Source organism: Sprattus sprattus, assembly GCF_963457725.1.
Source record: "Sprattus sprattus genome assembly, chromosome: 4".
In the NCBI taxonomy this organism is placed as follows: Eukaryota; Metazoa; Chordata; class Actinopteri; order Clupeiformes; family Clupeidae; genus Sprattus; species Sprattus sprattus.
Window position 1 is genome coordinate 37929513 of NC_137923.1, and position 55563 is coordinate 37985075.

The 55563-nt window shown below is 40.7% G+C and overlaps 2 protein-coding genes and 1 pseudogene across 3 annotated transcripts; 1 reads left to right on the plus strand and 2 right to left on the minus strand.

Annotated features, from left to right (window-relative positions):
* Positions 1 to 11290: 11290 nt before the first annotated feature.
* On the minus strand, positions 11291 to 13316 carry LOC308363493 (apolipoprotein A-IV-like; the record flags this gene model as incomplete). The annotated part of the gene is made up of 3 exons (XM_080836300.1): positions 11291 to 11867; positions 12993 to 13143; positions 13277 to 13316. 3 exons carry the CDS (start codon positions 13314 to 13316, stop codon positions 11291 to 11293), a joined length of 768 nt encoding a protein of 255 aa, XP_080692426.1.
* A 2330-nt stretch (positions 13317 to 15646) lies between these two features.
* Positions 15647 to 21095, plus strand: LOC308363494 (annotated as a pseudogene). Its single transcript has 6 exons — positions 15647 to 15686; positions 15789 to 15934; positions 16211 to 16712; positions 17716 to 17786; positions 19404 to 19521; positions 20762 to 21095. The product of its transcript is annotated as an uncharacterized misc_RNA (transcript).
* A 28234-nt stretch (positions 21096 to 49329) lies between these two features.
* Positions 49330 to 54349, minus strand: tomm40l (translocase of outer mitochondrial membrane 40 homolog, like). Its single transcript, XM_080837725.1, has 10 exons — positions 54307 to 54349; positions 53431 to 53648; positions 53015 to 53082; positions 52575 to 52667; positions 51993 to 52094; positions 51735 to 51840; positions 51311 to 51433; positions 51038 to 51114; positions 50631 to 50733; positions 49330 to 50293 (listed from the first exon to the last, which is right to left on the minus strand). The coding sequence occupies exons 2-10, from the start codon at positions 53645 to 53647 to the stop codon at positions 50154 to 50156; spliced, it is 1029 nt and encodes a 342-aa protein (XP_080693851.1). The 5' UTR covers position 53648; positions 54307 to 54349; the 3' UTR covers positions 49330 to 50153.
* Positions 54350 to 55563: the final 1214 nt, after the last annotated feature.

Here is a 55563-nt window from a genome sequence, read left to right on the forward strand (position 1 = left end):
AGCTCATCAGGTTTAAAGGCCGTTTTCCTAAACCTTTTGGAGGGTTCATGCACATATGTCAGTGTTTTGGAGGTGGTGGTGGGGAGTGTAGGAGTTTTAGAGGTAAAGCTCACAATTTCAATACACAACTCAGGAAAAAATAATCTAGCAGTTTTGGCTTGCACCCAGACACACAGCCCTCTCAAAGGTCCCTTTGTTGTGTTTGCTGGCCAACTCCCTTTGATTGAAATATTGATGTTTCTGTTGATCATTTGCTTTTTTTTAAGGGTGACTGGTGATACAATGAACTGATATAATGAAGCGGCATATGTTACTGCAGAGGAGAATATTAACAGTCAGTGTTATTAAATTATATAGTGATATATATTATCATATTTTATACTTCAAAGCTCTCATGCATGTTTGTAGTAATCAGGAAAGAAATAATATCCAATAGTAAACGTGTCACCAAAACATAGTGGGTACCTTAATAATGCACCCCTGTTACAATTAGTGTGTAGCCTTCACGGAATAGCAAGATGTGGCCTTTAAGTATGTTTAAGTATGTAGATGTGGTCCTTTATATGTTTCCCACGGGTCTGAATCAATTGAAAGGCAGAGCATCTGCTGCTGGGTCATGATACAAATATTCTTGTATTTATTATTATTTAAATCCGAGGATGTTGGTAGAATTGATGTGAACGCAATCACCAACGGTTTTGCACAAATTCAGACCTAAAGAACATGGGCACACTCCAATGTGGCCAATTTACGACTGCTATTTAGCGTTCTGAAATTCTGTTCAAAGTTCAGACCGTATCCCAGATGAGAAAACTTTCATGAATGCCAGAATTGGAAGAACTTTGCAACATGTCCTTAATAGGCCGTAAGGTGAACACGGTTTTCGTTTCAGCCCGTTCCACTCACTGGCATCTACACAATCTTTAGCTTATAAAAAAGAACGAGTCGTGGTTAGTTACCAAAAAAAAGTTCGTCGCTGATTTTCCAGTCGATTGTCTATATGGCTTTGTTTTATGCAGAACTAGAGACTTCAGAGCGTAATAAGATTTTTGTCGGGAGCCGTGCCACGGTTCGACACGTGATCATGCTACACCAATGAGAAGGCTGCATTTGTCAACAGAATGGAAAAATGGCGGCTCCCGTGTGGTTAGAAACATCGTTAAAGATAGAGGAAAACATCCGAACATCCTCAAAAGTGGGCTAAATTAATTCTAATTAGTGCTGTATACATAGCCGCGTCCAAGAATAATAATGAGGCAAATATACGATAATGTTATTTTTATATTAAGTCATTTACATCAAGTTTGACATACATGGGAATACACATTACTGACGATCTTACATGGACTGTGAACACCCACCGAAGAAATCAAGGCAAAGACTGTACTTCCTACATCAGCTGAGGAAGTTCAGCACCATCAGCTGTGTGTCCTGACAGCATCACTTGATATGGGAACTGTACAGCCTGTGACTGCAGCACCGAATCATCAGAGCATCTCTCCATATTCTGCAGGAGACCTACAAGAAAAGACCTACCTACCAGCGCCCAAGGTATTGTAAAGGATTCCTAACATCCTGACCATGGACTTTTCAAAACACTGAGGTCAGGCAAACGTCTCTGCTGCTACAAGACCAGAACAGAGAGACTGAGGAGGAGCTTCTTTCCTCAAGCATTCCTTATCCTGAACACACACAATGACTATAAAACATCAATTGCACCTTTTTTCACACACTGCTCTGTAAACTCCCTCTTGCTATTTATGAAAAATATTTCTTCTTTCTTTCTTCACACTTGCACAGAAAAAACAGTAGTATTTTTATGTATGTGACAAATAAACCTCCATGTATCAATAAAAGGCAGTAATTGTAAATACCAATGACCATCTGTTTGTTCATTCATTCATTCATTCTTCCACAAATGAAAACAACACTAATGAACCATAAAAACACTCTTTATGAAACATGAAATATGATATATAAAACTGTACCAAACTGAATAAGAAATAACAGATTAGGGACACTCGGTTCTCACTATTAGTGTCAGTGTCAGGACAGTTATCTTCCAGTTCCTCAGATTCTTTTGTGTTGGCACAACTACAGCAACGACATAGGTCAACTACATGCAACACAATCCTGCAGAAAAACATCTGTCTGTCTCACAGGCACCTTTGCAGCCACAGTGTATCACATGCAAAACACTGTCAGGGGCCGGATTTCTAGTCATCCAGGTGACGTGCAAGTTCCCATCCTCTATTTGCCAACCATATCCAGCAGGTGATGGAGCACTTATATTATGTTTGAGACAGGACCTCATTATTGCAGCCTGGTAGTTTGCCCTTTTGCAGTGCTGATGGAGGGCATCAGTGGTAGGGGGAATGGATAATTCTGGCAAGGCTGATGATGTCATACAGAAAGCCTTGAACCTAGCTTTATTTACATTATCAGCAGCCGACTGATCATATAAGTGGCATACATACTGGCAAAGAAATGCAAATGTTGACTGCTCCAAGTTAAAGTTAGTACCTAAACTTTTAAAAGCCTTTAGGTACTCATCTTTCTCACATGCAACAGAAAATGTCTTTCTTTTTCCTTTGCCATAAAAGGCACTTGTGGAGTCACACCCAGAGAATGTTTGAATTCCGATCAAGGCTGAACACACACTGGTTCCAAGAGCTGATGACACCTTGGTAATGTCAATGATACATGTCCTGTTGCCAGTCCCTGTGAAAACATATAAAGTGCATGGCAAATCTGTCTGCACACTAACAGCAATGACTGCCACATCTGTAGATGCCAGACAGTGAAGCGGGTTGAAACGAAAACAGGGTTCACCTTACAGCCTATATGAGGATGTGCATGTGTGTGAGTGTGCACACACTGGGCACCTTCACGAGGCTTCTCTCCAGTCTTCTCTTCCACACACACACACACACACACAAACAGAGTTGAAGACCTTGTAAATGTTTTCCCCCATAGTATGTTGTTGCATATGAAAATGCCAGTGAAAATGCCTTTACATATTGTAAACATATAAAAGGTCAGGCACATTTATGTGGACCTTCCCTGCCATGTACTATCAGGTGACGTTTTAAAGACCCAGCTTGTTTAGAAGTTTTTCCGCATTGGCATGAGTATCAACATTATGCATTTGAGAAGGGCAAACTTCACACTTCAGAATTCAAGCATTTACGTGGCTTTTCTTCACTGTGCAACCGCTGATGGCATTTCAGACTTGATGTCCTAGTGCAGTGTTTCTCAACCACTGGGCCGTTGCACTTATCATCCTTATTACTACTGTATTTTGTGCTGTGTCTTAATGATATAATGTATTTAACCCTTATTTAATGTTAATCACAATTACAAACGAGGGTCTGACAGGGCTTACAATTAGGTGTGAGTTGTAACACCCACCAACGTAATAACTTCCCACCAACGTAATAACCCTGCCAACGTAATAAAAAAGTGTGCATTTTAGAAGTAATAGCCCGGCCAACGTAATAACTTCCTGCCAACGTAATAATTCTTGCCTCCTGCCAACCTTATTTTCACCGATATTGTTATTATCAAGTCTTACTGTAGGGACAGGTAGCAGGCGTTGAAAGACTGTAAAACGCTGCAGTCCCACCCGGAAAAGACATTTGCACAAAGGCGCTACTCACACACACAAACACACACACACACACACACACACACACACACACACACACACACACACACAAATGTGACAATGTGACACATATGAAAGTGACAATGATAGTTTATGTTTCTCATAGTGGTCTATTAGTCTATCAGTGATCTATCAGTACATAGCAGGGACATGTTTTATAAGTGTGTTCACAGTTATTATAGTCTACACTTTTGACACAAGAAGAAACACAATGAAAGATTTAGTCTGCATTTAATTGCAACTGTTATTCACACAAACAAATCCAGCAAAAGGACTTTCTTGATAAACACACAAATTTACGTTGGCAGGAGGCAAGAATTATTACGTTGGCAGGAAATTATTACGTTGGCCGGGCTATTACCTCTGAAATGCACACTTTTTTATTACGTTGGCAGGGTTATTACGTTGGTGGGAAGTTATTACGTTGGTGGGTGTTACAGTGAGTGCTCCAGATCAATGAGGAAAAGTCAACCCCCTCTCTGGATTTCTAAAGTTGGGATGATTATTGTATTTCTGTAAGTGTGTGTGTGTGTGTGGGAGAGAGAGAATCTGGGAGTGGAGCTGTAATGTTATAGGGGAATGAGGGTTTATTGTTGTGAATGAAATCTCACCTGTGAGTGTGTGTGTGCGTGTGTATGTGTCGATGTGGAGTGAAATGTGTGTGTAGCCTACTGTATGTGGGGTGTGTGTGTGTTTTTGCCCATTTTCTTAAATCCATAGTGTCAAAGTTAGTTAAATTCGCAGGCAAACATAGTTTTTGCAGGGGCAGTGAACCAGCTCAAGGATCACCTTTGGAGCTGGTGGAAGTGACATCCAGAGTCATAATTCTTGTCTTTGTTCATCTGTCAGACGATGTCCTCATTTCTTTGTGATTCTGAAAAATTGAAATATGTGTATGTGAGATTGGTATATTTATCATCTTCTGCCAGTGCTGTCCTTACAGACTCTCAACAAACCCTGCATCCAGTCACGATATATCTTACACCTCTCAGCAATCCCAAGCTCAGCCCAGTAGAATAACTTAATCAAAGACATTATAGTTAAATGATGACCCATGGTTTTATGATGTGAAAAAAAAAAATCTGAACGTGAAATGAATTAATTTTACCACAGTCAGATTGTCATGGACAGGAGAACTTTGGACTTGATCTGATTCATTTTGTCCATGAGTGCTTGTTATAATGTGATAATGAAATGACGTGATAATAACCATATTTTGAATAATTATTAAAAAGTGTTTATTTAATATAATTTACATTGTCAATATAACAACACTAAAAATAAATACTCGGTCACGTGATGCTTTGCGAGTGAGCGGTCGCCTTTAATCGACCTCCCGTCTAACAGTTAAATATCTATCTTTTTGACCTATCAAACCATTACTTTCGAAGACATTTTGATATTACATTATGTCCGGAACAGATACTGCAACTTCTCAGCGACAAACAACGAGGAGCCGTCGTGCTGACACTAAATCAACCACTGCTAACTCAGGGATGGGTGAAGACGAACAGGAGGAAAACATGGCTAACGTCATTGCCGACATCGTGACATCTAAGATTAGCGCCCTCATGGACACTAAATTCGCCGAACTTCAGGCCAGTTTGAACACTCAAATAAGCCGCATAGACGACAACAGTAAGAGACTGAGTGAGGCTGAGAACCGTGTCTCAGAAAATGAAGATAGGACGAATTCCCTGGAGTCCAAAATTATCCTCCTAGAGAAAAAAGTTCATGACCTGACTACCCGGGCTGATGACATTGAAAACCGGAGTCGTAGAGACAACATTCGCATTATTGGACTGAAAGAGGGCACAGAGGGTAACCAGGCGGTTGAATTTTTTGAAAGATGGCTTTCTACTACGCTGGGGATACAGACCAAACGCGGGGTTATCAAGATCGACAGGGCACACAGGTCTCTTGGGGAACGCCGGCCAAAATATAACAGACCGGTTATCATCAAACTCCACAACTCCAGGGACAAACAAAGAATTTTCGCAGCGGCAAGAGAGAAGGGCGATATCATCCACGACAACAACAAGGTCCTGATTCGCCAGGACTTTTCTCAGTCGGTGAGGGAAGCACGACGCGAATTCAACTACATCTGCGAGGGGCTGCTCGAGAAGAAGATACGATTTCGGATGCAATACCCTGCCACGCTCTCCATCACAGTCCGCGGGAAAGAACACTCTTTCAAATCACCCACGGAGGCTGAAGAGTTCATAGGCAGGTGTGATTTCCCGACGACCACGAGAGATGGAATTGAAGAAACGGCTTGACGGCTGTGGTGAGATATAATTGTTATGGGAGTGCCTTCTTATAAGGTCATTGAACTTTCAAAAACATTGTGGCAGTCCTGAATGGCTGAGTATCTACATTCGTTCTAAGTAGACCCTTAATGGTTTGATTATGTGCACTACAATGACTGTTTGGACGGGAGGGGTGTGGAGGATTTTGCTTTGTTTTTTATCCTTCATAGGCAGAACAGTTGGGAAATGCTTCCTAATGTTGGTCTGGTCTTTCTAATGATTGGAGGCTTACCGTTTTGCTTCACTTGTCCCATTTTATCTAAGATTGTCTTTTGTGTTGGGTGGGGCTTGTTCAATGTAGGGGCATGGCTCAGCATTTGGGGCTGGAGCCATATTGACAGCTTTAAGTATTGTGTTTTTTTCTTATTTTCCCCCTTCTGTTTTACCCTCTTCATGTTTATGTCTTCAGTGTCTCACAGCGATTATCTAATATTTAAATATTCTTTTATCATGTTGTTGCATTTACAATTGATATTTAGTTATGAGTGACGTTAAAATAATCACACTCAATGTCAAAGGCATCAACAACGTTGTTAAGCGTCAGAAGATACTCTCCTTTTTAAAAAAAGAAAAATGTCAAATAGCCTTCGTCCAGGAAACCCACCTCTCAGAGTTAGAACATTTGAAATTACGAAGGAGCTGGGTGGGTCAGGTATTCTACTCCTCGTATAATTCCAAAAGTAGGGGGGTTGCTGTTCTCATACACCGCTCATTACCTTTTACCTTGGAAAAAAGCATATCTGACAAAGAGGGAAGGTATGTGCTCCTGTCTGGCTATCTATATGGTGAACTTATTGTTCTAGGATGTGTCTATGCTCCAAATAATTATGAAGCATCCTTCCTCCCAAAACTTCTTGCTGATTTGGCATCATTCTCCTCCCAAAATATGCTCATTGGTGGTGATTTAAATTGTGTGCTCAACTCAGAGTTGGACGTATCTTCTCCTCGCCTTACATCTTCTTCAAAGAGTAACAGTCTGCGTGAATTTCTAAAAGATTTGGATTTATATGATGCTTGGAGAGTACTTCACCCCCTCGATAGGGATTACACATTTTTTTCATTCCCTCATCAGGTTCATTCCAGAATTGATTATTTCTTTTCCTCAAGACAATTCTTGGCCAGAATAAAAGATTGCAAGATTGGTACCCAGTCTTTATCAGACCATTCACCTGTAGTCATAGTAATTTCCCCTCCATACAAAGACCCCTCCTGTTATCATTGGCGTCTGTCTCCGGTCATGCTTAACAGCCAACGCTTTATCGATTTCGTTACTGAGCAATTGCAGTTCTTTTTTGCCGAAAATAAAACCCCCGAGGTTAGCTCTTCAACCTTATGGGAAGCCTCAAAGGCCACCATACGTGGGGCCATTATATCCTATACCTCTGCACAGAAAAAGGAGGCCTTAAAGAGACAATTAGAACTAGAAGAGGCTTTGAGAGATATTGAAATTCAATTTAAGCGCACACCAAACAAATATCTAGCTAAAAAATTAGAAGCAGCTCGCTCGGCACTTAATCAAATATTAACCCAAAAAGCCGAAGCCCAAATATTTTTTGCTAAACATAGGCTTTTTGAGTCAGGCAACAAGCCAGGCCGTTTACTTGCCCGTCTGGCTCGTGGAAGGGTGGAACCTAATATTATCGCCTCTCTTCTAGATAAAAATGGAACTAGGCATTTTAAGTCAACTGAATTGAACAAACTCATGAAGTCATTTTATGAGGAGCTTTATAGCTCAGATTGCACTGCCTCATTGGAAAATAGACAACAATTTCTCGATAAGATACAATTCCCATCCCTATCAGAAGATCAAAAAAATATGTTATGTAGGCCTATTACTGAGGAGGAGGTTTCAGACACTATCAAAACACTCCAAAGTGGGAAGGCACCGGGCCCGGACGGCCTTGGACCAGGCTATTATCAAACGTTTAGGAAAACACTAGTGGGCCCCCTTACAGACATGTATGTTGACAGTCTTGAGAAGGGTTGTCTTCCCCCGACTCTAAACTTAGCACACATTTCTGTTCTTCTGAAGAAGGGCAAACCAAATGATACATGTGGCTCTTACAGACCCATTAGCCTTATATCAGTTGACAGTAAACTGCTTTCAAAGCTCTTGGCAAAACGGCTCGAGGACTTGCTCCCAATTCTTATAAATCCGGATCAAACAGGTTTCATACATGGCCGCTACTCTTTAGGCAATGTTAGGAGACTTTTAAATATTATTCATTCCTCATTCCAAAATAAACAGAAAACACTAGCTATATCATTAGATGCCGACAAGGCGTTCGATCGTGTCGAATGGCCTTACTTGTTTGACATTATGGAAAGATTTGGCCTTGGTGGAAATTTCTTAAAATGGACCCAAACTATATATCAGGCACCCAGAGCCATCGTCATAACCAATGGTCGCCGCTCTGAACCTTTTCCAGTGGCTAGGGGTGTCCGACAAGGGTGCCCTCTTAGCCCTCTTCTTTTTGCCTTGGCTCTAGAGCCACTTGCTGAGGTCATACGGTTACATACTGAAATAAAAGGAGTATATTTGGGAGACATAGAACACAAAATTGCTCTTTATGCAGACGACATTCTTCTGTTTGTTTCATCTCCGGCGTTATCCATCCCTGCAATTATGAATACTTTTAATGAGTTCAGTTTCGTGTCAGGTTATAAAATTAACTTTAATAAGTCTGAAGCTATGCCACTAGGTCACATGGCCAAATCTGATGTACCAAACAATTTTCCTTTTAAATGGTCAAATTTTGGTTTCACATATCTTGGGATTAGAATCTCACCGACTCTGTTGGATCTCTGGAAGCTTAATTTTGCACCTATACTTTGTGCAGTCAAAAAAGACCTGGAACGGTGGCATAACCTTCCTATATCTCTGTTTGGACGTATTAGTCTCATCAAAATGAATGTACTCCCCCGGTTACTTTATCCTTTGCAGATGCTCCCTTTGTACTTAACAAAAAAGACTAATAGGGATTTGGAGAGGGCAGTGTCCAAGTTTATTTGGCAGGGTAAAAAACCTAGGTTACGTCTTAAGGTACTTCAACTTTCTACAGATATGGGTGGGCGTGCATTACCCAATTTAATTTTCTATAACTGGGCATGTCATGCTCGCCACCTTTGGTCCTGGTTACATGCCTTTATAGATGGGGAGTCTTGTGTTGACTCCTGGGCTTGTTATCCATTTTCTCCTTGGAGTCTAGTTATGTGTAATCCAAACAATATTAACCCAGAGGTTAAACACAACCCTATAATTTATAATAGCATTAAAGTTTGGCGTGATATTTCAAAACACTTGGGGATACATGGGAAATCTTTACTGGCACCCATCACTCAGAATCCTGATTTTCCTCCAGGTATCAACTCCTCTGTGTTCATATCATGGCGAGATAAACAAATAATTTTCCTTGGCCATTTATTTAAAGACAATATTCTTATGTCCTTTCAGGAACTACAGGATGCTTTTGATATTCCCAGATCCAATTTCTTTGGCTACTTGCAAATAAGACATTTCCTTTTTTCCTTGCCTAACTTTCCTCCTACCATTTCTCTCTTTCATAATCCAGAAAACTTCCTTCTTAACCGTAAAAATCTTAAACAGTTCATTTCGGGTTTTTATTCCCTACTGCTTTCTTGTGGCACATTTGAGCTACCCAACATCTCTCAAAAATGGGAGGGTGATTTAGGGACTGAATTTATTGAAGATGACTGGCAGGAGGCCATTGCTTCCATCAGGTCAGCGGCTACCAGTAATAGACTAAGGGAAACTCAGTTTAAAATACTGCACAGGTTACACATTACTCCGGTCATATTACACAAAATAGACCGCTCAATTTCCCCCCTCTGCACCAAGTGCAACTCTGAAAGAGGGACCTATTTTCACTATTTCTGGGATTGTAAATATACGTCAAGATTCTGGACCCAAGTGGCCAAAATAATTAGTGAAGTTATTGGAGTTGAGGTTAAAAAAGACCCTAGCGTATTTCTGGTTGGGTTACCCTCTAAGGTACTACAGCTCCCAGCACCAAGATACACATTACTTGAGAAACTCCTCATTTCTGCACGCAAATGCATATTGCTGAACTGGATTAAAGAACACCCACCTACAGTCACACAATGGTACAAAGAAATCTTCAGTATTTTGCCACATGAAAGATTGATGGCTTTGGCCAAGGGGAAAGAAGGTATGTTTAACAAAATTTGGTCCCCCTTCATAAACTATCTTCCAGAAGATCTGAGTTCTCTTCTCTTAAGAGGGGAGTTGAGTGAGTTCTGGTCACAGACGAGGCCTAGATCTCCCCCATAACCCGATCACAAGTTGCCTGTATGTGTTTATGATAACAATGTGCTCCTGTGTTGTTGCTGTGGACACACCCCCTTTTCTTTTCTTTTCTTTTTCTTTCTCGAATTATTTATCTTTATGTCTATTTATTTGTGATCTGTTTCTTGTTGTTTATGTTGTATTTCATTTCATTACTCTGTTTTATTTAATGTGCTTTGTATTTTCTGTTTGCGCCATGAAAGCTGTCAAATGGGGGGGGGGTGGGGGGGATGGGGATGTTTTGTGTGATAAAAAACAATAAACAGTATGTTAAAAAAAAAAAAAAAAAATAAATACTCTCTCTGACAGTACCATTTATCATAGATGGATAGTGAACTAATGTTTATGACACAGATACTCATACAATATATTTCAATAAACTATCATCAACCTCAACAGGAAACCTCCTCAGTTTCATCGAAACCATAGCATTTCAAAGCCTTCCACAGTGAGATAAGTTGATAAGTTTGAAACAGTTTTCAACCGTAAGTGAGAGAGCAATGGAGGCAGGAGGGTAAAGTTGGTCATGTTCCATTTTTCTGAGCCATCAAGTTTCTTAGAATAAACAAAACCTCCACTGTTGGTCAGATGATCAGAATGATCAGATAATGGTTACTGTTCTTACTGTTGGTTCTTGGCAAAGGAATCCCACAGTATGGTGAGCTGGGACTTCAGGTTCCACGATGTGATAGAGGAGGGTCAGGGGATCCAGATAAAAGCAAAGTGTACAAACTCACTTTAACTGTGAAAATACTTAGGAGCGCACATACCGTTTAAATATATTTTGAATATTATTCAAAATAATCTTCACTGTCACTGTCCTCTCTAGTATGACAATCTCAAAGAAGAGTGATCATCAAGAGTTACATCTGGTTGGAGGTCTGATAGGGATCGTCTTTAATGTTCAGCTAGACTTGAGTCAGTGAGTCTCTTAGGTTAGAATAAGTTAAACATCCGCTGGCAATTGTCAGATCTGGGACACTGTTCTTACTGGCGGTTCTTGGTGAAGGAATCCCACAATGTGGTGAGCTGGGTCTTCAGGTCCTGAGCTAAAGGATCCAGTTTTCCCTTCAGCTCCTCTGTGTAGGGAGCCAGATTCTGCTGGACCTCCTGGATTTTCTGAGCCAGCTGCAGTTGGAAGCTGTGGGCCAGGGGAGTGATGTTCTTCTGGAAATCCTGCAGATGCTGGTCCACTCTCTGTTTCAGCTGGTCTGTGTGGGGGCCCAGCTGGGACTGCAGTTCAGTCAGGCTTTTCTCCAGGCTTCCCTTCAGCTCCTCAGTCTTCTGCAGCAGCGTGGCCTTCAGGGCCTCTGAGTCCAGAGCCTCAGCGTAGGTGGTCACTTCCCTCATCAGATCCTCCACCCGCTGTTGGAGGTCCAGCCTCAGCTCCTCGGCGTACGGCTCCAACAGGCTTTTCGTGGCACTCAGGTCCTTCTCCACATGGGCTTTCAGTTGCTCGGCCTCCTGGGATAGCTTGGTTAGCAGTTCCTGAGTCAAAGGGATCACCACACTAATAGCTACAGTGTACTGGTCAATGGCACCAGTACTTTCAGCAATCCTGGCACTGCAGAGACAAGAGAGGAGTTAAATATGAAATGCTGCAAAAATAGAGAAAATTCTATATAAAGTAAGATAGATGTTTGGTGATGGTTAACACTCAAAACATGTGAAGCATAGCACGTATATTTAATAGAGTAGACACTGTATTTAAAGGCACCCAGTGCAACTTTCGAGGCAAAAATAAACATTCAATTTCTAGTCTTTTTTACACATAGGAAGTTTCAATAACTCCATACCATTACATATCGACATTCAAGGAGCAAAGATGAGACGTCGTTGTGTGGTGAGAACTGATAGAAAATCGTAAACAACAACAATCTTTATTTATTGGTGCCACCAATAAATAAAGCAGGATTCCCGTCGGCAATTCTCTGAGTTTTCCGAACGCGTGACTTCACTATTTGCAAGCGCATGGTTCTATTTCATGATGGCGGATCTAAGTTGTTCCGAGACGAAGACGAAGAGAAAGCGTGGTCAACCTCGTGTTTTCGCGACACCACAGAAAAAACTGAAGTTTCATAAGAAGCATATGGGTGTCGTGTCCTCTTGGGCGACACATTTGACGAATGGAGGAAGCTAAGCGAGAAGCTCGGGTTGCAGAGGGACAGCGAACTTGCACGTGTGCTGTTGGACAGGTAATAATAATAATAATTAATTTTGTAAGTACTAACAACTTTATTCAATTACAGGCATGAAAGTACTAACAACTATTTTCAATGCATGGGCCACATTTGCGGAATATCATTGTGTAACATTCAGCAAATACCTTAGAACAGACAGCCCTGCCTTCCGTGTTAGAATCTCCGGAAGCGTTTGGGACTCATCGGAAAACTCAGAGAATTGCTGACGGGAATCCTGCTTTATTTATTGGTGGCACCAATAAGTAAAGACTGTTGTTGTTTACGATTTTCTATCAGTTCTCACCACACAATGACGTCTCATCTTTGCTCTTTGAATGTCGATATGTAATGGTACGGAGTTATTGAAACTTACTACGTGTAAAAAAGACTAGAAATTGAATGTTTATTTTTTTGCCTCGAAAGCTGCACTGGGTGCCTTTAAAGTATGTACAATTGTTTATAAAATCAGATACAAAATGTTAAATTGCAACCTCGATCATATTACTCACTTGAATTCCTGGCCAAGTTCAGACTGTTTGATCTTCTGTAAAGCATCCTCAGCAGTGAATGTTGCCTTGGCAACATAGTCCCAGAATGCATCTTTCACCATGTCCATATTGGGCAGTGGCTGGTCCTGCCACATAATGTTGGCATGGCAGCCTAGTGGAAAATGCAGGTGTCATAAGTGAAGTGGGTTCAAAGTAATGATTTGGATAGAGGAGGTTAACAGGTTTAAATGTTAAGAGACGATGTTGAAGAATCTCCCAAAATGTACTAGTTATTTTTTTCTTACCAGTGAAAACAGCAAGTGTGAGAACCAGAAAGACCTTCATGACTCTTGTTTCACCTCTGGCTAAAACAACAACAATTATCAATTGCAAACTGAACTAATATGTACACACCACAATCGGTTAGAATACCAACATCAAATAAGAAATGAAAGGTGAATGGGATAGATCATAGTCATATTATACCTTGTTAGTCTGCTTGTCTGTTTGTCTCAGCTGGAGTTTATGAGTGTGTGTCTTGACTTACATTCAGGCCTGAATATATACCAACATTGATGCTGTGATGACGGAGACAAAGTCCATTGTGTTCTTCCCTGCTGTCGTTACCCATGATGACACGCCTGAATTATCCACGTCAGAATGCCCTCTGAATCACCCAGACAGAACCTCCGCTCACAACCTTTCATGCCACTGACTGTATAATCATTACAGTCATGTATTAGTGAATCAGAAAACACACTTACCTGGTGATCATTTATAAAAGATTTAGCAGCCTTGCCAAAATATAATGAAATGTGTGTAACTTGGTCAAGATGGTCCTCAAATAACTTTTTTTTAGAAATATTAAAAAGGAAAAAGAGAAAGCACACAATCATTTGAGGTTTTATAATGCAGTTTCATTCCTATTAAATAGCTGGATTATTACATGAACATTTGGCCCCATGTCAGCTTATCTAAAGGTCATAATAGGACAACTAAGCCTATGGAAAATACAGCATCTAAATAGATCTAATAGTAATTTGTGGTGTAAGAGTGATAAACTAGAGAAACACAAGCTCTTGAAGTTGCTTGGCTTGAGACAAATTCTTATCTGTATGTGTGATGTTGATGTTGATGTGTATGGTATGTGGCACCACTCTATATAGAGATAACTGAAGCTGCAGACAAGGTTTTCGTTCTAGTTTACTTGAATCCACAGTGATGTGACATAGGCTTTGACCTGATTCAACCTTGGACTTGAGGGACCTGAGACACATGTTGATATTATACTCAGAATGGGCATTGGGTGTATGTCCATGTCTTCCCCATCTATGAAGACACGTTTATCAGTTAAACCCCTACTAGTACCAGTGCTAGGATCCACTACACTGATAGTGGGGGCTACTTCTCATCCTTTGGTTAGGATCCTTCTTTAACCCTATCAGGAGGAGATGGACTACTTTCCTTATTTTCCATGCCCTCAGCTTGAGCACCTCCTGACACATGTACCTCATGAAATGTATTTCAATTTCAAGGCTTTAAATCACAACCGCACATCACCCCCAGATTAAGACAAAGCAGAAACAGTTTATCACAGCCACAGTGGCCTATGCGTTTAGTGACGTGGCGTGTCACATTTACATATCCACGTGGACCAAAGTCATCACAGAAGTATTTGTATGACTGCTAGTTGCTGACTGTTATAGGTGACTCTGCGTATGCTGAGCACATCAATGTACAGGAATGTCTGTTGTCAGCCTTCCCCTTTAGTCTACTGACCCTCTGACAGTGAATGAAACTTTTGTGTCTGTGATAAGCAGACTGTGTATATGACGCAAGGGTTAAGTGTTGCTGATTCTTACAGACTCAGACAGATTCATATACAGTTTCTTTTAGCATGATTAACCAATTGCAAAACTGAATCCACAGTTTCCCAAAACTTAGACTGTAAAACCAAAAGATCTGTAAGAACATCACTGTAAAGTCCATCCATTGAAAAAGGTTTCTTCGCATTTGTGGGTCATTTTATCCTGCGTTCACCATGAGATTATAGTTGAGGGCAAAAATGCCAATATGGACAGATAACCTCAGACATATTTTACAATTTGAAACACTCAAACACTAACCCTTACACTGTTTGTTCTGTAATCATGCAGTGGAGATATTGTCCCACATTACATACATTGAAGTGTATGTGAAGTTCCTTTAGAGACCTTAACCATCTTTTCAAGGACAGCTAAATTCATATATGGTTGTTGTATTCTCTGTTACCTGAATATTTCTCTATGACACCCATGTGTTCTGAGCGTCACTTTACCTGTGACGTGGAATGTGTGACGTGACTGATTGTGACAGAAGGGCACTGTGCTCTGCCTCTGATAATTCAGGAGTTTCACCACATGCAACGACAGAAGGGCACCCAACCGTGGACTTTGCATCCTTCATCATAGCACTCCAGGCATATAGGCCTGTCAGTTACTGGGCACTCACTCCAGCTCACTCTAAGAAAGACACAAGGAAAAAATTTCACTGATACAGGTAGGAGAATAGATGCACTTGATAATATGCTAATCCATAATATTTGTTTCATCTCAGTGCCATTATGCATGATGTATTTATTTTACTAATGGAGATCACATTTATTTTTAGTCAGTTATAGAAGCTAAAGAGGAGTCATGAAGGCATTCCTGGTTCTTGTAGTTGCTGTTTTTTCTGGTAAGGTAGATTTTTCCTAATATTCTTAATCATAAACAGCAACCTAAATCTGTATTAGTAATCTTATCATGAGACATTAAATCCATCACTTATGTTCTACAGGTTGCCATGCCAATCTTATGTGGCAGGACCAGCCCATCTCCAATATGGACACGATGAAGAATGCATTCTGGGATTATGTTTCCAAGGCGACACTCACCACCGAGGAAGTCGAAAATAAGGCAGTCTGAACTGGGCCAGGACATAAAGTGAGTGGCACTAACCACATTTCCATGTCTGTTATCTCTTACTCTATATATACTTAAAATATCTACTTTTTTTTATATCAACTGCAACTGTAGCTGTGTATTTTATTTGTCTTTTAAATACAAGTGAGGCTCCATGATTACATTCAGTCTAACCCGTAATCCAAGGTGAGCTTCAGAAAATGTTTTTAAGATATACATTAAATGTGTCTTTCTCTGCAGTGCCAGGATTGCTGAAAGTGCTGGTGCCATTGACTAGTACACTGTAGCTGTTCATAGTCAGGTGACCCCTTTGACTCAGGAACTGCTGACCAAGCTATCCCAGGAGGCCAAGCAACTGAAGGCCCATGTGGAGAAGGACCTGAGTGCCATGAAAAGCCAGTTGGAGCCGTACGCCGAGGAGCTGAGGCTGGATCTCCAACAGCGGGTGGAGGATCTGAAGAGGGAAGTGACCACCTACGCTGAGGCTCTGGACTCAGAGGCCCTGAAGGCCACGCTGCTGCAGAAGACTGAGGAGCTGAAGGGAAGCCTGGAGCCAGTCCCAGCTGGGCCTCCACACAGACCAGCTGAAACAGAGAGTGGACCAGCATCTGCAGGACTTCCAGAAGAACATCACTCCCCTGGCCCACAGCTTCCAACTGCAGCTGGCTCAGAAAAGCCAGGAGGTCCAGCAGAATCTGGCTCCCTACGCAGAGGAGCTGAAGGAAAAACTGGATCCTTTAGCTCAGGACCTGAAGACCCAGCTCACCACATTGTGGGATTCCTTCACCAAGAACCGCCAGTAAGAACAGTGTCCCAGATCTGACAATTGCCAGCGGATGTTTAAATTATTCTAACCTAAGAGACTCACCGACTCAAGTCCAGCTGAACATTAAAGACGATCCCTATCAGACCTCTGCCAACCAGATGTTACTCTTGATGATCACTCTTATTTGAGATTGTCATACTAGAGATGACATTGACAGTGAAGATGTCAATAGTTTCAAACTATATTTAAACTATACATGTATGTGTGCCTCAGGAATGGTCACAGTTTAAGTCAGATTTTACACCTTGATTGACAGTCCTCTACCACGCCCAATCGCTATGACATTTTCAATGGAAACTAGAATTTTAGTTGGCATGGATTCACTGTGACCTTCCCTCATCACCAGCATCAAATTAGCTTCCATTTAAAATATGGATGTGAATATTCTGTATTTGATGTCGAAATGTCTGAGACAGAAGGAATAATATTAAGATGAAGTTTGATGGCGCATAATGGCTCCACTCTACTTGCATTAGCTTCAGGCACTGAAAATATTAAGCCTTCCCTCTTGACTCTTTTTGTTGTATTTATTTATTAAATTGTCACATAGGCTTCAAATGTTTCATTTTAAAAATTACAAAATAAATTATTTAATTTGTATTGTTTTAATTTAATGAGGTTGTGTATTTTTAATCAAATCAAATCAAACATTGAAAGCATTTCATACCAGGAGGAAATTCCCCCCATTACAAACAAAGATTTTCCAGAGAGATGAAGACCATATCATGTAAGTGCAAACATATAACAAAGCACGCACATACGCATGTACAGCAGACCCGCTTCAGCCCACTGAGAACAGATAAATATTACACAGAATGATTGCAGAGATTAAAGAGGTATGTCTTAAGTGTACACTTAAAAGTTTCCACTGTTTTAGCCATTCTTAGGTTTTCTGGCAGAGTATTCCAAAGGCTGGGAGCATAGAAATTATAAGTGTCCTCTCCATGTCCCTATTCTTGGCCTTTTGAACTATTAGGAGTTCAGTGCCAGAAGACCTCAGGGATCTATTGGGTGTGTACCTTGAGAGCATGTCTGACAGATATGCAGGTGCATGACTATGGAGTGATTTATAGGCTAGTAAAATAATCTTGAAATCTATTCTGAAACTAACAGGTAACTAACCAGTGCAGTGATTTTAAGACTGGTGTGATGTGCGCCCTCTGTCTTGTTTTAGTGAGGTCTCATGCAGCTGCATTCTGTATTATTTATAATTGACTAATGGCTTTTTTTGGGACACCAGACAAAAGGGAGTTACAGTAGTCTAGCCTGCTCGTGATAAAACCGTGCGTCAGTCTGAGAGAGAAACAGATGCACCTTAGCAATGTTTCGTAAGTGATAAAAATATGATTTACTGTCCCATTTCTTAAAAGCCCTTGAAAGGCACTTTTGACAATTACCGGACTATTTGTTGTGACAAATTAATCATAAGGGTGTTTGGTCTCAAGGGTTAGGTGGATAAAATAGCCGGCAAACTGGCGCGTGAGGCCTCTAAACTAAACATCCTCTTGCACTCTTCTTCTCTCTCCCTTGCTCAGCAACTTTGGACCTAAATGCTATTGATTTTGGCCACAAATATGTTTTCAAATTGGATCTGTTTGTGGAATAGTTACTGCTAATCAGGGGTGCAACTGCCCAGTGTCAGGGGGGTATGCAGCAACAATTTTAATTAGTCCTCTAAAATGTTATATAACATTAAGGAAATGCAGAAATGATTTAGAAACGCACAACAGCAGCTACATATAGAAAAGACATTTTATTTTTTTATTTTTTTTTACCATCACTTTTGCGCCACCATGGTGCGGCGCCCCTATGCACCGCATACAGCGCATACCCACTTTTTTGGCCACTGCTGCTAATCTATTTTATATTTAATGTAACATGTTTTTAACTGACATTTAATAACGTGTTGTTTATGGAAGTGTTTTTGAAACTTCACACTGCATCTTTTTTGTAACTCACGACATATCTTTTGTGATCCATCATACATGTATAAAACCATAAAAGATGATTATATAAACCATCAATTCTACAATGATGCCTGAATGTAAATATTTATGTTGGATAGATTGATAAACGATGAGCTGCAAATGTAAACTTGTTATAGCATATTGCATGCCCTACTAAGATGCCCAAAGTTTACTTTTCGATTGCGACATAGTATTGTGTTAATTATTAGAACGTATCATCCTCTTCTTTTCATTCAACCGTCTTGTTGTGACATGTTTTGGATCAATACATTGTGAGTTTATTTACAGACCTATTGATCGAAAGAGGCCAGTTGTTGACTTTAGCCAGAAAAATGCATAAATAGAGAGTTTTTTTTACTTAGTACTTCAGAAGCACTCTGCAACATCACACAGGGGAAGAACCATAGACCTGCGTTTTCTTACACTATATTTGATCATTTTTGTATTATACGTTTATTCACATCTTTGTCTTTCATCCACCATCATAACCAGCAATGAGGGCATCGTTGATATTTCTATTTGTGATACTGATGGGTGGTGAGTAGTCTTTACTTACTAGTTTTGATTCTACCAGTCACTAACAGCCCTATATCCTTACTAAATTAGTTCTTACAAGTCACAGTTCTACAAAATTGGCTTTTTGGACAGGGCATATAATTCCCTATGATCCTAATCCTTTGTAATTATTTTCTTAAAGACCAAAGTCGATGCCAAAGTGGGGATTATGGATATGAAGACCAAGAAGGTCCTGAACATGAACCAGGTCCAGACATCCTGGGACTGGTCCAACAGACTGCACTGGGCAAGGAAATCAGGTGAGGTTTACGACAGAAAAAGATTGTGTCTGTGGCTAAGAACACTGTGGCAAGGTCTAGTCCTACCTTATACTTAAATAAATAAGTAAGTAATATGATTTGTATATTTCATGCAAATTATTATACATTACAACACCCAGTGGGCTACAATTTAAAAAGTAAAGATGTAGGGAGATTTGGACACTTGTCTCTGCCAAGGCACATTAAATGATCATCCTGTGAAATAAGATTTAAACAAACTGTATACCTTGCCCAAGATGCCCAGATGAGACGGTGTAGACATGAAAATTGTGTGATTTACCAAATACTGCTGAAAAGTCTAGCAATAGAAGAACTGTTGACTGAGAGGAAGCTCTTCAGTCACTGCCAATAGAGCAGTGTCTGTAGAATAATCCAGTGATTTATTCTGAGTGGAAATCAGAAACATGCTTAATACAACCTGTTGAAGAATCTTTGATGAAAAAGAGTAATTCCGCTGTAGTGTTTAACATCAGACAGGTTAAGTGAAACTTTCTTAAGTAATGGAATAACTGAAGCCTGTTTGAATGCCAGGCAAGTTTACTAAACTGAGCAAAGCATTTACTGTATGCTTGATAGTGGGTCAAATTGAAGGCGAGACAGGTTGGAGGGGTGTGGTGGGAATAGGGTGCAGTGGGCAAGTTAAAGGACAATTATGGATAAGATACATCAATACCTCTCCGTAATGTTATGGGGGGAGAATGAGCAAACCATTGGTCCAATCTATAGGAGAGGTAAATTGCTAACCAAACATTATAGGCCTTTTTCAACTGCAGGACCTCAAGGGCCTTTTCTTTGAGTGCCCCGAACATTTGTGGGCATTTTGACCCCTAAAGGACCTTGTTCAGTTGTTTTGGGGGAGAAATGAGTATCCACTCCGGGGTACTCCGGCCCTGATGATGTTGATGATGATTAAGTCATATTGGTTAAACATGGCATGAGTGTATAACATTTAAAAATGGGGAGGGGGGAAAAACGAAATATGTACCTATATATATGTACCTATATGTAAGATATTAGACACTGTATTCAAAGATGTGGGGGGGGGGGGGGGGGGGGGGGGAGGAGAGATACATTTGTCTGTAGATGTTTTTGAACTTGAATTTGAACCAGTTCTGTAGAATGACTCCTTAAATAAATCTAGCAACTTTATTAATTAATAATAAAAGGGGTCAAAGTTTATTTTTTCACGTTAAATACCCTTTTTCCATCTCCTATTTAGTGACAAGATCTCAGAGAGTGTGGATTCGATCAATCAATATGCCAAAGACTTGGGAAGCAAGGCCCAGTCTATATTTGATGACCTGGGTCGTACAGCTGAACTTGAAGCCATCCATTTTCAGTCCGAGATGTATAAGCATGCCGAACGACAGGCGAACAACACTCTTCAAGAGATCCAGAACAACGCCATTGCTGCTGTCCAGAACATCCATGGCCGGCTAACGCAGAGTGCTGGGGACATGCGGAATATGACTGAGTCACTCATCGGGTCGGTCGGACAGTCCCTGCAGACTCAGCTTGCCGCATTTTGGGAGTCACTGACTAAAGGAAATTAAACGCACCCTCTGTTCCAGTGAGCTGCCCAATGACAGTGTGATGGAGGCCCATGAGTGTGCATGTAAATCTTACGTAGATTATGTCAGCCATAACATCTTAAAACTATGTATGATGTAAATGATATTCTTGCTCTCTCATTTTCATCACAACAAATTCATCTAGCAGCAGTTTTCATTGCTGTTTGTGTACACTGAGTGCAATAAACTCTACTCTCAAACTGTACTCTAATACTGTTGCTTTACTATCTGTTCATTTAGGCCTCCGCTGAAATACAGAGGCAAAACCAGTAGACCCTGGAGGTAGGCCTGCATCTAGAACAGAGCATATCTGTGTAAAAAATAACTATCTATAAACATGAGACAGCCAAAGGTAAACTGGCAGTTGAGGCCTCTAAACACAGCGCAGTCTTGCACTCTTTTCTCTCTCTTGCTCAGCAACTTTGAGCCTAAATACTTTGTCTTTAATTCTTTGATGGTATTTCTATAAGTGAGACTTATGGATGGTAAGTAACAGTTATACGTTTGTTCATTTACTTCAGTTTTCTGCCAACAGTTACTAGTTTATATTCTGTCAGTAACTGACTGCAAAAACAAAATATTATGATTGGTACAAATATAAATCCTTGCTTAATTAGTTCATACAAATTGGAATTGTATAGAATTTGCTTTACTCAAGATTTCATATACTATGTATAGGCCTACTCATAAATGAGTGGTACTGCCCACTCCCATAGTCTGGCTAGTGAAGAAATTCGTATGAGTTTAGAGCACTGTAGCCTCAAACTTGAGATTTAAGCCATAGAATAAATGCCAAGACATGCCCTTGGATATCCCCTTTCTATGGAAACGGTCTTTCCAAAGTCATACATGTTATGGTAACGAAAGCTTTAGCAAATTAAATATGACTTAGATTATTTAACTACAATACTCGACAAAAATGAAGATAATATTCAAAAGAGCTCACAAGAAGGGTAGAGTAGAATATCTGAGGATGACACATTTTTTAACATGTTTCCCACTCGTTCTTCTGAACGCAAGCAAATCAAGAAGAAAAAGGTCTTATTGTAACTACCTTTACATCGAGTTATTTCATTTAACAGTGCAATTCAAAAGACAGCATTAGATGAAAAGCCCAAACTGGGATTTTGTTTCCTCCTGTCCCCATTTGGATCTATTATCTGTATTGATATTAACCCCAATCAAATGATCACAGAGATAGTCTGTCTGACAGTCTTGACTCGTCCAACCAGATAAGAGACTGTGGGACTTTAACCGGCCAGTCACCAGCACAGCAAATTGGATAAAGCCTAGGTTTTCAGTTTGTTACTGCAAGGGTCCTCCTGCTAGGCCCTGTTCTCTTCTCTTGTTTATCACATGTGTAAACCCATTTCCTTAAATGCCCTCTAACCACACACCCACATACACCTCTACACATCCACACACAGACCACCACATGTGTTGAGTGCATTACAGTAGGAAAGCCCCAAACACAGTGCTATCTCTGTTTATGCCAGTGGACTTTCTTCGGTGCACTATGGAGCTTCATGGCTAAAGATATGTTACACAACGCTTCAAGAAATCATGCAGTTGCAACTAAGACTCCGCTCACACAGGTAAGATTCATCGACAGAGCTCTGAGATGCTTTTCTAAGCGTTCCATTTTTAGCATGTCACACTTTCTTCTTTCTCCCAAGGATTGAAGAGTTGCGATGGAGGTGTCGGCAGCAGTCGTGCTGGTTCTGATCAGTGGTAAGTGGAGGGCCCCTCCTCTATCATCATGTACCACATTAGAAACATGTTCACTTCAGTTTTGACCTAGATTACAATAACATGAAAGTTAGTGTGTACCCATAAAACTTGTAAATACTGTTTATAAATGTGGATACTCAAACTTGATATGTAAAATGTCTGAATACAACTGGAATGATGAACCAATTTTGTGAAAAATAATGAAGCTTCTCATTTATACACTAGTTAGATTATGCATGTTAGGCATTATGGACTTAGTTAAATAAAAGTTTATAAATGGTTGGCAATAATAATTAACTTGTTATTGCTGTATTAATATTAGCTCAGCAATAGTCTAGCTAAACTGTGACAGAAACATTTCTGTGACATCATATTTGACTTTGGCACAAAAGACTGTGCCTCCATGACAACAAGATAAACAATAAGACAACTAGATTAGAAAAATAATACAGAGGCATCGAAAAGAAAATGTATCTCCAATATTCTGCCTTCGTGTCCTATCTTTGGTCTCTATCTTTCCTCTGCTCTGAGACAAATAAAACTTGCCTCCACCCTAGCCATTCCAGTCAGCCCGTTTGTAATGCTGTTTACTGCACAGCGGCCTGCCATGGCTATGAGGAGCATGTGGCCCTGGAGAACAGCCTCATAGAAGCCTGGGGATTGGACGAGACTGACCCTTGGGATTCCCTGAGAGAGTTAGGGGCTGAGGTGCACCGAGCATTTACACACGCAATGGGCGGTGAGGTCAGGTGGGTCCTATTCACCTCACACCAAACCTATGTGTATGAGTGGATGTGCATTGTGGAGATAACTCCACAAAAAGTATTCAGGGAGTGCCATTCTCCATCTTCGCTCAATGTTTACAAATGCCAGAGCAATGTTACATAATGATTGAACTTCTACAATGTTTAGAATTGACTGCATAATCCACATGATAAAACAATTGGGTTCTATTGCATAGTTTAGCTGTTTCTGATTGGACGAGAGACGTTACATGCTATAGGTTATTCGTCAATATACCAACAGTTAAGGGACTTTTCACAGCTAATGATAAATCACTCCGCGATGAAATATTCGCGTTGATGACAACCTTTAATTCAAAATTCTTAAAATTCCTAACCAAGACGTTGACAATGGAACTATTTTTTGTTGCGGAGAAACAATGGCGAAATAAACCATTTTTAATCAATAACTTCGTGTTGAAATGTTAATTTGTTGACGGTAGAATTGTTTTATAAAAGCAATAGGTGGCTACGGCCGAACACCACCCGTGGGATTATCCCTTACCTACCCCACTCCCACTCGTGCTATAGCCTATTGCTTATTTAATGTTGTTTAGCGATGAGTCACAATTTGGGTAACTCATTGCTGTATCACACATGAAATAATTCGATATTTAATTTAAGTTCAAGTCATAATAACATATTATTTTAGCTATGTAGTAACACATGAAGCTTTAATCACTTAAATTTGAAATTGAACAAAGACACTGCTCACAATCAAAATGAAGGTTGAAACACAAGCTTCTCAGTAAGACTGAGCAACAACCTTCACCAAAATGAGGTCTGTTCGCCGCACCTTATATTTGCCTCCTCCTATAGGCTATTCTTATCTCCGTTAAGGAACGAGATCTCTGGGGGAGTTGACACGGCTGTCCGCTTTGGGATGTCCATGTTGAACGACGCAAGAGATACGGGTGAGAGCGTGTGGGAGCAGATTTCGGAGGAGGCGGAAAAGCTGGCCAGTCAGCTAGACGAGGACATGAGCCGCCGGTTGGAGGCCATTGAGAGTCACGCCGAGGCCTACACTCAGGAGGCACGCAAGAAGATCGACCAGAATCTACTGGAGATCCAGAAGAACACCATCCCTGTGGTCCAGACCTTCCAGGGCCAGCTGGTCCAGACGGCGCTGAATATCCGCACGAGCGCTGATGTCTTTATCGGAGAGTTTGCGTCACTCTGGGAACCTGCTCCTCAACAGCAAGATTAAGCTCGCTGCTTAGATTTTTTCCTTACTTTAGAAGCTCAGCCATACTGTATTTTTATGGAGATCCTGTTATGGCTTGATACACCTTGTTTGAATTCCACACATATTACAAGACATTTCCTTTGCGGTATTCAGAATCATGTGACAATAAAGGGCTTCAGCAACTGTTGTGTGTGAGAAATTGCAATTGCAGCTCAGAAGAGCCAGGAGGACCAGCAAAATCTACCTGAAGACCCAGCTCACCACATTGTGAGATTCCTTCACCAAGATCCGCCAGTAAGAACAGTGTCCCAGATCTGACCATTGATAGGTGAAAATTCACCCTACACTCTTAAAATTAGGAGAGCCTCAAGTCACCTTAGGGTTACTCCAGGAACTCCGATCCCTTAGGGAGTTCCTGGAGTAACCTTAAACGACGATCAGGTGCAATTCTTAGAATTAAGAGAGCCTCAAGTCACCCCAGGGCTACTCCAGGAACCTCAACCCCTTTTGCAGATTTAGCGGGGTTCCTCAAGGAACTTGAAGCAATGATCATGTGTATTTATGGATGATCACAAGTTCAGATTTTCTTTTAAGGAGCAAAATGCTATTCTGAGGAGTTTTGAGCTAGATTAGGATAAAAATAACGTCTATGGTGAGTTCCTTATGTATAGTTTGCCATTTACTGTGACATCAGGGTATTCTTTGAGTGATCCAGTTGGTAAAAAACATGGTTAGAGTTGTTTAGCCAAAGGGCAACCTTTTGCATTTGCCTTAACCTAGCGCTCTTCCATGAACATAGATGACTGTAACTCACTCTAGTACAACTTCTAATCCATCTTACCTCGGCTTCCTGGATCAGTATGTACTGAACAGTTGAAAAATAGCAGCAAAATATATTCAGATACGGAATTCATGCATTTGCAGGGACCACATCCACATCAATAACCGACAATTATTTCTGTCAACATTCATGTTTCATAAAGTGATACAACGTGTACAAACCACATTTCAGGGTAGGCATTGGGTCAACCAGAAGAGCAATAAAGACCTTGGAGAGGTTGAGGTGGAGGTAACTAAAACAGTGACAGTTTATCAGAATTCAGTCCAAACTACTGTTAAAGCTTTCTAGTCCAAGTCAAGTCTAGTCAAGTCTAGTTACAGCAGTGTAAATGACCCACAGATACCCAAGACTAACAACTGACAATCTGATTTGAATCATTTAGTTAGTTTATTCAATTACTAAGGCTGAAATAAGGTCAAGCATTTCTTGTTTTTAAATTAGATTCATCTTTGTCATTGTGCAGGAGTACAAATACAACAAAATGCAGTTTGTGTCTAACCAGAAGTCCAAAAAAAAGCAAAAAGGTTAAATGAAACACAAAGTATACAATTGATTTACAGAAGGTGGTTTAGAGTAATATAAATCAATACGAATTAAAAAGCAATATGTGCAGTGTATTAGCAGTTACCTTATAAGTGCAGAATAAATATGGCTATAATATGAACAACATGTACATGTGTAATGTAGTAGCAATAACATTATAATAGTAGTATCAGGGTGAAGTTGTCCTTAAGCCGCAGAGAGGCTGGTTCTGTGGTCGCTGCGGAGTCAACTCAAGCCGTCCTGTTGCCTCCAGTCATCTTCAATATGGTGGATCTCTGCATCTACATTTCAGTCCCTGGAAAAGGAAAAAAGGTAAGAATTTCTTAATACTTTCTGTTAACATGCATACCATTTGTGCCCTTTCTTTTTTTACAAGGAAGATCATAGATTCAAAACAAAATAGCCACACACGGCATAAAAAGTCCTAAACAGACAAATATGTTAATTCAAATATCATCTGATCCAGCGGGATCCACCTAGATGGGGATTGTCTATGCTTTACAGCTTATTTTCCTTTGCCATTTTTACGGGCATGCAGTAACAAAGTCAATGGCACCATTTCCTCAGTTTTTGTTTTAGTTTGTTGTAATTATTTTGTTCTAATTCATGACACCACTCCAGCATAGACGGCATCCATTATGCTGTGCGTCACATCAACTTCCAACTTCAACAAAAAAAAAAACGTTCAGTACTCCTACAAACTGTCAATGTCAAAGAGAGAGCGTGCGGAGAAAGGAGCCTACTTCACAGACTCCTCCATTGTTGTGGCCCTCTTGTAGAACCAGGCATTGAGATGTCTCACGCAATAAAGTCCGTTATAATAACCAGTACTACCAAGGTTGCCTTTGTTGGTTTATGAGAGAGAGACATATAGCAGAGACAGATCGCAATTAGACCTAGCATTATATAGCCTTAGTATAAGATACGTTTTTTTTATTATTAGTGTAATTATATTTCAATATGTTTCATAGTATTAGTTAAGTTTTATATTGTGTATATTTTATAGCATATAATAGGTGTAGTTTGTTTGTTTTTGTTTGTGTGACCTTCGTAACTCAAGGTAGGTGAAGTTGAAGCTACTAGCATAAGTAATTAACTAATTCAATGTTAATGTTTAATAGTGGTATAATCTGATAACGATATGTAGAGTTATCTATTTGTCCGTCAACTATCTCAGTGCTGTGGGATTAATATACTACTACTACCGACCACGATCGCCCCCGCCCAAAAAGGGTGTTTAAATAAAATTTCAAATTAAAAAAAAAAAATGTTAAATGTACAGCGTATTGAATAGTATACTAAACTTGTGAGACGGTGGTAATAGCTAACGGGTCAAATGGCTAACGATAACGTTCACCAATTCTTCACTTAGCTGCAAAGGCATCCATTTCAGCCCTTCCGTTCAAATATTCTGAATAAAAAATGGTTTAGTATTAGTTCAAAATAATATTTGGTAAATGAACCTTACATTTTTCGGCAGCGTAGGTGTGTACATTTGAATTAAATCTGTAAATATTCTTAACGGGAGCAGTTTCGGAGTTCAGAGTTCTGTGCTGGGCTGGCGCTTTTCCCCCATTTCATCGACGATTTGTTATCGATATAAATATTGTTAATTTATCAACCTTACATTTTTCAGAAGTGACGGGTGTTTAGACAATGAACGTGGTCTTGTTTTACTCTCTGCGGAACTATTTCTTACCGTATTTTGCCTTTTTCTTTGTACATGCGTGAAAAACGGTTACAACGACTTAGGTGGCCCGAACTCCGCCGGTGTCAGTTGAAAACTGTATGACCCTCTCAAATTCTCGTTGCGAAATCGAATTTAATCAGTTCATTCCATGTCAGTGTGTACAAGCTGTCTGGTACATTTAATTACGCTGTACAACTAATTTTTTGCACACATACAATTGAAATACCCCTTTTGGACAGGAGCATATGTTGTTTAAAAATAGTTTTCCTTGTTGACATAGAAATCAACATTAAGCAGCACGCACTCGCGAGTCGGTGAAGACGCGGCCACGGCGAAAATAGGAACACATACGATATATAACTAATTCAGAGGGAATCCACCGTCTTCGTTTGTTTAACATTTTGTATTAATTGACACATACACATAGCCTGGTGACACCAGCCTACGTATTTCCGCCTGAATTGATTTCAAGCTCATACTCAGTCTGGCCTAACCCCGTTGACAATCGTCTCCAGGACTCAAAATTTTGTAGGACCAATCAGCGAACAGTTCAGAGCTGTGACGCAAAACTCGCCTTGGAGGAAAAGACACGAAAAGCTATCGGAAAAGTTGTCTCAACTCTCGAGAACATCAGAAAATTAAAAGGAGAACAAGAGTATTTTCTTGTAAGTTTTATGATTGGAAAGGACGTCGTAGCTCTTCTCCCAACTGGCTTTGGGAAGAGTTTAATCTACCGAATGCTAACTAAACGTTGCTGATTGGTTAAGGGAACTCCAATGATTTTAAACCTCAAGATAAGCACCCGCCCATCTCGGAAACCAAAATGCATTGGGTTGGCCCAGACTGAAAGACGGAATGAAATGGAGTCACAGGCTGGTAATGGCCAGGCTAACATACACGTAAAAATGCGTAAAAAGGGCACGGATGCCACGTGATTTTCTGATAGCTTGTTTCAGAACCACATAGCTAGCCTTGTGAATTCACCTAGTGAATCTATGACAACGATGTATTTTATCATTATCTGCCACAGACTTGAAACATATTAAAATAAAATAAAAGCTACTGAGACCCCGTAAAACAGCTAGCAGTAGTCTATAGCCCTGCGATAAGTTCAGAGCATTAGTAACGGCGATCAAGTGACCAACTGGCCATCGGACTTGGTCACAGGACATGTCGGTCCATGCTATCGAATGAAATGCTAAATTAGCTCCTAGCTTTGCACTTACCTTAGCTCCTCGCCATGTCTTGTTGCCGTATGAACGCCCCCCACGTACCGCCTGTACAATTGTGTTTCTGTGTTGGTATGAGTCAAGGATCACACCGGCTGTATGCGACTGTATTTAATCTAGACCACTGGTAACTGAGAGCGATGTAGAGATAACGAGCAAACATGAACTTGACCACCGAGCAACCTGATTGGCTAAAACAAATACAGTACGGTGGCTCATGACAAACAATTGACCCTTCCGCGGTAACTGATCAATCATAGCATAGCAACGGTTACTAAGCTCGGGACCTCAGTCAAGCGAGCCATTTTGATGAATGGAAGTCAATGAGAGAGACGTCTGCTCGAGAAGAGAAAATGAAACGTTGTGCTTATGGAGTGTGTAATTCTGACAGTCGATATCCAAAAAGGCTGGAGGGAGGGGTAACATTTTATCCCTTCCCGAAACCCAAGACCCAGAGAGAGAAATGCCTGCTGTGGATCAAACGATGTAGACGACCCCCCCCCATCAGCTGAATGTCAGCAATGTAAACAGAAGCACCTACTTTGTTCCAAGAAGCTATGTCGCTAAAATCTGCCCACTGCATCGAAAACGTGAGAAAACCCTTGCTTAAAATTCGATTCAGTTTTACCACCTTACATGTTTGCGTAGCGGCGACTGTGTAGATAATAGAACAAATAAACATAGCTGGAATGAACCTGTTAGCCTTAGCATTTGTCTGTCTACAAACACGGCATGTAATGTCGTGGTTGTAGCCTATATAAGCATATTGCAGACCAGACCCTTTTGCCTGCTTCGATCTGAGATCTTGCTGTTTTTCCAAAAAATGCTTATGATTTCTTTGGGTAGAGCTGAAATTGACACGGTTGAAAACATGTTGCCAAACCATTCATACCAATGCTGAGAACATGGGAAACGTGAATGCTTGACTGATATACCAAACGTTGCTAAGGGGGGCGGAGTTTGCGGAAGGGTCAATTGCTTAATCATTTAACCAAATGATCTACAACGCCCACGTTGAGAAACTCGTATTTAAACTAATTAGCTTTCATGCAAAAATAATAGGGCTAGATCCAGATCCAACTGTACATGCATGCATCACTGTATTATTGATTAAAATTTGGATAATTTTTTGAATCATTAAGTATGAATGACAAATGAGGACAAATAAAATGAAAATGTCTATTTCCTATCTTTTCTTTGTAGAATGAACAAACCAGTGTCACACTGGTCAGTTACTGAAGTGTGTCATTGGCTGTCATCCAACAACCTCGAATTATACAGTGACGCTTTCAAAGGTGGGAGATAAAGATGCCTGTGGTTTACAGTTGCCCTCTGTGTGACAAGCATTCATTTGCCTTGAAAAAACAAATTCGCCACATTGGACTGTACCATGAAAATGATGCAAACTTTGCATTTACATGTGGGCTGAATGAATGTGCACAGGTGCACAAGTGTTTTTCATCGTATAGGTCACATGTTTACAGAAAACATAGAGATCTCTTGTTTGAAGTTGGAGGCCAAATGGATGAGCCTGAGTTGGATATGGAAATTAATGATGACAGTGATGACGACATTGTCCAAGACAAGGTTCCAGTGCCAGTGCACACCGAATACCAAACCGAGGACCTTGTCAGAGACCTTAAAAAAAATGTGTGTTTGTCCATTCTCAAACTCAGAGAAAAACACTGTGTACCAGCAGTTGTCCACACTGACATTGTGGAAGATTTAAAAGTGTTGTTCCAAGAATTCACCACCCACTTCTCAGATGCACTGAAATTTCACCTTAAGAACATCCTACACATAAATATTGATGAAGATGACGATCTTGCTGAGCTTTTGTCTCAAACCACAGCATTTGAGCAGTGCATTAAAGGCATTAGCAGTGAGTGGATGCTGCAACAGTACTGCACAGATGAGCTTGAGTACATACCGCCATTACAGCTAGAGATGAATGGGCAAACTAATGCCCACCTCCAATACATCCCCCTTCTTTCCCTACTGAAGAAAATGGCAAAAAATGAAGATGTTTGGGCAATGCTGAACTGTCATTCTGTTGAGAAAAATTACGAAATTTTAAAGGACTACACTGATGGGGAGCAGTGTAAGACTCACCCACTACTTTGTGACAACAACATTAGGCTACACTTCTATATAGATGAATTTGAGATTGTCAATCCTATTGGAGCCAATAGAGGAAAGCATAAGCTCACCGCTGTGTAGGAAATCTTCACCATCGTTACACATTAAAAGGCGAGCACATCCACCTTTCCATCTTAGTTAAGCATAAATTCATCCATAAAGACGCAAGCAATTATGCCGATGTGTTTAGGCCTCTTATAGAAGATATAAGGCTCCTTGAGACAGAAGGAGTGTTGTTAGAATGCAATGGAGAGGCAAAACAATTTTTTGGCACTGTTGCCACTATTTCAGCTGACAACTTGTCTGCTCACGCAGTTACAGTCTTTACAAGGAACTTTAGCCATGGGCGTATATGCCGTTTTTGTATGGCAACAAGAGAGGAAGTGAGGTCAAAGTTCAGAGAAGAAGAGTTTGTATTGAGGGATGGGAACAATTACAACTATTATCTCAGAGCCGTAGAAAATGATCCAGATAATGGTTCTGTGTATGGGGTCGTTCGACCATGTTGTTTTTCCAAACTAAACTACACCCCTGCTGTAATTACACATATGTTCCCACCTGATGTGATGCATGATGTCCTTGAGGGTGTCATCCCTTTTGTGCTTAAGAAGGTCTTGAATGTGATGATAAAGGATAAGATGCTCACCCTTGGTCAGTTAAACTATGAAATCGACAACTATGTGTATGGTTGGAATGATAAAAGATCCAAACCCCAGCTCATTTCAGAGAGAACGCTTAAAAGTGGTGGTCAGCTGTCTGGAAGTGCCTCTGAGAAGTGGACTCTCTTTCGCCTTCTGCCACAACTGATTGGTCACTTGATTGTGCCTAACAAGTATTGGGACTGCTACCTTCTTCTGCGTGAGGTGGTGGATATCATCATGGCACCAGTTGTTAAAAGATCATGGCTCCCATACTTGGAGGAAAAGACAACAGAGTTCCTTGTGACCTTTGACAATCTTTTTGAAAATGTGTGCATTCTGAAGATGCACTACATTCTACATTATCCACAACTTATTGCTCTCTATGGTCCACTAGTCCACCTCTCATGCATGCGATTCGAAGCCAAACACCAGTACTTTAAAAGAATCTCATCGGTAGTACACAACTTTAAAAACATCAGTAAGACACTGGCAACCAGACATCAGATGAGACAGTGCTGGGAGCAGGCTGATGTCAAAAGTTTGGGGAAAGAAGTAAGCCACACTGGAAGCTGTAGCGAAGTAAGAGGAGGGTTCCTCCCAGATGTGGTTGCTCTGGCACTGCAGAAAAGGCTAGATTTGCATCTGGAAGACCTAGTGATGCAAACAACTAAGTCACTTGTCTTCAATGATGTGCCTTATCATGTTGGAGAGTTGAAAGTGATTGAAGTCGTCCAAAGTGAGGAAATTCCCATTTTCATTGAAATAAAGGCCATTCACTGCATACATGGGCAATGGTTTCTAGTTGGAAAAAAGATGGTCCCCTCTTCATTTGAAAGCCATTTCCATTCCTTCAAACTGGAAGAAAGAGAATGGGTTACCTTGAAAGTGGGAGAGGAGGTGGACCATCATGGACTGGACATCCATTCTAACATGGAGGGTGAAAAAGATGTTACCTTGAGATACTGGGTGGTGTCCTCTTAGCCTAAAGAACCAAAAATATGCAGCCTACTGAATTTGGATAGGTACAAATATAAAATGTTATTGCAATTTCATTTTTTTCTTCTCATAACTGCCCCCCCATCAAGAATATGTTGTAGTACTTATGCTGAATGTGTCTTTTTTTACCACAGAAAATGACATTGATGGAGAAACCTTGAGTTTATTGACAGACCGTATGATTGAAAATCTAATCCCAAATATTAAAAATCAAGTTGTTTTTCTGAAAAATCTGGAGAGTTTAAAGGAAAGGGATGAACCTGAGGCCTATACTTCATCAATTGGGTAAGTACAATTGTCTTGCTGGAATCATTTTTTCAATTTAAGTTCTCAGTTATTTATTATCTGCACCACTATGCTGGTGGTTAATTGTTTATGTTTTATCAGCTCTCTGTATTGTAGGTTTTACCCTGCCAGTTTCCTGTGCTGCATGTCTTGAGTTGTGCCCATTGAAGTTGACGCCAATTACTATACACACACTCTCAGTTGTGGGTTACTCCTATTTGGCGCTGTAATAACACTTTTATTTTATAGAACCCCAGAACCACCAAAAGAACCCCTCCTCACATCAAAAAAAGAATGGCCTATCCATTACAGGATCCCCAAGTTCCCCACTGCTCTCCAGCAAAAACTGGACGGAAAAAGTGAGGTCTTTATAAGTCAAGCTTCAAGAAATAAATGGAGGTCCCAAATTGTACAAATTGTTTTTGATGACATATGTAGCTACACATGGTAAGTAGGCTACTTCTTAATTAAATCAAATTGTATGTCTGATTAAAGGGATAAAAGCCAAAAATACACTTGAATGATAATGTGATACATAGGCTACATAATATACTAACCAACCTTAATCAGTCCTATCTTGATTGTAGGTACCCCACAAGCAAGCAGTACAACGACGCTTGTTCTGCACTGGTTGCAAAATACCACTTCCTCCGGGATCGGACAGGGAAAGGCTACGTAAGATGCACCTTATTTGTACTTTTTGAAGTAAACCCATCATCTTGTTTACGTATAGACATTGTTTGGTTTCATATTACACAGGAATCATGGCATCAAATGCTGAACAATACATTTAAAAAGGAGAGAAGACCGCTGGTTTTCATCTCAGAGATTAAAGAAAAAAAGACCATGGCATCAAGCCAGCTTCCCAAAGAAGCAGCATCCATTGCCATGGTAATGTACTTAAATGAGAAACCCACCCAAATGTTAACAATGTCTGATCTTCGGAACCTGGTGCATGTAGTCGTATTTGACGTTTTTTTCACCACCAGACTGTAAACGAGGAGTCAGGTAGGTCTACTTATGGAGAGGATGCAGCCAGCCTAAAATGTCATCAGCAAAAGATGCGGGTTGAATGCTTAAAGAAACACCCTAATCTTTCATTGCTGCGAGATAAAATGGCCAGGACAAGGGTAGAGAGGACAGCCTACCTAGAAAAACATTCAACTATGGAGGCCCTTGAGGAGTATCCTGCTCTCCGATTTCCAGTAATAGTAAGTATTATTTATTACTTTTTCATGTACCCAGCCTTAGATTGAAATGTATCTAATTGACGTATGTTTGTGTGTGTGTCATTACAGCTTCTTACCGAGTCTCAAAATCAACTTGATGTTGATATTGACAGGACCATCATGACGGGAATGGGCCAAGTAGCCAAAAAGGTTATAAATGAATGTCTGCGACGAGCTATTGGGCAAGATCTTTTCAAGACACTATGCACAGAGGAGTCACACAGAGGTACTCGTCTCGTACTGCCAACAATTGTTATTCAATATAAAGTCATTATTATATTTGTGTTAACTAATACAGAAACAGATGACAGCCTTGTATGAATTTGGTATGTTGTCATTTGTATGCATATTTTATCATCTTTATTTTCCATTTGTATTTATCTTTAACAAAAGGTCTACAAGTGATCCTTGCAACACTGCTCCTCCCACATCTATTCAGAGAGGACCCTAACGCCCTTTACCTGATCAACAAAAAGGTAGGTTTATTGTCAGTTAGCCAATATGCTGCCTGCATACTTCTCAGCAATTTGTAAAACATAATTGTTTTTTGCCTACCAGGATCCAGAGGTTCCAACACCAGTCCTGGTGATCACAGGAAACCCCTTCTTGGATGCTAGTCTCGGGATAAAGCTGGACTACACAGACATCCTTACTCAAAATGTTGATGATGTCACCCAGGCATTGGCAACTTTGATGTCAATTTATTTTGTTTTTAACATTGAAGAGGGAAAGATCTCCCCAACGGTCATCAAAATGGCTATTTATTTTATTAAGGAACTGTTTATTGTTTATTGTTTTAAGCAAATATATATTTTCTGCCCTGAAACATTGAATAATATGTGTGTATTTCTGTCTATTTTTGTCTTTGTTCAACTTGCTTATGTAATGATCAAATAAAATGTTGTAATTATCTTGTAAATCTCTGTAATGTTCTATTTTTTATGATCAATAGCAAGAATATTAATACATATTGATATAATAATAACAATAATAATAGGCTACTAAATAAAAGGAACCCTAAACCTATTAAGGGGTTCCTTAAATAACCTTTCTGAGGAACCTCTCTGAACTGAAAGGGTTCCTTAAAGAACCTTTCTGAGAAGTTCCCTGAGGAACCTCTCTGAGAAGTTCTCCGAGGAACCCCTGTGAGCTGAAAAGGTTCCCCCACAGTGGCAATGGTGAGGAACCCCAAAAGGTTCCTCAAGGCTCTTCTAATTCTTAGAGCGACAGTCGCTGCCAAATGTGAGGAGCCGCCTGATGTGAGTCCGCATGCGCAAACTTTGCGACACTATTGTAGTACAGGGCTCTCAAGTGTCACGCATTGAGCGTGACAATCACTCATTGAGGTCTAAAGTCACGCACTCCCGCCACACATCGTATTTCTCACGCTGAAAAAAAAACTCTAGTACATTCAGGGCTCAGATACACATACGCGTTTTTGTAAAAACGGGACGCGAGCAAATGCATTGATTCCTATGGTACGGCGTTGCATCTTTGAAGCGTTTTTTAGGTGCGCTTAAAAGTTGAACTATTCTCAACTTTCCAGCGCAAGGCAGGGAAGCGCACCGCTTCTGTTTTGGCCGACGCACTTTGCCAAGGCGTTACTGAAGCGTTTCTGCCTGAAAAAAGACGCGTATGTGTATCTGAGCCCTTAATGTGCTGGCCGCATCGCAAACATGACCTGGCTGCGCTGCGTTGCGTTGCCCTCAGCATGGAGGAATCATGCACGTCTCCCCGAATCCCGTGGAGTTCTGCCGTGAGGTGCCACTTATCAGCCAATCAAAAAAAACACAATAGCCAATCAGAAAAAAACGTATCTTCTGTATCTGGGTAAGATTTAATCCAACAACCAATGAAAATAAAGCATCCTGGAATTGCGCGCGTCTGATCTCCGATTCACCTTTCGTTCACCTGAGAGGAAACCACTGGAGCTCCGAGGATCTACAAAGAGTAAGTTGTCTCCTGTTTTAATGTAACAACAAATTCACAATAGTTTGACACAAGCAATGACAACATGACTGCAGTTAGAGAATATTTCCAAGATAACGAGTATCAACTTTTAATGAGTGTTTCAAACCAACAGAGTTTTGAGATACAGCCTGCCTTTTCACCATAGCTTTGACTCCGAACTTCGTTAATAGCCTATACAAAATATATATAGCCTGTTATTCGAACGAATATTAGGCAGCCCTTAATAATAAATTATGTTATGGGCATTCTTATTTGTAAATGTGTTTGCTCGAAAATTCTATTCAGATTCCGAGGCTTCTTCACGCCTTGTGAAATTGTGAATTGCGAGCTCATTAGGCATACTAGCATGTTATAAATATCCTGGCCATGGATGCATTAATCATTGCATCTGTCTTTCAAAGATGTCAGGTAAAAAGCAATTGAGCATACTATCCTTCGCCCAAAGAGGAAAGCCCCCTAAAAAGGCCAGATTAGTTGTGGAAGAGGAAGAGACAGTTCAGGTGGAAAAGGAAGAGACCGTACATGTGGAAGAGACAGTGCAGGTGGAGGAGGAGGAGACGGAGATGGTGCAGGTGGAGGAGGAGGAGACGGAGATGGTGCAGGTGGAAGAGGAGGAGACAGTGGAGGAGATTGTGGAAGAAACAGTGGAGGAGATGGCTAGAGCCAAACAGAGAAAAGTGCCAGGAGCAGCCAACTATAAGACATCTTTCAACAGCGAATGGACCTCTAAATGGCCATTTGTAACTATCGGGAGCACTAGCTCTTACTACTGGTGCTCTATCTGCCGGCAAGAAAACTCCTGTGCCCATCAAGGTGTGCGGGATGTTACGAGGCACATTGGCAGTAAGGGGCATCAGGCCAAAGAGCAGGCACTGCAGTCAACTAGCACAGTGAAACACTTTTACTTGCCAGTGACTGCAGAGATGAGTGTGCAAGAGGCTAAGGTACATTTAAATGCATTAGGTTGACTACAATGTTCATGAATATAATATTTCCTAATTAATACATCCAATTCTATGACATTCATCCATGACATGGACAGAATACTGCTCAGTAATGTATTTTTATTGTTACTGAAATTCATAGATTTTAATGCAGACATGGGTTAAAAATCAGTGTTAACACTCAAATTTGTATTCAACTAGCTATATATGTTTCTGTTGCAGACAAGGAGAGCCGAGGTGAAAGTCGCGGTAGCGATGGTGGAACATAATGTTCCATTTGCTGTGGCTGACCATTTCAGCCCCTTGTACAGGGAATGCTTCAAGGACTCTCCCACAGCCCAAAATTTCAAAAGTGCCAGCACAAAAACCACGTGCATCATCAATAATGCTGTGGCACCACATTTTAGAAACGAGCTGGTGGTGAAGATGAGGGAAAATCCGTTTACACTGGTTACGGATGGCTCTAATGACACAGGTACGTATACCTTTGACAGCTAAATTGCCTGTTTCCATGTTGACTCATGTTCATGTCACACACACTGAACATTCACATGCATGCAGAGTAAGTTATGAACCACATTATTGTTACAGGACTAGAGAAGATGAACCCATTAACTGTGAGGGTATTTGATAACACCAAAGTTGTGCACAGATTCCTCGATATGTGCACAACAAGTGGAAGAAGCTGTGGCACAGCTGATGTTATTTATAAAAAAATCAATGACGTCCTGACAGAGCAACAGATACCGTGGAGAAACTGTGTTGGCCTGTCAGTTGACAATGCCTCAGTCAATATTGGCGCCAGAAATTCCATTGCTGCTAAAATGCTTCAGGAAAACCCCAGCATTTACATTCATGGATGCCCCTGCCATATAATTCACAACACTGCTAAACACGCAGGGAAGAGGTTTTTAGAAGTAAGTTTCAACATGTTTGCTTTCCATTAAATATGTTCAGTGAAGGTGAAGTAAATAATTTGCTGTATAATGACAAATCATTTATCTTTGTGCTCATGTAATGTTCTGCAGATATCTGGATTTGACGCTGAGGACCTTGTGGTTGATGTTGGATACTGGTTTAAAGGCAGCACAAACCGTAAAGGTTACTTGAGAGGTTTGTAATTCAATTAGCTCCAATGTTATGCACCCAAACTGAGGAACAATTGGGGTAACTTTTCCTTGCATATTTTACCAGAATTTTGTGAACTCCATGGGAGTGATTACATGGAAATGCTGCTGCACATTTCGGTGAGGTGGCTGAGCCTCGAAATGTGCATCACCCGAATCCTGCAGCAGTATGGCCCACTTACCAGCTATTTCAAATCTTTGAGTAAGTCACACATTATATTAGCTCTAGTTCTAGATAGTTGTAGGAGACAACCAATACTAACAGCCTGTCTTTTTGCAGACAAAAAACAACCAAGGTTCAGGAGGCTGGTGGAGGCATTTTCAAATCCCCTGACGGAAGTCTACCTCCTATTCCTTCAGGCTATTTTCCCTGTTTTCACCACACTCAACCTCCTTCTCCAGAGAGAGAAGTCCTCCATTTTCCAGCTGCATGAAGAGGTAAATGGGAGGGTTGGGCTTTTTTAATGTCTCCTTTCCTAAGTGCAACAACCCTGTGAAATAAAGGTTCTGCTACTTTGTCAAGAAAGACAATTTAATTATCCAAAGCTATCTAATTTCAAAACAGCTGACATATGTATTAATTATGTTCATTACATGTGTTCCTTGATACATTACTTGTACTGAGAGATAAAATAACTTAAGTCTCCTCATAGTCATTGAACTGAGTAGCAATTGCATTTTATAGTGACAATGCATTTTGCAGATGACGAAATTCATCAGGAAGCTGTGCTCGAGGTTCATGGCACCAGCGGCACTTCAAGGAGACGTCCTGGACATCCCCTACAAGGACCCACAACACCAACTGCCAGGTAATGCTTTGAAGTAACCTGTATGCTTATTGACCAAAAGTACACCTTGTCTATGGATTGACTGGTCTTTTTGATAATGGAAAGTTAATGCAGATTTGTAAAAAGTATGATATCCCAGTTACAATATAATTCACCTCTATTTATCTATTTAAATTCTATTCTGTAAAGATGAGATTACTAGCAAATCACATTTCATGACTGTTCAATGTTATTTATCAGTATGGCAAATAACTTGAAACTTGTATAAAACTGAGTTATCCTATAAGATCACAGATGCCTGTATTTTACAAGCTTTCTCACTGATTAGGAGAAAAACTCAATGTGGGTTTCACAACCAGAGGGACACTCAGTAGGTTCCTTGAGGCTGGAGATGTCCCTTCACACAAGGCACAAAACTTTCAGCAGGCAGCACTGGCCTTTTTGGTAGGAGCTGTGGAGTATGCAATGGCAAAGCTCCCTCTGAAAGATGCTCTCCTGAAGCATGCCAGATTTGTGAATGTTCAGCAGAGAGCTGAGTGTGGGGTTGAGGACGCCCTATACTTTGTAGACAGGCAAGGGTTTTCACAAACTGATTATATATTGTTAAGTTTAATGGTCATAAAACATCTTATCTTAAAACAAATCTGTCTCTCACTCACTGTATTCTAATCAGTCTTGTACACATATGCCCTTTAAGATTTAAGGAACTCCTTCCTTTTCATGAACCAAAGGAGCAGGACCAAGTATGTGAGGAGTTCATGGACTACACACTTATGAACATAACCATGCCAGAAGACCCAACAGCTTTTGATCTTGAGGAGTTTTGGGGAAGAATGGCCTAAACCAAGAACAAGGTAAGAAATATTTTGCACACACAACATGACTCGCTCATCATAATTACAATCAATGGAACATTAAGTAATAGAGACCTCTGGTTCCTTTTTTCGAAGGTAACTGGACTGAACCAATTTGGGAGGCTATCCAAAATAGCCTCCTTGGTTCTGGTGCTACCTCACTCAAATGCCGATGCTGAGAGGGTCTTTTCAATGGTTGGCCTAAATAAAACAGCAACCCGAAACAGTTTGGCACTGGATGGGACATTGTCCTCCATTATGACCGTGAAAATGGCCGGACTTGAGCCAGGCTGTTTTAAATGGGAACCAACACCAACAATTATCAAAGAGGCCAAAAAGGCAACAAACACATACAACAAAAAACACAAGACATGATTCTCTCTCTCTCTCTCTCTCTCTCTCTTTCTCCCTCTCTCTCTCTCTCATTGTCATTCTCCCTCTCTCTCTCTCTCTCTCTCTCTCTCTTTCTCCCTCTCTTTCTCCCTCTCTCTCTCTCTCATTGTCATTCCCCCCCCCTCTCTCTCTGTCTCTCTGTCTCTCTCTCTCTCTCTCTCTCTCTCTCTCTCTCTCTCTAACTGAATAAATATTTTGTAGTTGGTTGAATTCTCAGTGCCATGTGTCCAATCTTTTCTGCTAGTCAGAGCAATTATTATTGACTACTACAAAACACTAATGTCAATATGGGGGGTCTGTGTAAATGAAATGGGGGTGGGCGGGGGGCTGGTCTGTGGAAATGGAATGGATGTGGGCGGGGGGGGGGGGGCAGTGGTGCTCGGCAATATGTCACTCTTGACTGTCTTCAAAACTTGAGAGCCCTGGACAACGAGCCAGGTAATGCTGGTGGTGTAGGCTACAGCATGAAGTGGAATGACACGTTTGAAATCCACCAAGGTTTATGATGTTAAGCTTCATGTTTATTGAATTATTAGTTAAGCAGTGCATTCATTAGCCTACTAGTAACAGTAATACAACATAGCCCATGTAAACCGTTGACAAAATTATAAAACACTACCTTAAATAAACCTACATTATGCGTTAAGAGAAGCCAGATACGTTGATATTAAACCATTTATGAGCATGCATATACTACATGTCTATGTGAGCATGCATGTCTTGGATAGTTTGCTCCTGAGCCGTAAACCGTTTGTGTTTGCGCATGCGGACTCACATCAGGCAGCGGCGGACTCACATCAGGCAGGGTCCTCACATTTGGCAGCGACAACCATTACAGGACGTCGAGGGGACGTAATTTTGCTTACAGGGTTGTATTAGAGATGCCATTGACAGAGAAGAGGATGGTAATAGTTTCAAAATATATTTAAACAATATGTGTGTCACAGTTTAAGTCAGATTGTACACCCTGGTTGACACTCCTCTACCACGCCTAGGACGTCCTCATTTGAAACTAGAATTTTAGTTGACATGGTAACACTGTGACCTTCCCTCAACATCAGCATCAAATAAGGTCCCATTTAAAATATGGATGTGAATATTCTGAATTTGATGTCGATATATCGCATAATGGCTCCACTCTACTCGCGTTAGCTTCAGGCACTGAAAATATTAAGCCTTCCTGGTTTAATCTTTTTGTTGAATTTTTAAGTTTTTTATTGTCACATGTTACATTTTTAAAGAATTACAAAATAAATGATTGTATTTGCATTGTTGTTTGTATTTTAATTCAATGAGGTTGTGTATTTTTAATCAAATCAAATCAAACATTGAAAGCATTTCATACCAGGAGGTAATACAATGAGTTTCACAGAAAGAAATGCCCCCCTTACAAACAAAAATTGTCCAGAGAGATGAATAAAACATTTCATGTAAGTGCAAACTTATTACAAAGCAACGCACATACACATGTACAGCAGACCCACTTCAGCCCACTGAGAACAGATACTGTACATATTACACAGAATGATAGGTGAGATTAAAGAGGTATGTCTTAAGTGTACGCGGAAAGGTTTCCACCATTCAGCCAATCTTAGGTCTTCTGGCAGAGTATTCTAAAGGCTGGGAGCATAGAAACTAAAAGTTTTCTCTCCATGTCCCTATTCTTGGCCTTTTGAACTATTAGGAGTTCAGTGCCAGAAGACCTCAGGGATCTATTGGGTGTGTACCTTGAGAGCATGTCTGACAGATATTCAGGTGCATGACTATGGAGTGATTTATAGGCTAGTAAAATAATCTTGAAATCTATTCTGAAACTAACAGGTAACTAACCAGTGCAGTGATTTTAAGACTGGTGTGATGTGCGCCCTCTGTCTTGTTTTAGTGAGGTCTCATGCAGCTGCATTCTGTATTATTTATAATTGACTAATGGCTTTTTTTGGGACACCAGAAAAAAGGGAGTTACAGTAGTCTAGCCTGCTCGTGATAAAACCGTGCGTCAGTCTTTCAGTGTCAGCCTGAGAGAGAAACGGTTGCACCTTACTTATGTTTCTTGAGTGATTAAATTATGTTTTAACGTTCCCATGTCTTAGAAGTCCTTGGCACTTTTGACAATTACCGGACTATTTGTTGTGACAAATTCATCATAAGGGTGTTTGGCCTCAAGGGTTAGGTGGTTAAAATAGCTGCCAAACTGGCAAACTGGCTAACTAAACATCTTCTTTCACTCTTCTTCTCTCTCCTTTGCTCAGCAACTTTGGACCTAAATCCTATTGATTTTGGCCACAAATATGTTTTCTAAATGGGATCTGTTTGTGGAATAGTTACTGCTAATCTATTGTATTATATATTTAATGTAACGTGTTGTTAACTGACATTTGATATAATGTGTTGTTTATGGAAGTGTTTTTGACACTTGATACTGCATCTTTTTTTGCAATCCACGACTATCTTTTGTAATCCATCATACATGTATGAAACCATAAAAGATGATTATACAAACCATCAAATACAATGATGCCTGAATGTAAATGTTTATGTTGGATAGATTGATTAACGATGAGCTGCAAATGCAAACTTGTTATAGCATATTACATGCAAACGTATCGTCCTCTTCTTGTCATTCCACTGTCTTGTTGTGAAATTTTTGGGATCAATACATTGTGAGTTTAACCTCTACAGACCTATTGATCTAAAGGGGCCAGTTGTGAAGGAGAAGGACTTTAGCCATAGGAAAACGCATAAAGAGAGGGCTTTTTTACTTTGTACTTAGATTTGACTGCAAAGTCCCAACTGCAGAAGCACTCTGCAACTTCACACAGGGGAAGAACCACAGACGTTTTTTTGCGTTTTTTTGTAAATTTTATTTGATAATTTGTGAATTATACGTTTATACACATCTTTGTCTTTCATCCACCATCATAACCAGCCATGAGGGCATCGTTGATATTTCTATTTGTGATACTGATGGGTGGTGAGTAGTCTTTACTTACTAGTTTAGATTCTAACAGTCACTAACAGCCCTATATCCTTACTTAATTAGTTCTTACAAGTCACAGTTCTACAGAATTGGCTTTTTGGACAGGTCATTTCATCTGTGCTTTTCAAAACACAATGAGACCTTAAGACACAATGCGCATACAGACACAAAAACAGACCTAGTTCAGTTTTGCATCCAACAATTCCTGTCCATTCCGGCTAGTATAGGTACTGACGCTATTCCAGATACTGCATTATTAGAATATTCCAAATTAATTCCTCTATAAATTAAAATGATATTAACACTAACATTCCCTATGATGATAATCCTTTGTAATTATTTTCTTAAAGCCCAAAGTCAATGCCAGACCGAGGAAGATCCTGCAGATGATTTCAATTATGAATATGAATACAATCGAGGTGCTGAATACGAACAAGGTCCTGAACATAAACCAGGTCCAGACATCCTGGGACTGATCCAACAGACTGCACTGGGCAAGGAAATCAGGTGAGGTTTACGACAGAAAGTGATTGTGTCTGTGGCTAAGAACCCTATGGCAAGTTTCAGTCCTACTTTATACTTAATTATAAATGAGTAAGTAATATAATTGGTACATTTCATGCAAATTATTACACATTACAACACCCAGAGGGCTGCATCTTAACAAGTAGAGATGTGGGGAGATTTGGACACTTGTCTCTGCCAAGGCACATTAAATGATCATCCTGTGAAACAAGATTTAAACGAATTGTATACTTTGCCCAAGATGCCCAGATGACACAGTGTAGACATGAAAATTGTGTGATTTACCAAAGACTGTCAAAGACTACTGAAAAGTCTAGCAATAGAAGGACTGTTGACTGAGTGGAAACTCTTCGGTCACTGTCAATAGAGCAGTGTCTGTAGCATGATCAGTCTCAAAATCAGCCTGGTAAGTGTTCAGTGATTTATTCTGAGTGGAAATCAGAAACATGCTTAAAACAACCTGTTGAAGAATCTTTGATGAAAAAGAGTAATTCCACTGAAATTATTCACATCAGACAGGTTAAGTGAAACTTCCTTAAGTAATGGAGTAACCCAAGCCTGTTTGAATGCCAGGCAAGTTTATTGAACTGAGCAAAGCATTTACTGTATGCTTGATAGTGGGTCAAATTGAAGGCGAGACAGGTTGGAGGGGTGTGGTGGGAATAGGGTGCAGTGGGCAAGGACAATTATGGATAAGATACATTAATACCTCTCCGTAATGTTATGGGGGGAGAATGAGCAAATCAATGCTCCAATCTATAGGAGAGGTAAATTGCGAACCAAACATTGTAGGCCTTTTGCCACTTTACCTCAAGGGCCTTTTTTGAGTGCCCCAAACATTTGTGGGCATTTTGACCCCTAAAGGACCTTGTTCAGGGCCGTTTTTGGGGGAGAAATTAGTATCCACTCTGAGGTATTCCGGCCCTGATGATGATGATGATGATGATTAAGTCATATTGGTTAAACATGGCATGAGTGTATGATATTTAAAAAAAAAATTGGGGAGGGGAAAAACGTCTAAAAATACAAAATGAGAATAAACTGTACAATTACTAAAAAAAAAAAAACTAAATATGTAAGATATTAGACACTGTATATACATACAAAGATTTGGGGGGGAGCAACTTTTTGCTCTAGATGTTTTTCATCTTGAAAATTTCTTGTTTCACATTAAATACTTTTTTTCCATTTCCTATTTAGTGACAGGATCTCAGAGAGTGTGGATTCGATCAATCAATATGCCAAAGACGTGGGAAGCAAGGCCCAGTCTATGTTTGATGACCTGGGCCGAACAGCTGGACGTGAGGCCATCCATTTTCAGTCCGAGATGTATAAGCATGCCGAACGACAGGCGAACGACACTCTTCAAGAGATCCAGAACAACGCCATTGCTACTGTCCAGAACGTCCATGGCCGGCTAACGCAGAGTGCTGGGGACATGCGGAATATGACTGAGTCACTCATCGGGTCGGTCGGACAGTCCCTGCAGACTCAGCTTGCCGCATTTTGGGAGTCACTGACAAAAGGAAATTAAACGCACCCTCTGTTCCAGTGAGCTGCCCAATGACAGTGTGATGGAGGCCCATGAGTGTGCATGTAAATCTTACGTAGATTAGGTCAGCCATAACAGCTTAATACTATGTATGATGTGAATTAAATTCTTGCTGTCTCATTTTCATCACAACAAATTAATCTAACAGCAGTTTTTCATTGCTGTTTGTTTTCCTCAATAACTTAATGGAATGTTAAAAGTTGAAGTACACTGAGTGCAATAAACTTAACTCCAAAACAGTACTCCCATACTGTTCATTTATTATCTGTTCATTTAGGCCTACGCTGAAATACAGATGCATAAAACAGTAGATCAGCATTACTTGGAGGTATGCCTACGTCTAGAACAGATGCATATCTGTGTGAGAAAAAATTGTATCTACAATGATGCGACAGCCTGCAGCCAAAGGTAAACTGGCAGTTGAGGCCTTTAAATGCAACGTAGTCTTGCACTATTTTCTCTCTCTTGCTCAGCAACTTTGAGCCTGTCCTTTGTATTTCATTCTTTGATGGTATTTCAATTAGTGAGACTAATGAATGGCAAGTAACAGTTTTATACGTTAATTTACTTCAGTTTTCTGCCAACATTTAGCCTACTAGTTTACATGACTGCCAAAAATTCTTGCTTAATTAGTTCATCTACATAGGCCTACTCATAAATGAGCGGTAACTCCCAATCCCATTGTCTGGGGAGTGAAAAAGTCACATAAGTATATACCACTGTAGCCTCAAACTTGAGATTTGAGCCATAGAATAAATGCCAAGACATGCCCTTGGATTTCCCCTTTCTATGGAAACGGTCTTTCCATAGTCATACAGGTTAGGTTAACGAAAGCTTTATCAAATGAAATATTACTTAATTTAATTAGTTAGCTACAATACTCAACAAAAATGAAGATAAGATTCAGAAGAGCTCAGAAGAAGGGTAGAGTAGAATATCTGAGGACCTGCTTCTCATTCGTTCCTCTGACTGCAAGCAAATCATGAAAAGAATGGTCTTATTGTAACTACCTTTACATCCAGTTATTTCATTAAACAGTGCAATAAGAAAAAGGCATTAGATGAAAAGCCCAAACTTGGATTTCTCTTTCCTCCTGTCCCCATTTGGATCTATTATCTGTATTGATATTAACCCCAATCAAATGATCACAGAGATAGTCTGTCTGACAGTCTTGACTCGTCCAACCAGATAAGAGACTGTGGGACTTTAACCGGCCAGTCACCAGCAGGGCCAATGGGATAAAGCCTAGGTTTTCAGTTTGTTACTGCAAGGGTCCTCCTGCTAGGCCCTGTTCTCTTCTCTTGTTTATCACATGTGTAAACCCATTTCCTTAAATGCCCCTAACCACACACCCACATACACCACTACACATCCACACACAGACCACCACATGTGTTGAGTGCATTACAGTAGGAAAGCCCCAAACACAGTGCTATCTCTGTTTATGCCAGTGGACTTTCTTCGGTGCACTATGGAGCTTCATGGCTAAAGATATGTTACACAACGCTTCAAGAAATCATGCAGTTGCAACTACGACTCCGCTCACACAGGTAAGATTCATCGACAGAGCTCTGAGATTCTTTTCTAAGCGTTCCATTTTGAGCACGTCACACTTTCTTCTTTCTCCCAAGGATTGAAGAGTTGCGATGAAGGTGTCGGCAGCAGTCGTGCTGGTTCTGATCAGTGGTAATGTTTACTTCAGTTTTGTGTTGACATTGCAATAAAGGCACGTCTTGCTTTCATAGAATCATATTTGCTTCAGTTTTTGACCTAGATTACAATAACATGAAAGTAAGTAATGTATGTGCCCATTACCCTTGTAAATACTGTTTAAAAATGTGCGTACTGAAACTGTATATGTAAAATGTCTGGATACAACTGGAATGATGAACCAATTTGAAATTTTCATACAAAATAATGAACCTTCTCATTAATACAATATCTTAGATTATGCTTGCGAGGCAAAGTTGATAAATGGTTGGCAATAATAATTAACTTGTTATTGATGTATTAATATTGGCAGAGTAATAGTTAAGCTAAACAGTAACACTTCTGTACATCATATTTGACTTTTGGCACAAAAAACTGTGCCACCATGACAACAAGATAGACAACTAGATTAGATAACCACATTCCGTACATTGTGACTGCAGCGAAAAAAGAAAATGTATCTCCAATATTCTGCCCTCGTGTCCTATCTTTGATCTCTATCTTTCCTCTGCTTTGAGACAAATAAAACTTGCCTCCACCCTAGTCATTCCAGTCAGCCGTTTGTAATGCTGTTTACTGCACAGCGGCCTGCCATGGCTATGAGGAGCATGTGGCCCTGGAGAACAGCCTCATAGAAGCCTGGGGATTGGACGAGACTGACCCTTGGGATTCCCTGAGAGAGTTAGGGGCTGAGGTGCACCGAGCATTTACACACGCAATGGGCGGTGAGGTCAGGTGGGTCCTATTCACCTCACACCAAACCTATGTGTATGAGTGGATGTGCATTGTGGAGATAACTCCACAAAAAGTATTCAGGAAGTGCCATTCCATCTTCGCTCAATGTTTGCAAATACCAGAGCAATGTTACATATGATTGAACTTCTACAATGTTTATACAGAATTGACTGCATAATCCACATTAATGTTGTTTAGCAATGAGACACAGCTTAACTGGGTAACTCTTGCTGTATCACACATGAAATAGTTCATTACTTAATTTAAGTTCAATTCATAATAACATATTATTTTAGCTATGTAGTAACACATGAAGCTTTGATCACTTAAATTTGAAATTGAACAAAGACACTGCTTACAATCAAAATGTAGGTTGAAACACAAGCTTCTCAGTAAGACTGAGCAACAACCTCCACCAAAATGAGGTCTGTTCAATGCACCTTATATTTTCTTCCTCCTATATTCTTATCTCCGTTAAGGAACGAGATCTCTGGGGGAGTTGACACGGCTGTCCGCTTTGGGATGTCCATGTTGAACGACGCGAGAGATACGGGTGAGAGCGTGTGGGAGCAGATTTCGGAGGAGGCGGAAAAGCTGGCCAGTCAGCTAGAAGAGGACATGAGCCGCCGGTTGGAGGCCATTGAGAGTCACGCCGAGGCCTACAGTCAGGAGGCACGCAAGAAGATCGACCAGAATCTACTGGAGATCCAGAAGAACACCATCCCTGTGGTCCAGACCTTCCAGGGTCAGCTGGCCCAGACGGCGCTGAATATCCGCACGAGCGCTGAGTTCTTTATAGGAGGGTTTGCGTCACTCTGGGAACCTGCTCTACAGCAAGATTAAGCTTGTTGTTTGAATCCCAGACACTTTACTATTAGAAGAGATTTTCTTTGCAGTATTCAGAATCATGTGTCAATAAAGGGCTTCAGACACAGTTGCATGTTCCTCGGAGTTAAGCAAAAAAAAAAAAAAAAAAAAAATTGACCTTCTAGTCTTCATAAAAGGGCATAGCTCTGAAAACTTCAAGGTAGTTTTATAGCATATTTGGTTTCTACGGGAAGTATGGTAAGCACTGTTTATTTTATGGTGCTTGGAATATGGCCAAGGAATAGTAGTAGGAAGAGGCATTGCTGTCCAACAGAAATCAATCTGGGATAATCTGGTAATTTCCCAGCTGTTAACCTCAGTTTAAACATTGATTTAGCAAAATGTCTGCATCCCTGCGGTCAATACAAGGGTTTGTTTTATATTAATAAAATACGGTAATGCGGTTCATAGACAATACGGTAAATTAGCATCCTGTTACCCACCCACTCATATTCACACACACACGAAACGACTCCAAAACTTGATAAGAAACTGCATTTATCTTTGTTCCCCAACAGATATGTACAGGTAACATATATATTTATACATATTTATGTATAAGGTCATATATATTTGCCATGATGGAATAAAAGCTTGTAAAAATCAAACTACCAGTAGAACGCTGCAGAGCACAGAGGCCCAATACAGGTCGTACAATACAAAATAATAGGAAGGAGAAAAAAAACAGACTGAAGAAACTTACGTTACTGGACAGCATCTGGTATGTATGTATGCATGTGTGAGTGTGTTTAACTATATCTCTCTCAGATTTTGAGGTGTATGTAGTTGAGCTCATTGCTGTAAAATCTCCAGCCTTCAATCTGTCTGATCCCATCCCTGGTTGTGCCCCACCTGACCCTCTGATCACAGTAGTACCTATCGATCCCTTACAGGGACAGCTTCAGACATAATGACAGGTCCTTGACACATTGAGAGTGCAGGCAATATTACTCTCATGTCGCTGAATCCCCAGTAGTACTGCAACCAATGAGAAGAATAAGAGGATGACAAGTCTCCTTCACATCTTTAGGGTTCCTTGAGGAGGGAGGGCAAAATAAAAAGAGATGATACAATGACGGAGCTCTGCCCATGGGTTTGGAGACGAACAGCTTTAGGGTTTGGGTGGGGGGTGGGAGGGGCAGCACTATCAGAGAGAGACTTTGCTACCAGTTTGTACGGTCAGTATGTGGTTGTGGTTGCATCGGTCCTGTCTAGTTGTCTGTCTGTCAGTCAGTCAGTCAGGTGGGCAACTGAGTGCCCGAGAGTCCTTGAGGTTTGGAGGTGGCTGTACCAGGGTGGCCTCCTCTAGCCGATGGTGATGCCAAAGCCGCACTGGAACTTGTGCTTGCGGTGGTTGAGGAAGGCACCCAGGGCCAGAGACAGAGGCAGCGGCAGCAGCTTCTTCTCCAGGTGCGCCCCCACAACCCAGTTACTATCTACTGAGCCTGTGCAGACAAGGAGGAGCAGGGAATAGAGAATTGAAGGATGATTTTTTTTTTTTAAATAAAATACAAAATAATAATAAATATATATATATATATAAATCTTTCTTCTAGAATAAAAGCTTTTACGTTAAAATCTTAGCTATGCACTATGGATTTAACAGTTATGTTAAGAAAAAAATTCAATAAAATTATATTCCGTTCAACTGACAAATTCAACAAATGTGCAGAATAGAGTTCAATAGTTCAAAGTACTTTATTGTCATTGTCACAAAGACAACAAGACAGTAGAGACAACGAGACAGTAGGCAATATTGCAGTAGGGAAGCTTCAAGCTTACCCTTGAAGAGCAGGTTTGCTTTCGGCACGTCCAGCTGGTAGCCGAAGGTCACACTTGTGTCCTGCATTCGGGTGCTGGCCTCAAACTCCACGCCTAGCTGAAGCTACAACAGAAAAAAAGCAGAAGATTGGTTGACTTCCTGTTAGCGCACACTACAGAGACAGACAGTTATCATCTGTGGTGATCAGTTAATGAATCTGTGCTTTTTAGACAGCAAATGTGCAACGCTTGGATAACACAAAAACACCCCAAAGAGGTCATGAGGTGAAGACCAACGAGATGGTTAGCTTCCACTGTGTTTGCCCCAGCCTCTAAAATCAATCTCACACACACACACACACACACACACACACACACACACACACACACACACACACACACAGACCACTGACCGACAGAGCTTTTACCTGGTCATTAGCCTTGTGATAATAGGATGCATGCGCTCCAGCGCCCCCAAGTGTCAACGTGGCAATAAAGTTGTTGCCTAGGAGAGGGAGCAAAAAGCACAAGGTCAACCAATCAAGGTCAGACCAATGACCTTCGACAGGGTTCGGTGAGAGAATAAATTCAGTGGCAAGGAGTTCTAACTTCAGAGACAAACCCAGAAAACAAACACACACACTCATACCTTGTAAACATTTCCACACTCATTGGAATGTCCACAGAGACAAAAACCTCACCTGTGTAGCGACCAGCAAGAGACACGACTGTGCCTTCCTCTCCAGGCCGCCGGTGATACACCATCTCTCCCCCCAGAGCCAGAGATGGAGTGATGGACTGCAGATAGTGGGTTACAATAATACCTGAGAGAGGGGGGGGAGAGAGAGAGAGCACAGTGAACAGAGGACAGTTGGTGAAGAAAGAAGACAAAAGCGAAGAGGGTTAGAAGAAGGAAATAGAAATAGAAGGGGTAATATGAGCAACAGGGCAAACAGAGTCAGGCTCTCATTAACACCAAAGTTAAGGGAGTCTGAAATCTAAGAGGCAAAAAATGGCCTTGTAACAAAATGGCCGATAGAACTACTAACATCACCAACAGCAATTCAGTCTTTCAAAATGAATGGAAACAAGAAAACTGCATTTAACAGTAAAGTAAAGCCTTACCAGATCCCACCAGCACATCTGGGTTACCAAATGTCATGGCAGCTGTGAAGTCTTTGCCTCGGAACTCTGCATCTCCCTGCCAGTTGACAAACTTCTGCTGCTGTGTCTGATGGGGCAACATCAAATAAGAAATGACTTGGCAGAAAAACCAGAAACTGGATTTAGTTAGAAATCTAAAGCCTTGAAGGGGTGTTGTGGTAATGCTCCCACACACACACACACACACACACACACACACACACACACACACAAACATACCTGGAAGGCCAGTTTGGAACGTATTCTCTCTGTGACCTGATGGATGACCTGTGCATTAAGACTACCACTGTTGTCCATATCACCCACCATCACCGGGAATGACTAAGGACAGGCAGAAGAAAATACATTGACTTGACCCGTCACGCATACATAAATTGAGTATGATGAACTCCAATACATTTCCATTGTTCAGAGACATGAAATTCCAAACACGAGAAGTTCTGAGAGCACAATACAGTCGATAATTCAAGGCTGCACTGCAAGAGCATGCCAATCACCACCATAACAAGCCAATACATTATCCCCTGACACAAACCCCATAACTTGTGGGATCGCAGATATCAACTAAAAGGGTCTGGCCCTGGTCTTGTGTGCAATGTTACAATGTTTCTGTACCTCCAATGGTACAAGAAATATCACAGAAATACCTGGCACACCTGTACTATGCTGCAAATCACTATGGCTCACTACTGGCTGCTAATTTAATAAAAAATAAAAGTATACAGAGTAAATTAGTAGGATGGGCTTTAAACTCAGCTGCACTTTGAGACGACCACATAAGGCTAAAAAGAAGCATGTTACCTCAGCAGGACCCATCTGCTTGGAGCCCACATAGGTGGCGCCGAACCTGTAACTGGAATCACCCAGGGTACTCAGCATGACAGTGTGGTTCACCTGATGACAACAGACAGAATGACAGAGGAAGACGGGGAGGCAGACTTGATCAACATCCAATAAAATCACTCTGCATCTACTCTATTGCATTTTCCCATGCATTTCATTGTGTCCCATTCAGATTCCTATTCAAAAACAGTTTAGTTTTGCACTTTGACTGAGGGCATAAAACGTACATATAAGTTTATATAAGAGGCTGCTGTTAGCGAACATTTCGCCTCGACCCATGAAAAAACTATTTCTCATAATTATGGAAGTAAATGGTGCTAATTATAGTTGAGACAAAAGGACAGTGAAAGAGAGACAAGAAAGGTTTGCATTCAGATGCAGTAAAGACCTTGACTGACCTGAAAGTAATTGCTAAGTCCCTTGTTAACCGTGAGTCTCACTCCTTCCATCTGCATGGGGAAGACCTCTATACACACACATACATACATACAACATTATGGCACTGGCATTGATTTTTTTCTCTTTTTTTTTTTTTTAAAGTTCCAGCACTTGGCGAATCATAAAGCCTTTCACAAAGTGTACTCCAATAGGGTGTATCAACAAGCTGACGATATTTTCAATTTGCAGGCTGTAACGAAAGGATAGAAATGACAGGACATTTGAATTGAAACCCTTGGAAACAGGCATGAAGACAACCTGGTGAAAGTAGGTGACAAGTGAAAGCAAGTTTAACTGGGTGAGAAAACATGGCACACTGGACGCCATACTATCTTAAATGGAACCTCATGGTTATTCATCCTCAGTATGCGCTAACCTTTGCACTTGCGGTGGCACTCCTCAAAGGCTCCCGGATTGGGCAGCGGGGGTTCAGTCTCCTCAGACTCGGCTGTGGGGGTTCCAGTGGGTGAGACCGGTGACACAGGGGGCATGGTGAAGCCCGGGGGCATAGGCACAAGGCCTGGCCCGCCAGGAGTGCCGCCCGGAGGGGGCACTGGAGGGCTTGGGGAACTGGCAGCCAAAACACTGCCCATGCTGGGGAGAAAAGAAACAAGAGAGAAATGAATGAATGGAGGAATGAATGAAAACGGAAGAAGAGGTTTACTTGATAGGGTGATAATGAACAAGTCATGAATTCAACCAATAAAAAACAGGATTCCGGGTGAGACCCTTTAAATCTTGGGAAGAAACATAGCGATAGCGGGCCTGCGCTCATGAGATCGGCTCAGACATTTTTTTAGTTAATATAATGATTAGCTATGACGCTTGACACTGTATCTCAGTGTGGTTGCGTAGGGTTGCAGTGAATAAGCCACCATTCACTGCCATACAGGTTTTAGTCTAATTCATGATGCACTTAATGCCAGCTACATATCCAACATGACTAGAAAAGATGGAAACCATTTCAAGACACAAACAGGGTATGGCAAACCAATGTTACCAGCAAGCTTTCTGGCAAGACATCACCTATTCAAGGATAGGAAGCTAGCTATGGCCAATGAATTAGCTAGCTAGTTAGCCAGCTAGCTAGCTTAGTTAGCTTACAAATAACATCAATCTCAGGAGTAAAGGTATGGAGCAGGCACCTCCATATTTGATGCCATCAGAACTTTGAATTAAGACTGTGTCTGCTTTTTTTCAACCTTAAATAGCCATGTTCCTATTAACCTCGTGATATAAGATTGATACTCACGTTGTGACTCAGGACAGAAGGACGATACAACACCCGGCTGCACCAACGAAGAAGTCGTTCCACCAGTATGAGTTTCAACATAGGAACCGCCTTCTTGGGGTATGTGACCTCTGGATTGGATAGTGAAAACGACAGGTGAACAATGTATTGCCTTTTCGCCTGTCAATCTCTGGCGGCGCATGATTTTAGAGATGAAGGCGTGTCATCACCAGCGCCTTCACATGCTAGAGGTGAAACATTTTTGACATGGGAGCTTCTAGGAGGCGGGTCAAAATCATCTTGCATCTGTTCATTGGTTGACAAAAATCTTTACCAAGACAGCTTGGTTGAGGCGCGGAAGGTTTTTCTGGTTTATCACAAAGAGGGGGGATTTCGTGAAGGTCACAGGACTACACGAGTCAGTGGCAACAACGGACAAGCTGAACTACAAACATTATCAGCTTAACACATTTATAGAATAGTTAACACTGTCGCCGCATGCTGGTGTTTAATTGTCAAAGACTCCACACAAATCCAAAACCAAACAGATATATCCCTGGTTATGAAAGCTTTGCTGCTCCTACAAGTTTTAAAAACAGGTAGCTAGGTAGCTTTTTATTATTAATGATACAAAAAGAGACAAAACAGGGACACACAAGTTGCAGTCAATTGTTTTTATTTATTTAGCCAGATAATTCTCTGCATTTTTGTTAAGAACACAGTTAATTTCAATGAGAGAGGTAGAAGAGGAACATGAATCAACAGAGTTGCATAAAGGTGATGGTGACATAACCTTAAAGGGGGGGGGGGGTAAACTGCTTGATATACCAATTATTATGCAAAATTTGGGAGTGATAGCAGGGCCACAGAATTAAAAGTAGTAAGAGGTTTGGATACATTTGGTCTGACTGGTTTATCCCTGGTGCTTGGAACAGGGACAGAAATGACAAGCCAGATTATTTCGACCGCAAAATTTAAAAGATAATACTGAGATGGTAAACTAGCCTTGTGAAAAAGGTTCTACCTCTCTCATTCACATTCTGGCTAAACAGATTTCAGATTTTAGAACAGAAAAGAAATAAAACTTCCACCGAAATGTAACCATTTCCACTCAAAACTACACAGAAAACAAAAGAAGTTGGAAAAACTGAACTTTACCCCCACCATGTTTTTCTTAAACTGTTATACACAGATAACAGTTTGCATGTCATTCAAAGCTCCAATTTAATGACATTTGCGTTTAGATTTCAAACTGAAAATGAATTCTAACAAATTCAT

Bases quoted from the DNA above. Each gene is read 5' to 3' on its own strand.
- tomm40l (XM_080837725.1), bottom strand. From the start codon at position 53,647: ATGGGCAGTGTTTTGGCTGCCAGTTCCCCAAGCCCTCCAGTGCCCCCT. The intron at 52,095-52,574 runs GTAACATGCTTC...GCCTGTCCTTAG, and splicing joins AGCAGATGGGTCCTGCTGAG to TCATTCCCGGTGATGGTGGG. The intron at 50,294-50,630 runs GTAAGCTTGAAG...TTGTCTGCACAG, and splicing joins AGCAAACCTGCTCTTCAAGG to GCTCAGTAGATAGTAACTGG.